The sequence below is a fragment of the Artemia franciscana genome, chromosome 3 (genome assembly GCF_032884065.1).
Source record: "Artemia franciscana chromosome 3, ASM3288406v1, whole genome shotgun sequence".
Classification (NCBI taxonomy): Eukaryota; Metazoa; Arthropoda; class Branchiopoda; order Anostraca; family Artemiidae; genus Artemia; species Artemia franciscana.
In genome coordinates this window covers 7,091,025-7,163,113 of record NC_088865.1, presented here as the reverse complement: position 1 = coordinate 7,163,113, position 72,089 = coordinate 7,091,025, and the positions used below count along the sequence as shown (strand labels likewise).

General features: G+C 34.4%; 2 protein-coding genes, 1 long non-coding RNA gene and 4 pseudogenes across 4 annotated transcripts in view; 5 read left to right on the top strand and 2 right to left on the bottom strand.

The window, feature by feature from the left end:
- Positions 1-22,407, top strand: part of LOC136024823 (cGMP-specific 3',5'-cyclic phosphodiesterase-like) — a gene marked incomplete at its 5' end in the record, with an annotated part of 114,109 nt that extends 91,702 nt beyond the window's left edge. The window contains 3 exons of the mRNA XM_065700303.1: positions 741-824; positions 4,946-5,090; positions 17,943-22,407. Of these exons, the coding sequence (XP_065556375.1) occupies positions 741-824; positions 4,946-5,090; positions 17,943-18,235 (522 nt within the window). The remainder of the gene's footprint in view (positions 1-740; positions 825-4,945; positions 5,091-17,942) is intronic.
- A 2,728-nt stretch (positions 22,408-25,135) lies between these two features.
- Positions 25,136-27,527, top strand: LOC136024611 (ATP synthase subunit a-like; annotated as a pseudogene).
- Positions 27,528-27,541: 14 nt separating this feature from the next.
- LOC136024668 (cytochrome c oxidase subunit 3-like) lies at positions 27,542-28,252 on the top strand (annotated as a pseudogene).
- A 920-nt stretch (positions 28,253-29,172) lies between these two features.
- On the bottom strand, positions 29,173-30,679 carry LOC136024667 (NADH-ubiquinone oxidoreductase chain 5-like; annotated as a pseudogene).
- Positions 30,680-30,937: 258 nt separating this feature from the next.
- LOC136025571 (NADH-ubiquinone oxidoreductase chain 4-like) lies at positions 30,938-34,920 on the bottom strand (annotated as a pseudogene).
- A 7,885-nt stretch (positions 34,921-42,805) lies between these two features.
- Positions 42,806-66,233, top strand: LOC136024610 (uncharacterized). Of its 2 annotated transcripts, none has more exons than XR_010616859.1 (4): positions 42,806-42,911; positions 45,125-45,294; positions 56,364-56,475; positions 66,130-66,233. It is a non-coding gene; the product is annotated as an uncharacterized LOC136024610 (long non-coding RNA). The 2 variants fall into 2 exon arrangements; XR_010616858.1 differs by lacking the exon at positions 66,130-66,233 and adding an exon at positions 61,358-61,728.
- A 2,965-nt stretch (positions 66,234-69,198) lies between these two features.
- LOC136024705 (uncharacterized) lies at positions 69,199-71,484 on the top strand. The gene has a single exon (XM_065700121.1). The coding sequence runs from the start codon at positions 69,199-69,201 to the stop codon at positions 71,116-71,118; it is 1,920 nt and encodes a 639-aa protein (XP_065556193.1). The 3' UTR covers positions 71,119-71,484.
- The last annotated feature ends 605 nt before the right edge of the window (positions 71,485-72,089 follow it).

Below are 72,089 nucleotides of genomic sequence, written 5' to 3'. Positions count from 1 at the left end.
ATTCCTCGGCACGCTTTCTTTTCTGACTTTCTCTATCAGCAGCAAGTTTTTTGGCATAGACTCTTTGAGCATCTTCATCGGCTTTTGCCATGGTAAGTTCATCAATCATTGTAAACTTAAACATTAATAGATTTCTACGTGAACATATGTCTTAAATACCTTGAATGACGTCACCGTCAAAGCAAAAATGACGACAACTAATTTCATGACGTCAGTCAACACAGAAACATGACGTCACCTGATCCACAGACAGACACACAGACAGATAACTTATTTTTATATATATATAGATATATATATATATATATATATATATATATATATATATATATATATATATATATATATATATATATATATATATATATATATATATATATATATATATTGATATTTGCACTATTTGTCGGTTTGTACTGCCACAGATAGATTTATGCATCCATATTCGAATGTTTAGATACCTTAAAGAAGTCTACTCGCTTATTTATTCTTAAAATGACCTTCAATTTTTTTTCCAAGCACTTGGAAAATAAGACGAAACAGTATAAAAAAATATAATTAAAAAATAGCCAAGTAAACGAGAGTGTTTTTTTTTTTTTTTTTTTTTCACTGACTAAAAATACCCTCAATTACTTGATTGTTTTTATTCATTTTTTTTTCTCTTTTTTTTTGTTAAACATCATGTATAGCCATTGTAATCTTAGATCGTATTTTTGTTTAAATATATTTTCTTTTTCTAGGATATGCTTAACAGAGACAAGAAAGATGATCTTCCAAAGATGCAAATTGGCTTCATCGACGCCATTTGCTTACCCCTATATAAGGTTATTACCCCTATATATACCCCTATATTACCCCTGTATAGTTACACAGAGACTTTACTTTTGAAGAATCTTTTGACTTAAAAACTGTTCTTCTTTGTTCTTAGGCTTAAAATTTCACAGAAAGTAACCAATCAGGTTTTGCGTTATTATTTGGGTTTTAAAGGCTCAAAATTTGACAATTCAAAAACAGGTCAATACAACATCGAATAAAATTTAATTTTCATTTCTAGTTTTAGACTTTTTCCTTGCCCATAGTTTAGTTTTAGACTTTCCCCTTGTTTCTGGGACAAATTCAGGGATAACGTAGTTTGTATTTAGAAACACGATTTTGAAACCTTTGGCCTTTTCTGTAAAGATTAAAATAGTTTTGATATAAATATAAATTTTACTGTGGAGTTTGAAGAAAATAACAAGCAACCTTTTCCTTAGATCTTATTAATTAAAAGAGATATCCATTTGCTTTTTTTTTCATATACAGAAAACCTACGTACGGCGATGGATATATGAATTTTCACTCGTGCCACCCTAATTCGGTGAAGAGAGGTGTTTTAATTTCATTAGTGGATAGGGCTTTTAGAATTTGTTCCTAGAAATTTCTGGATTCAGAATTATTGCATTTAATGAACTTTTTATTTTGCAATGATTTATCCAATTAAACTCACAAACGAAATAATATAAAACAGACATACTAAACCCAATATTAAAATAATTATAGTTTCACAGTCTTCGGAATTGAAATTGTCTAAAATTTATATCTCTTTACATTATTTATCGGGTCTAGGGGAAAAATTTAAACAAATTTTACAGAAATGTAACACTGATACATATTTTCAATCAATTTGACCATTGAGCAGTTTCCTAAATTCAGGGAAGCATTTGAATCAGGGCTTACAGTATTCCTTGTTCATGTGGAAAGTTTCACATTGGCTGTACTCACCAATAATTTAAGGAAAGATTTACTGAGCATCGCAACTCAATAGCAAAAGCTCTGCAATTGAGCAAGCCTCCTGAAACCTTCATTTAGGTTATGGCTGAACACATTTTCTACCATCCTGACCATTTTGTACAATTCGATGAAACAACGGCCACTTCTAATGATAAAGGTTTCATTTAGTGGGCGTGGAAGGCTATTGAAATAAAAAAAAGTATATACCAATATTTCAATATATAGAGATACAAAAAATTTGAACATTGACCCAATTTACAACATTCTTTTGAAAAGTGAAGTGGTAGTTCATGGGGTATTAGGATTTTACAAAATAAACAGGGGACGACATTAAATGCAAGACCTAGGAGAGTTACAGTGACAGTAATGGGTCAAAAGTTACTAGGTATGATTGCAAATGAATGTAATGAAGAATTAAGAGTTTTCAAAAGAGTTTACGAGTACTAGAACGTGTAAGATTCAGGTTGTGCACAACGCATTCATGAAAGAGGTCCAGTAACTACGAGAGGAGTCATCCAACTTTGTTTTTATCACGAGGAATTTTCCTTGACTGCGCTGCAAGATACAATGATTTTCAAGAATTCTGGAAAAAGAAAGATGTCCCATACAATAGTTTCATCCAGCACGTCTCAACAAGGTAGTTGACGTTGGATCCTACTGTCTGCTGAGTGATTGGCCAGTGTCCTTTAAGCATTTTTCGCATTACTTTCCATGGAAAAATACTTTTGAAGAATGTCACGTCGTTAGCAAATTCCTTTAAGAAGAAATATATGCTTGCAGAATTCGAATTCTTGTGTTCATCGTCTGAGCTTCTTACGAAATTGAAGCAGGATTTCAGAAAAACGAACCCTTGTGCATGCTTTTCATGTTGATATGAAAAACTTACTTCTCACTATTTTGGCGAGACTTTTGAAACCCGACATTCTCATTTCTGCTGATGAAACTTCTACCATTTGCTTGAGAACTTGGACAACTATTTGCAGGACACTATTGTGGGTGAGCAGATTGAGTTTGTGTTAGATTCTCAGAAAGTCACCTTTTCAGAAAGACAAGGGCTCCATCAAAGGGCGCAAAGGCATTTCAAGGTAGCTTCCAAACACTTGATCAAGCTTCTGAACGAAGTGTCCAAGACCAAGAGAAAGAAGCGGAGGTAAACCTAATTGACATCTCTTTAAAAACAAAGGAGCTAGATAGACTTGAGGAATCATTGCAAGAAAAAGGGCCTCTGAAAAACAAAAACTAACAATTGTTAATGCCCTTTTGAAAAAGGCCGCCAATTGCTTACGGGAGCTGTGGCTTTAAAGGATCCTGTGGACATTGCTTGGGCCAATTCCCTTCCAAGAGAGTGTCATGAAAACACCAGAAGATGAAAAAAAAAACAGAGAAAATATAGCGGACTAAAAAGGATATATACGTACAGAGCAACAATTTCCAACGACAGTTGAAAGTCTTCTTCATCCTTCGACTTAAAACTAATTGCTTTGTCATCTGGAAAATAATAGTGGCAATTTATCATTTGAAGACAAGCAACTTGAAAGGTAATTTATATAAATGAAAAGAAGTATCGGTCGAAGTAAGAATCCCCAATGAAACCCTAAATTTCCAAGCGGAAAAATGATGATGATAGGCATGGTCTTATCAAACTAAGAGCCTTTCCATGAATTTCATTCTTGTCCAGTTTATCAAAAAGAATTAGCGTCCCCGTTACGCGTTGCAATGATCTTAAAAGAAACGAAATTCAAAGGAAATCCAGCGAGGAAAATCCCGGAGAAAGATTTCCCCCGAGTTTTCCTTCCTCCCCTTTTCCCCAAAAAATTATTCTACGTACTAATAAAGACCGCACGTTTAAATTTAAAAGTATTTCAAATTTCCACCGGAGAATTTCTCCCTTGAGACCACAATCCTTCAGCAAAATTTCCACCTACAAGGGAAATTTTCCCCAGTAAGGTGAACATCGATTTTTTCAAACGTCAGGCTTTCCATAATTGAGATAATCATAGACGAATACAACTACATTTACCCTACATTTATATAAAATACCTAATTGATTTATTTTGATGACATATGCAAAGAGTCAGAAAATACATGCTAATCGAATTTGTTTTAATATAGAAAATCCTTTTGTGGACTTCTCCCCCAGAAAATTACTCCCCCTCCCCCACTGAAAATTTTTCTACACGTCAAATAGCAATAGTATCTTTAATTTTGAAAAATGTTACTGAATACGAAATTCTGAGGTTTCGCTATAAAGAGCTTCTATAATGTGGAAGTGTGTTACGTGGCAAAATTCATAGTTAACTAACCAAAGGGTGTGGACGGATTTTAGATCTAAGACCCTCACAAAAGTTTAATAATAAATCAATAAGACTTTTTAGTGGTCGGATGAACAGCTTAGTAACGTATGCAAAAAAAAAAAAAAAAAAAAAAAAAAACAGACAGCCATACATACATTAAATTCTTTTCGTATACATAGATTCACAGTCAAACTATATTAAAAACTTTTGTCTTTAAATAAATAGTTGCTAGCTATTGGTTATCATAAATAGTCTAAGATAAGTAATGTGTTAAAGCTGCTTTTTTGGGCAACATTGATATTGTTGCCATCCCTTTTACATTAGATGTATTTACCCCTTCTGGAATCGGAATGTGATAATTCCTTATTTTAACTATATATATATTTTTTTATTTATTATTTTCTGTCTTCTCTGTGGTAATTCATATTTATAAAATTAATTTTGATGGTAATTTGCTCTTGCTTTTTTGACAACAACCACTAACCTATTTTAATGAAGATTAAAATTGTATAGCTTAATTTGGATCCTGAAGAATTTTTCGGCAATGCTCAATGACATGATTGATTAAATTTTTGTCAAATTTGCATAAAGTAAAGTAGTTGGCTGAATCTGGTCTTCAGCACTTAGGACATCAAAATTTGAAATATTCATATCCTTTTTTCGTAAATTGAAAACAAATGCCAGAGAATGTTCATACTTCATAAAATGGAATGTGCACACTTTTTGGTCATATTTTATAAAATGGAATGGAGATACTGTTTATACATAATTTATAAAAACATACATTCTTTATGTACATATTTTATAAAATGGAATGTATATACTTTCCTTTCTACCTTCCTTGTCAACTGTATTCATAACCTTTTTCTGTTTTTTATTAGGCTTTATCCGAGTCTTTTCCTTGGGTCAAGCCCTTGTATCAGCATTGTGCAGAAAACAGAGAGAATTGGATGAAATTAGCAGAGCTGGTTGACATGGGTCTCACTTGGATTGATCATGATACCATCGATAAGCCAATTGAGTCCCGTAAGTTTGCTTTTGTTTCATTAACTATTTTTTTTTATTTCTCCGCAAAATAATGTTGCATCACATGTTATTTAAAAAAGAACAATAAGAGCATGTTTGGTAATTACAAAAATTTGGTAATAACCTACCAATTATAAAAGACGAAAACATTTTCAATACCATTTAAACAATATCAGATAGTAAAGATATCACAAAACTCAAACAAAATTGGTTACTTATTCTTTCAGCAATCGGTTACTTATGAGAAAAAAAAAATTGAGCTTCAAAAACTGAAAAAAAAGATCCAATCTTAAATCTGGGTCCCTTGTTTACCCAGAAATCATTTTTATTGTATTACGCTTTTAGATTCAGTTAACTTATTTTATTCATTCATATGATGAGGCAGAATATTCATTAGGACAGAATTATGACCAATAATAAATAGTAGCATAGGCCAGTATTGACAAACTATCATGAAAACCACAACAAGAAATGTGAAAAAAAAATATAAAAGGTCATAGTGCTAAGTAAATTTTACTCTCTTTAACATTGCCATCCTTAGCAAGAATTTTCTTGCTACTATTCTATAACGAACAGTCTTATTTGAGAGTTCGTTTGGTAAACACCTTATTTTGGATATAACCTATTAACACAGTAAGCTCAAGCTGTGTGATTTCCCTACAGGCATTTATTGAAACTTCATTCATAATCGGATTCTTTTCATTTGTTGGCTAATTGATAGTTTTGATATTTGAGTGCAAATTCTCTTGGGACTTAGTGATTTATTAAGTAATGAGATTTTTCATACAAGGACTAATGAACTTGAATATATTTCAATTTTATTAATAAGCGATCAGAAGGGGGGAGTTTTTTGTCGCAAGGGACTTTGTACCTGCCGGGAATGGTTTCTCCCTTAAACTGCGGGGATCAGGTAGCAAGAAACTACGCTTCCCTTGCTTATTATTGCTAAAATATAGTTAAATCGCTCTATGATTATGTCTTATGATAAGAACCTTGTGAAAACATCTAATTGACTGAGGTGAATTGCAATCAAGATTGGGCATGTGCCTTACTTAAACTGAAATTGAGTAATTCTTTCATTCCTTCAGTGTTGCCACTGCTTGACTCTCCCTGTCCAGTATTGCCAATGCTTGACTCGAGTCCCAAAGCAACTATTGTGATATGTCGAAACCAAAAAACTATTGTCCCGAGAGCCTACTGCTGGTAACCACAAATTCTGTCCAATGCGTGTCAGGATGCGGCCGCGGGTACCACGCAGGCGTTAATAAATGCACCCAAATCAGGCTAAAGGACCATTCCGGCTAATGGCTATGCATGGACTGTCTTGCGAAAAAAATTCCCGTGACTCCGAATTCGCAAGCATCTCAACCCCCACAAAAGCCTAGTGCGAAGAGACCTGTAAGAGGAAGTGGAATTGGCACCTCTGCACTAGAAATTACTACGGGACCTAAAACCAACTCTGGACTACCGAAAGGGACTAAGCCGTCTGCAATAAGTGTAGACATTCCCAACTGTGAACTCGAAACAATCCATCTAAGTGAGAAAATTAAGACCCTGGAAGCAAGTTTATCGGCAAGTCAAGCAGAAAATCTAGAAATCCGGACAAGGCACTCAACGTTTCTGTCAGAAATGGAGGAAAAGAACAATCAAATTACAGTGTTGACAGGTCATTTGGAGGTTAAAGACTTTCTTATAGCCCAGCTGAAACAAGAACTCTCGGTTGCTATCGAAACCCGCCCTTGTGACCCTTCGCAAACCTCCCGTGACCAAGTTACCCAGTCAACGCAAACGGACAGAGATATTACTACTACTACTACTACTAATAACTCACTGCAGCACCAAGCCGCCTGATGCCAACACAGCTACGCACGCTCCTCCTCCAGCCTAATCTATTTAAAGCCTCCCTCTTTACACCCTCCCAGGAAGTTCCCATTTCCTTTAAATCTTTATTTGTGACATCCTCCCAACCCAGACAAGGACGACCTGCTTTCCGTGTAGCCCCAGACGGTTGGCCAAAAAGGACAATCTTCGGTAATCTGTCATCCTTCATCCGTAGAACGTGGCCTAGCCATCTCAACCTTTCTTTCATTATAGCCCCAGAAAGCGGGATAGCTAGTGCAAATGCACCTCCTCCGGCGCTCGTAGAGAAAAGTGACGTAAGAACGTAAGACGGTAAAACAGACAGTACCACTCGTAAATACAACACGCTTTGCCGGTTCTTTGAATGATGGTTTTGCAGACTGAAGAAAAACTGTTGGTTTTTGCATATATGCTTAGATTTCAGATCAAAATGTTGCAACAAAAATGATTGCAGTTTTACCACGTAGATTTGTGTAGTGTTTTAACTTGTACCAACAGAGAATGTGTTTTCGCTCATGTCACTCCCGACTTTCGGAAAAAAAGTGGGCGCGCACCAACGAGCACGCCATTATCGCTCCCTGATGAACACGCTTACTGGTGTCAGCGACAACCTTGCGAATATCAGGCAAAAAATAGTTTCCAATCTCTGCCAAGCTTTCAATCACCATAATTCAATCCCCAAAGTCCCCTCCCTAAATACCCCTACTTTAGTGTCTCCTTTTGATTTCCCTCCCCCTTCCATACGTACTGTTCCCCACCTTTTCCCACCATGCCCTGGCATAAACTTTTTCGAAATTTTCAAATAGCAAGAAGAATGATCCACGCGTATTAGCTCCATGCAGAGTTTCCAAAACTTAAAATAGTGGGACGAACGCTAATATATTTTCTGCTCCTTTGTCACCGTTTCCGTCTCGTAACCGTTTTGCAGCCCTTCTTGGTGAATTAGATAGCCTAGTTATTGCATTAGATGAGCCTGAAGTTTTTCTCCCGCCTAAAAAGACCTTTTCAAAACTGACAAAAGTAAACAAACCTAAAGTTGTTGAAAAAGAAGTCCCTCAATCACATTTTCATTTTCCTTCTCTTTCAAATTTAAATGCGGAAAGTCTCGACGTTCATAAAATGGGTGAACTTGAGGGTTATATTCAAGCAACCAGAGCTGATATTATTACAGTTACAGAAGTACATAAACCCTGAACATCCTAAAATACAAGGTTACAAACAATTATTTAAACTAAGACATCAGACTCATCCGTTAGGTAAAAAAGGTGGCGGCGTAGCGTGTTTCGTACGTGAGCAGTTGGTGCCGCGGCTACTACAGATTCTCCATATTGATGATGATGATGAAATGATTTGGATTATGATTCGACCAAAAAATCTTCCGAAATCTGTAACTAGTATTGTTATTGGAGTGTTTTATTGCTCACCCAGTATGGCATCTTTCCCAAAAAAGGTCTTTGCTGAAAAGTTAGATTTGTGTGTTGATTTTATTACTTCTAAGTACCCGAATGTTGGAATTTGCGTTACTGGTGATAAGAACGATCTAAGAATTAAAAGCTTCCTCAGAGGTCAAGGACTCAAGCATATAGTAAAGTTCCCGACTGCTAAAGGTAATACTAAACTCGATGTAATTTGCACAAATTTTATCAGAATACTATAATGAACCTCAAGACCTACCTCCCCTTGGTGGTAGCTACCACTACATGATAAAGTGGGCTCCACTACCTTCGTATAAAGTAAAATATGTAGTTGATAAAGTTTCCTACCGACCTCTTTCGGACAGGGGTCTCTTGGAATTTGGAAATTGGATTACATCGGAGTCCTGGGATGAGGTAGCAGTTTTAGAGTCCTCCGATGAAAAAGCTAAATTTCTGCAAGATAAATTAAGAAACAAATATGAAGAATGCTTCCTGGGAAAACTTCCAAGCGGTGCAACACAGATTGTCCTTTCGTAACCCAAGAAACTAAAGATTTGATTCGGTATAAAATTCAACTAAGAAAAGAAGGGAAAATAGGAAATGCTAATATGCTCCGTAAAAAAATACGTAAAATGACAAGAAAAACTGTAGCTGAGTATTACCACAAAAAAAATTGATAACCTTTTTGAATCAAAGCCTAGCATGTGGTATAAGGAAATACAATGAATTTGTGGAAAATCCCCTAGTGGTGTTGATTTTTTTCAGATTCTAATGATGAACAAGTTGCTAACTAGTTAAATGGTAATTTGGCCAGAATAATCCAATCTTTGCCGCCTCTTGATGTAAATAAAACGACCCAAGAATATCAGAAAATACCACATGATGACATACCTTTACCTACTATTTCTGAGGATCAAGTTTTTAGTAAAATAAAGAAACTTAAACGACCTAGTATAACTCCCATTGATATTCCAATTGAACTTATAAAACCATTTCCTGAAAAATTGACTAAGCCACTAACGCAAATTTTTAATTGCATTTCAACTTCTTCATTTTACCCAGAGATATGGAAAACGGGGTATATTACTGCATTTCCTAAAAAAGATACTGAGATTAATTTCGACGGCGTGAGACCAATCACTTTGACCCCTTGTTCAGCAAAATGTACGAAAGATTTGTAGCAAATTGGCTAAAAGCCGAAGTTGAACCCCTCCTTGATCCTCATCAGTACGGAAACAGAAAGAATACATCAACATCCCATTATCTAGTAAGTCTTTTACATTTTATTTTTAAGCATGTTGATGAGCCTGGTAAATGGCTAAACTTAATAACAATTGATTTTAAAAGGGGTTTCGATCTGATTGATCATAACACTTTAATTTCTAAGCTTTTGATTTATTTTAGAGTGAACCCTGCTGGAGTGAAAATCATTCAGAGTTTTTTAATAAATAGGTCCCGAATTTTAAAATATAAGAAGTCTTTCTCTGAACCTGAGCCAGTTTTTTGTGGTGTACCTCAAGGTACCATCCTGGGTCCTATTCTTTTTCTAGTTATGATTAATAATACTCCTAATGATTGTGAAGTCCATTGGAAATATGCTGATGACCCTACCCTTGGAGAAATTTGTGAAGCAAATGAATGTAGCAAAGCTAAAATTTTAATTGATAATGTGAAGACTAAAGCTGCCGTTTCAAATATGACAGTAAATGACAGTAAATCTTCTATTTTAACTATTTCAGTTTTAAATTCTTCTGAACCTAATTTCCTACCAACTATCTCTGACTCCCTTAAATTCAGTAAGATTAAACTCTAGGGAGTTATTACCAGTGATTTAAAATGGGAAGCAAACACAACTAGTCTAGTAAAAAGGGGTAATGCTGGGCTGCAGATGCTCAAGCTTATGTCAAAACATAGCGCCCCTCCAGATCACCTCCTCTGAATATTTACATCTTTTATTCACCCAATTATGGAATATGCAGCTCCTGTATGGCATTTTGGACTGACGGCTGAGCAAAGCGCCAGGCTCGAAAGAGTTCAGAAAAGGACACTAATGATAGTTTCGAAGCAGGCAGAAATGTCGTATGAAGAGCTGCTGACAAAGTTTAAAATACAAACTCTGGAAAAAAGAAGAGAGAAACTCTGCATGGATTTTGGAAGAAAATCTTTGATCTACCCAATCCAAAACCCTTCCCCCCTCAATCCACAACAAAACGACTCCCGCGCAGGGTTGCAGTGCCTGTTGACAAACTTCAACCGGTACGCTATGCCCACCAGCGGTTAGCGAAGACTTTTATACATAGTTTTGTAAAAATGTATAACGAAAGTCAGGATGATTAATAAGTTGTTGTTTTCTTTTTTGTTTTTGTTTTTGCGTCACTTTTTAATGTGAATATACCAAAGACCCCGACCCTGTCATCCCACGAAGTTTTCTATATTCTCTATCATTGAAGAATTGAACCTCTCAAATCAAAAATGTGTCTAAACCGTAGGAAAAAGTGGCCCAGGCGATCTGTTCACATCTCAGGAAGGTGATCTTGGTCTTCAGACCCTCCCTCAATCTCTCAGAGCCTTTATTTTAGATTGACGAAAAATTTAGCAAAGAAAAAACGGGCTTGATTTCGACAAAGCAGTGAACAATATTCGGAGTATTTTAATTTTTTAGTTAAGGTCTAGTTTTTATATTTTGTCTTTCTTCACTGCTTTGTCTAAGTTAAAACAGTTTTTTCTTTGCACAATTTTTCGTAAATAGAAAAGCAGTGTGGTCTTAGAAATTATTCATCTTAGATGGACAAACCGTCTACTCAATACTGTATCTGTATCCAGATGGGGTCAACTGGCAACCCCAGCTGAATTTAAACTTCATCCAAAATTCTCTTTCACATACTTATGCAAAGCGGTGCTTAGAAATCTACGTAGAATTCCTTACCATAGTTGAGCCTCTTGGTCTTACAGTTTGGCATTGAGTTTCTTGGAGATTGTTTCGTGGTCTTGTAGTGGCCTTATAATTATTTCATGAAAAAAAAAAAAATCTGTTCTCATCCGTTTGATTCGTGCTGTCCTTGATCTCTTGTTACAATTGAGAGAAGATCTGCTGCTTGAGCAAGCCTAACCTGGGGATTTAATAAGAGATTAAATAAAAAAACAAGTTTTTTTCAACTGAAAGTAAGGAGCGACAGTAAAACTTAAAACGAACAGAAATTGCTCCGTATATGAAAGGGGCTGTTCCCTCCTCAACGCCTCGCTATTTACGCTAAAGCTTTTAATTGTTTTAAAAAGTAGAATTGTGGCAAAGAGTCAAACTTTAGCGTAAAAAGCGAGGGATTGCGGAGGGGACAATTCATTTCATATACGGAGTAATTTCTTTCCGTTTTAAGTTTTAATGTTACTCCTTACTTTCAGTTAAAAAAATTAGTTTTTTTTATTTAATTTTTTTTCTATTTAATTTCTGAACATTTTTGAATTAATGTATGTTTGATTTTGGCTCTCCGCACATAAATTATTAAAATGAAATTTATATATTAATTCTTTATTTTGGCTAAATGGCTTTCTCTTAGTTTTGATCAGACGATTTTGAGAAATAAGGGGTGGGGAAGGAGGCCTAGTTGCCCTCCAATTATTTGGCTACTTAAAAAGGCAACTAGAAATTTTAATTTTTAACGAACGTTTTTATTAGTAAAAAATATGCGTGACTTAAGAATTAACTTACGTAACAAACTTTTATATTCTTATATTTTTATTATGTATACGAGAGGGTTTGTACCCTCTTTAATACCTCGCTCTTTACACTAAATCGTAAGTTTTGTCCCAATGCTTTAAGAATGACCCCTGAATCAAAAAGGCCGTAGAATAAATAGTTGAAATTACTAAAAATACTTTAGCATAAAGAGCGAGGTATTTATCTCCTGCTAAATACCTCTCTCTTTTTGCTAAAGTATTTTTAGAACCCCTCATATGCGTAATAATATCTGTTCGTTTTAAGTTTCAATGCTACTCCTTACTTTCAATTGAAAAAACTTTTCATGTTTATTTTTTCACTTCTTTTATATTAATGCTAGAAAATCCTGCACCCTTTTCATTGAATTTTTCTTCCCCCATGACATATTCCTCCGGAAAGATCCTCCCACATATCCCACTCTCCCCTCAACCCCACCCCCAAACCAAAAATATCCCCCTGAAAACGTCTGTACACTTCCCAATAACCATTACTATATGTAAACACTGGTCAAAGTTTGTAACTTGCAGCCCCTCCCCCAGGGATTGTGGGGGAGTAAGTCATTCTCAAAGACATATTTATTATGGTTTTCGACTATGTGGAACAAAATGGCTATCTCAAAATTTTGATCCGTTGACTTTGGAAAAAAATGAGCGTGGGAGGGGGCCTAGGTGCCCTCCAATTTTTTTGGTCACTTAAAAAGGGCACTAGAACTTTTCATTTGCGTTAGAATGAGCCCTCTTGCGACACTCTAGGACCACTTGGTCGATACGATGACCCCTGGGAAAAAAACAAAAAAAAAAACAAATAAACACGCACCCGTGATTTGTCTTCTGGCAAAAAATACGAAATTCCACATTTTTGTAGATAGGAGCTTGAAATTTTCGCTGTAGGGTTCTCTGATACGCCGAATGCGACGGTGTGATTTTCGTTAAGATTCTATGACTTTTAGGGGATGTTTTCCCCTATTTTCCAAAATAAGGCAAATTTTCTCAGGCTCGTAACTTTTGATGACAAAGACTAAATTTAATGAAACTTATATATTAGAATCAGCATGAAAATTCGATTCTTTTGATGTATCTTTTAGCATCAAAATTCCGTATTTTAGAGTTTCGTTTACTATTGAGCCGGGTCGCTCCTTACCACAGTTCGTTACCACGAACTGTTTGATTGGGTCAAAATGAAAATAGCACCATTGGAGTCAAAAAATTAGAAAACCCTGTTCAAGAGCATTACTGTTCCCCATCTTGAGCAACGAGGAAAATCACTTTTTTTCACATGGACTGGTGTTCCTCCTTTTTTTAACGTAGGTGCTTCCAGTTACTCTAAATAGCGGCTTAGGTTAAAGTGATATACTTCGAGAAACATAGAAAATCATTTTTTCGTATGGGAATAAGTGATGTGTCTCTTATTTTTGTTCTCCTGCTTTGTTTTTTTTTTCTGTCACCACCAGTGGGGCATTTAAACGTCATAGGAGATGTTTAATGGTTTATTGGAAAAGAACAGGGCTATCTAGGGCTAATATTTGACAAAAACTACAAGATGACATAAAATAAGTATTTTTTGACAATCTATATATATATAAAAATAAGTTGTCTGTGTGTGTGTGTGTGTGTCGAGTGACGTCATGTTTGTGTGTCGACTGACGTCATGTTTGTTGATTGACGAAATTACACACCGGGACATCGGGACCCAAATGACGACCGGGACACCGAGACATAGGGAATATAAATGACGACCGGGACACTCAAAGAGAAAGCGACCGGGACACAAGGAATGTTCGATTAGCAATCACCATCAACAAAGCACCGGGACACAAATGACGACCGGGACACAGGGAATATCAATGACGACCAGGACACTCAAAGAGAAATTACAGACCGGGACACGGGAACACAAATGACGACCGGGACACCGCGACACAGGGAATATAAATGACGACCGCGACATTCAAAGAGAAATTACAGACTGGGACACCGGGACACAAATGACGACCGGGACATAGGGAAATAACAACAATGGGGACGCCGGGGGGCACAGGGGGATATATAAATGACGACAGGGACACAGGGAATGTTCGATTAGCAATCACCATCAACAAAGCTCAAGGGCAATCATTAGAATAATGAGGTATAGATCTGAATACAGATTGTTTTTCCCATGGACAATTATATGTTGCATGTTCAAGAGTCGGTAAACCTGACAATCTATTAATATGCACAGACAATGGGACAGCCAAGAATGTTGTACATTCGCAAGTTTTACGTAGTTAAAAATATATATATATATATATATATATATATATATATATATATATATATATATATATATATATATATATATATATATATATATATATATATATCTATATTCACAGGTGGGACACAGGGACACAACTACACTGGCGCTTAACTAATATGGCGCGAAAAGACTTGCGCGCGCGGGGGGGCTTGGGGGGGAAGCGCCCCCACCAACTAAGTGTTGGGGTGGCACGAAGCACCACCCCAACAGCTAGTAGATGATATAAAACACTTATCTTTTGAAAAGTTGCTTCTCTGTAGCATGATTTGGTATTTTAGTGACTCCACTGCCTGATTCCCTCTGGTTTATTGCTTACTAGATCCAGCTAAGGAAAAACCTATAGTCTTTTCCTGTGCGTGATATTTTATAAATATGTCGTAGCGCGAAAAAGGAGGGTGGCCCACAAATAGGGACAATGCATCAGGATTGAATTTCTTATTTTAGGAAGGGGGTGGGGGACCAATTAAATACTGAATTTTATTTAAATTATTATTTTTATTGAAATACCGTAAAATATAAAGTTAAGAACTATTTCACGTTTTCACATTTTAACCATATTAAACGGTCAGATGAAAAAATAAGCTATCAGTAGCATGAAAAGATACTCAACCACTTGACTCATCCTAATTTTGGATTGAGCTTGAGATAAACGAAAGAAGCGTGTGCGTAAAATATATATTAAGATTAAGAAATTAAACTTACAGATTTGCTTCAAATACAAGATACAAAGGCAAATTTTTAGTAAGAGACACTTGAGAAAATAACAGTGTTGATTTGTGATATTAAGCATTTCCTGCATTCTCTGGCAACTTACTTACAGTGACACCAGAACTCAAGCCCCTGCCCAACAACCAGAGCTGGAATCCAGCACTCCCACTACTCAAACACCTTAAAATAGTGCTGACAACCCATATGATCGTCCTATCTGAAAGTCTAGGACAACAAAAACCTAAATACCTGATTTAAATAGTTTTAATATCATATCAAACAGTTCGTGGTAACGAACTGTAGTAAGGAGCGACCCGGCTCAATAGTAAACGAAACTCTAAAAAACGGAATTTCGATACTAAAAGATATATCAAAAGAATCGGATTTTTATGCTGATTTTAAATATATAAATTTCATCAAATTTAGTCTTTGTCATGAAAAGTTACGAGCCTGAGAAAATTTGCCTTATTTTGGAAAATAGGGGGTAACACCCCCTAAAAGTCATAGGATCTTAACGAAAATTACACCATCGTATTCAGCGTATCAGAGAACCCTATAGAAAAAATTCCAAGGTCCAATCTACAAAAATGTGGAATTTCGTATTTTTTAGTGCCCTTTTTAAGTGACCAAAAAAATTGGAGGGCACCTAGGCCCCCTCCCACGCTCATTTTTTTCCCAAAATCAACAAATCAAAATTTTGAGATAGCCATTTTGTTCCGCATAGTCGAAAACCATAATAACTATGTCTTTGGGGATGACTTAACCCCCACAGTCCCTGGGGGAGGGGCTGCAAGTTACAAACTTTGACCAATATTTACATACAGTAATGGTTACTGGGAAGTGTACCGACGTTATCAGGGGGATTTTTTTGGTTTGGGTGTGGGGTTCAGGGGAGGGGGCTATATGGGAGGATCTTTCCTTGGAGGAGTATTTCATGGGGGAAGAGAAATTCAATGAAAAGGGCGCAGGACTTTCTAGCATTACTATAAAAAAAACAATGAAAATATAAACATGAAAAAGTTTTTTCAATTGAAAGTAAGGAGAAGCATTAAAACTTAAAACGAACAGAGATTATTAAGCATATGAAGGGTTCTAAAAATACTTTAGCATAACGAGCGAGGTATTTAGGAGGAGATAAATACTTCGCTCTTTATGCTAAAAAGTTTTTAAATAATTTCAACTATTTATTCTACGGCCTTTCTGATTCAGGGGTCATTCTTAAAGAATTGGGATGAAACGTAACGTAAGTTACGTAAGTTATGTACGTTTGTTACGTAAGTTAATTCTCAAGTTACGTTTTTATTACTAATAAAAACGTTCGTTAAAAATTAAAAGATCTAGTTGCCTTTTTGAGTAACCGAAAAATTGGAGGGCAACTAGACCTCCTTCCCCACCCCTTATTTCTCAAAATCGTCTGATCAAAACTAAGAGAAAGCCATTTAGCCAAAATTAATTATTGGCTAAAGAATTAATATGCAAATTTCATTTTAGTAATTTATGTACGGGGAGCCAAAATCAGACATGTATTAATTCAAAAACTTTCAGAAATTAAATTAAAAAAAATAAGTTTTTTTAAATGAAAGTAAGGAGCGACATTGAAACTTAAAACGAACAGAAATTACTCCGTATATGAAAGGGGCTTTTCCTCCTCGACACCCCGCTCCTTGCGCTAAAGTTTGATTCTTTCTCGCAGCTCTACTTTTCAAAACAATAAAAAACTTTAGCGTAAGGAGCGGGGTGTCGAGGAGGAAAAGCCCCTTTCATATACGGAGTAATTTCTGTTCGTTTTAAGTTTTAATGTCGCTCCTTACTTTCATTTAAAAAAACTTATTTTTTTTTATTTAATATATTGTAAGGACCGAATAAATTACAAACACCAGCTGCAAACAAAACTGAGAGACTTGAAACATAATTTAGCCATTGCTTTTTCATTGCATCTTTTGTGATTTGGGACGATTTTAACGTACCCTGGTTTTACCTTCTTTTTTTATTAGACGGTTCCTGCACTCAAAATGAAGTCAGTGATTTACAAGTCAGTTATGCTCGGAACCTATTCTAACAACAAGCTAAAAACACGGATTAGAACCTGATTTCATCGATTACGTTCAGCTTTTTGTTTGTCAGAACTGCCCACGCGAGCAATGGCGTAGTGAGCTAAGTTTCTGTGCCAGTAGGCACAGGCATCTGAATATAGTATTTTTATAGTACAAAGAGTTACATTTAATTGCCACAAGGTATTGAACGCATTTAATATGCATTTGGCGTTTAATATGCTATAAGAAGGGAGGTTAAAGGTGTAATTCTAATTGAATAAATAGAATTGAAAAAGTAAAATTATTTTTACAATAGATAAAATTGAGTCAAATTTGAATAGTTTAATGTGTCTTTCATTTCAATGCTGTAATAAATGGAAAGAGAATATTTGTAATATAATTCACTTTCAGTGACACCAATAACGCATTAAGCTTTAGATTTTGAAATATTGATCACAAGCCACCAAGTTTTATCAACACAACTCAGATAAAATTATTTGTAATTAAGAGGCGTCATACCTAACATGAGCTAGGTATGCTTTGATACAGGGTTTTCACGACGTCAAGAAAGATGTCCAAAAAGTTACAAACCACTTTCTGTATATAAGTTTTGTCTATTTTTTGTAGTTGGGCAGAAATTCAACATCATTAAGTTTTTCCGAGAAAGTCAGCCAAGTTGCTGTAAAGTCGAAAAGCTGAAATTCTCGCATGAGCCGGACAAACTTTATGATATGGGTTTTGCAGAAACCTTTTATGACATCGGGGGAGCACCGCAATTATACCAAACTGCTCATATATTAAAATCAATACATATCTGTTTCAGGTAGTTCGGAATTAACCCAGCTCCCACTAGTGGTAACAGAGCTGAAGCCACGCACAACAAGTGAGTCTTCCATTAATAAATCCCAGCTACAACTCCCAGAAAATGACAGATCAAGACGATCAAAACATGGCAGTAAGTCTTCGTCGGCGCCAAGTTCTCCTAATGATCTCAGTGAAAATGAAGAACCTGAAATAAGACCGAGTAGCCTCCGATCATTCAGTCTGAGCAACCAGCATCCAGCCCTTAAACCGCTTATTAAGAAAAGTAACTCAAAAATGTGCATAATAAGTTAACGCTTTTTTTTACGATGGATAAACTTACATCCAAGACGATTATATGTGGAAAGCTCATAAATTGAAATTGGACATCCGGTGTGCGTGACTGAAGCACGAATAAGGGGGGTCATTGGACCGGTGACGCTTCTCACTCCTCAGTTATTTGCTTTTTTCCAAACATAGTACCAGTATTGAAGGGCTTCTGAGGTCCAGGATCGGTCTAAATGAAGTCCGTTCTTCGATACTCGGGTCGGGTGCGCTTTGATCTAAAATCTGGGCAGTGCTTTGGAAATTTTAGCGCATAAGAAATTTAAAGGTATCTAGGGGATGTGGAAGGCTAATATTGGTGCTCCGAAAAATAAACGAAGTAGCTTAAATTGCATAATAGTTTCCCTATATACACATGAAAAAATGGGGATAACTGTTGCTTCTTTTACTTTTTTCAACCCTAACTCAAAGAACGAAAAACATAAGGTACGAAAATAACGAAAATGACGCTTCTCACTCCTCAGTTATTTGCTTTTTTCCAAACATAGTACCAGTATTGAAGGGCTTCTGAGGTCCAGGATCGGTCTAAATGAAGTCCGTTCTTCGATACTCGGGTCGGGTGCGCTTTGATCTAAAATCTGGGCAGTGCTTTGGAAATTTTAGCGCATAAGAAATTTAAAGGTATCTAGGGGATGTGGAAGGCTAATATTGGTGCTCCGAAAAATAAACGAAGTAGCATAAATTGCATAATAGTTTCCCTATATACACATGAAAAAATGGGGATAACTGTTGCTTCTTTTACTTTTTTCAACCCTAACTCAAAGAACGAAAAACATAAGGTACGAAAATAACGAAAATGGAGCTAGCGTGAGGGGGGGTCTATATCTATTCAATTCTTGGGCCCAAATTTTAAGTTTTCATGGAAGCACTTTAAATCGCCGTAAAACTGTTGTTAACCCTCTAACATTTCACAAATGATGGGAAAAATTATGCTTATTGAAATCAGAGTGAAGCATGGGTTTTAATTATGCATGATCGGAGAACCCTGAATTGATTTCATGGCTCCGTGCCTTTCCAAACTTCAGAACCAAAACCTTGTTTTTAGAGAACGGATTTTTAGTTATTAGCAGAAATATATCCATAAATAATTTTGGTAGCATCAAGAATATCTTTTTAATTTAGACCGTAATCCCTAGAAAGTTTAAATAAAGAATTGTCAACCAATTTTAATTTTATCTGTGTTTTATATATATATATATATTTAACTATTTATTTTAGCTTATATTTGTTGAATTCTATTTCATTGTATTATGCTTAATTTAAGTATTGGATATCTGATTTAATTTAAATATTAAAATATAGCTTAATAAATAAGTATTTAAAGTTTCGTTTTACTTAATAATTGTTGTGTTTTGGTTATTCTGTCTAGGATAACAAAAAGTTATGGGAAGTTTTGAAAAATAGCTTATTGTGTGTATCGTTAAGATAATTTCTGCAAAAATAATTTATTTTAGCGTTAATATAGATGAATGTATAATAAAGAGTTTAAACCAAATAGTTTACATAAAGCTTATAATTCGTTTTGTGACGCGGTCTCCAGTTAATCTTCCTTGTACGAATAATACAGTCATAGAGTACGAAGAACTACTACTACTACTACTACTACTACTACTACTAATAATAATAATAATAATAATAACTCACTGCAGCACGAAGCCGCCTGAGGCCAACACAACTACCCATGCTCCTCCTCCAGCCTAATCTATTCAAGGCCTCCCTCTTTACACCCTCCCAGGAAGTTTCCATTTCCTTTAAATCTAAATTTATGACATCCTCCCAACCCAGACAAGGACGACATGCTTTCCGTGTAGCCCCAGACAGTTGGCCAAAAAAGACAATCTTCGGCAATCTGTCATCCTTCATCCGCAGAACGTGGCCTAGCCATCTCAACCTTTCTTTCATTATAGCCCTAGAAAGCGGGATTGAACCACATTTTTCGTACAACCTACTGTTTGAAATACGGTCAGTCAGCCGTGTACCCAGAACAATCCGTAGGCAATTTGTCTGGAAAACATCTAGTAAATTTTCATCTGCTTTTCAGAGCACCCATGCTTCAGAGCCATATTTGACCAATCTCATCACTGTAGCTTCTAATCTTGGTTTGCAGGCTTATCTTTCTATTCTTCCAAACTTTTTTTAACTGTGAAAAAACACCCTGAGCCTTAGCTATTCTACTTTTAACATCTTCACTGCTCCCACCGTCTTTACCAATAATACTACCAAGGTAAGTGAAACTGCCAACCTGATTAATCTTTTCGTTACCCAACGTCACCTTTTCATCTTCACTTATTCCTAGCCTTAGTGACTTAATCTTCTCATTAATTTTCAAGCCTATTTTAGCAACCTGAACTTTCAAAACCTCTAAAAATTAATTCATTTTGCTCACACTTTCATCTAATATGCTTAAATCATCAGCATAATCTACGTCCAGGAGCGTTTTTCCTTCCCATTTGATTCCGTGGTCTCAAATTGCCTTTCCTGTGCTCTTTAAGACGAAATCCATCAAAATGATCCATATAAAAGGGGATAGAACACAACCATGCTTAACTCCTGATTTAATACAAAACCAGTTGCTAACCTCATTTCCTACCTTAATCGCAGCAGTATTATTCTCGTACATAGCACAAATCACTTTAATGTATTTTCTTATTATACCATATAAGGATACGACCTTTGCTAACGCTCTTCTATCAACAGAATCGAAATCTTGCTCATAATCGATGAAACTGAGGACCAAAGGTGTTTGACAACGAAGGGACTTCTCAATTATTAACCTAAGAGCGAAAACTTGGTCGACACATCCTCTACCTTTCCTAAAACCACACTGTTCTTCCCTTAAAACTTTGTCTACAGCATCTCCAAGTCTAAAAGTATCATATTGCTCAGTAATTTGCAACCTACAGAGACCAGAAGAATGCCTCGATGATTACGCCACTCACTCTTGTCACCTTTCTTGTACAGTGGCTTAATTATGGTTTTCCTAAAATCATTAGGTACATCCCCTTTTTCAAAAATCATGTTCATAATCTTCAGTAGCTTATTCCTAACCTCAGAGCCACCATATTTAAGAGACTCATTTATCACACTATCAGCACCTTGAGCCTTATTATTTTTTAATCCTTTTAGTACTGTCGCTAATTATTCCTCACTAAACAGATCTTCCTTCACATCCAAGGTATTACAAACTTTCTCATTTTCATCTATATCTTTTCCTGCAACTGTATCTCGGTTTAGCACATTTTCAAAATGTTCCACCCATCGTTCTTTAACTTTTTCCTTATTACTAATTGTGGCCCAATTTCTATCTTTAACTGGGACTAGTCCCGATTGACTACTCCCTTTCAATTCTCCCTTAAATTGAACATCAAAACTAGGACACTGTTTGCCACCTGGAGCCATATTAGGCCTGCTTCATACATGAAAATAGGAAATTTCTGTCATTCTTTTTCCTCTGTTTCGAAATTATGAAGTAATTGGGTTAGCACCACATTTTTGTCTGTATTTCCTCTTTGGTCTATGAAACGAAACAAGCAATACCCTTAAGCTGTGTGGTGCCATTTGTTTTTAGTTTATTTTCTAAGCTTTCTCAACCAGGATTTTTTTTTTTTTTTTTTTTTTGACATCTGCTGCTGCTAAAAACTATATAATTATACACGACGGTCATTTTTTGTAAAGAATTGAATTCCTGTATTCCTGTGTGTTTTTTTTTAAGATATATAAGGTTGTGTGAGTTATCGCACAACAAATTAAAATAATCAGATATCATTATTATCCCCCCCCTGGTACTATAAGATAGCAGAGTATACTATAGTATTTTCTCGATAGGTCTTTAAGACGGAAGTTTATGCTTATTCTTGTACTGAGGTGAATTATATATTATTTGCATACACTGGCTCCTTAATATCGTCCGGTTTTCAAATAAAAATAAAAGTAATAACTCATTGAAGTTAATAGTGCTATACAGCATTATGTGTAATTAATAGAAAAGAAACAGGGCCAGGTTGTGTTGGTAGACTAATAAGACTCGGTGTACCTTTATTCTAAAAATATCAAAAATTTGATTTTTCAAAGAAACTCAACCAAATGCTGTTTTTCTAAATCAGAAAGACTGACATATAATCGAAGGTTAAATGCTCAAAACAAACCTTCCTTCACATCCAAGGTATCTCAAACTCTTTCATTTTCCTCTATAGCTTTTCCTGCAACTGTATCTCGGTTTTGCACATTCTCATTTTTCACATAGAGCAGCGAAATTAGTGGTTAGGGTTGGTGTGAATTTGTCTAGGCCAGTAAAAAATACAAGACAGGAAAACAGCAGGGTTGTACCCTATTATCTAAGTTATTTAAGTATTTATATATAGAACCTAGAAACATTTATGGATAAGAAGGAAGCCCCAATGTTGACACTGGATGTGACACAGATGTCAATGTTGACACAGATTCATGTCACAAGTTACATAAACTATTGAACTGATTAGAGGATTTCTAATTAAATAGGAAACTTAGGTTGACTGTTGGGGAAAAAGTAGTTTTAGTGTTTGGAATGGTCGTTCATTAAGCGAGGAAGATAATTTTAAAAGTGTTACAATTTGTTAAAAATTTAGAACGATTTCTCAGGTTGGCAATTGAGGACAGAAGTAGATTTTTGTGATTTGTGTCTTTCTTTGTTGTATCTGTATATATAAAAATAAGTTGTTTCTTTGTGTGTCTGTCGACTGACGTCATGTTTGTGTGTCGACTGACGTCATTATAAGGATTGAGCTGTATGTCGTCATGAAGTTGTTTTTCGACTGACGTCATGTTTGTCAACTGATAAAATTACAGACCGGGACACCAGGACACAAATGACGACCGGGACATAGGGAATATAAATGAAGACCGGGACACTCAAAGAGAAATTACAGACTGGGACACCGGGACACAAATCACGACTGGAACACAGGGAATATAAATGACAACCGGGACACAACTACAACGGGGATGCCGGGGGCACAGGGGGGATTATTTTGTATTGCCAGTAGGGCTTTTAGCGCTTTACTTACTTATATGAATGACTTCATAGCAGTAGTTATAACACATTCTAATGCATAAATTAGGTATTTAAAGGGTATACCGGGAGCCCAGCCCAAGCACTTGGGACGCGAAAGGCTTCTATGTATGGATTCTTATTGTCGCTTATCTTCTAACCGCCGAAAATTTGAGACAATTTGCTGTATTTTCATATTGAACCGTTTTTAAAGATATTTGACTATTAAAGCAAGACTATTTCTAATAACGATATCTACTATGCTTGAAACTTTTCATTTTATTTTTTAGGATTTTAATAACTGAAAATTGCTTAAGATAGAATCATAGAATCATTCATGCAGAAGTATCGGATACCTGTCTGGGTCTGTCACTCGCGTAAGTCGTTACGCGCCATATTAATTACGCGCCATTGTTAGTTGTGTCACTGTGTCCCACCTGTGAATATAGATAGATATAGATATGTTTTTAACTACGTAAAACTTGCGAATATAGAACATTCTTTGCTGTCCCATTTTCTGTGCATATAAATAGATTGTCAGGTTTACCGACTCTTGAACATGCAACATATAGTCGTACATGGGAAAACAATCCGTATTCAAATCTATACCGCATTTTTCTGTTGATGGTGATTTGTTGATGAGCTTTGTTGATGGTGATTACTAATCGAATATTCCCTGTGTCCCCGTCGTCATTTATATATCCCCTCCTTTGCCCTTCCGACGTCCCTGTTGTAGTTGTGTCCCTATGTCCCGGTCGTCATTTGTGTCCCGGTGTCCCATCTGTAACGTCATACAGTCTTCAATGGCTCTGTTGGTGCGGACATTTTAGGAAGTTTAACTTTTCCTGAGGCGCAACACATTCCCATTGTTTCTCCATTAAATTTCAAGGCCTTGCAATAGCGACAAATTTTAGACATAGTCCCGATTTGGACACATCTACTCAAGCTATAATCACCGACTGGGCTGTACCTGAATGCTAGGCGATAATTTTGACGTTGCTCTTGTGATTCCTCTGCACGCTTTACTTTTGCGTTGCTCTCGTGGTTCCTCGACACGCCTTCGTTGACGTAAATTCATTCTGAAGCTCAGCAATTTCTAATAAACCTCAAACTTTGGGTTTCTGTTTTAAGGTTTTCAAATTACTTAAATCCATGATACTGATCTTATGAATACTCTGATTTTGACGATATTCAATTTGATTCATACATGATCCCTTCAAATGAACTTTCTACTGGTATATATCGTTTACTTGATGTGGACAATCCTATATCAGTGCCCTATAATCAAGCTATCCGTCTGATGATTACTTCAGAAGACGTTCTACATTCATGAGCCGTGCCATCTCTAGGTATTAAAATGGATGGAGTCCCAGGATGCAGTCCTAATGGATGCAGTAAAGTGGATGCAGTCCCTTAATCAGTCCGGACTTCTAGTGAATATGCCCGGAGTATTTTATTGACAATGTTCTGAAATTTGTGGATCTGGACATAGTTTTATACCTACTGTGATTGAAGCTGTTGGAGAGAGAGACTTTCTAAAGTCACTTGAGTTACAAATTTCATAGGGTGGCTGAAAGTAAAGCGGTAGCCTCTTAAGCTCTCTTATGGTAATTACCCCCTATGGCACAGAGACTTAGTTTATTAATAAATATAAGGTTGTCAACTTTATGAAGCCTGTGGCAATCTCTTATTCCTCAAATGATACCACTTCCTTGAATTATGATCTTCCTTATCTCTATAGCTCTACTATGGGCTATTATAACTATAGTATTTTTCCTTTATCAACCCCGTTCGGTTTCTTCTGCTAAGAGCTTCTCTGATCAAACTATTTATTTAAATTGAAAATGATAGCAAACCTTTTTTCAGTATTTGATCCGACTTCCTCTTTTTTATCTAACTGATTAAGAATACTAACTCCACTCTTATTTATAATAATATCTTTTTGATTAATCCCTTCACGACTTCAATTTTTAGCTAAGAGAGTTTTAACGGGATTGAATCGGGAGATATCTCTCCTTATAGGCCCGGCAAGATTTGGTGCCAATATCCTAGTTATTGCCCTTTTCTTATTTATTAAATAAAAAAAAACTAATTTTTTTAGCTGAAAGTAAGGAGCGACATTAAAACTTAAAACGAACAGAAATTACTCCGTATATGAAATGGGTTGTCCCCTCCGCAATCCCTCGCTCTTTACGCTAAAGCTTTTAATTGTTTTAAAAAGTAGAATTGTGGCAAAAAGTCAAACTTTAGCGTAAAGAGCGAGGGATTGTGGAGGGGACAACCCATTTCATATACGGAGTAATTTCTGTTCGTTTTAAGTTTTTATGTCGCTCCTTACTTTAAGCTAAAAAAATTAGTTTTTTTTATTTAATTTCTGAACGTTTTTGAATTAATGCATGTTTGGTTTTGGCTCTCCACACATAAATTATTAAAATGAAATTTGCATATTAATTCCTTTTTTGGCTAAATGGCTTTCTCTTAGTTTTGATCAGATGATTTTGAGAAATAAGGGGTGAGGAAGGAGGCCTAGTTGCCCTGTAATTTTTCGGTTACTTAAAAAAGCAACTAGAACTTTTAATTTTAACGAACGTTTTTATTAGTAAAAAATATGCGTAACTTAAGAATTAACTTACGTAACAAACTTTCATAACCTTATATTTTTATTATATATACGAGGGGGTTTGTACCCTCGTTAATACCTCGCTCTTTACACTAAATCGTAAGTTTTGTCCCAATTCTTTAAGAATGGCCCCTGAATCAGAAAGGCCGTAGAATAAATAGTTGAAATTACTAAAAATACTTTAGCATAAAGAGTAAGGTATTTATATCCTCCTAAATACCTCGCTCTTTATGCTAAAGTATTTTTAGAACCCCTCATATGCGTAATAATCTCTGTTAGTTTTAAGTTTCAATGCTACTTCTTCCTTTCATTTGAAAAAACGTTTTCATGTTTATTTTTCATTGTTTTCTTATAGTAATGCTAGAGAATCCTGCGCCCTTTTCATTGAATTTTTCTTCCCCCATGACAGATTCCTCCAAGGAAAGATCCTCCAACATAGCCCCCTCTCCTCAGCCCCACCCCCAAATAAAATAAAATCCCCCTGAAAACGTCTGTACACTTCCCAATAACCATTACTATATGTAAACACTGGTCAAAGTTTGTAACTTGCAGCCCCTCCCCCAGGGATTGTGGGGGAGTAAGTCATCCCCAAAGACATAGTTATTATGGTTTTCGACTATGCTGAACAAAATGGCTATCTCAAAAATTTTGATCCGTTGACTTTGGGAAAAAATGACCGTGGGAGGGGGTCTAGATGCCCTCCAAATTTTTTGGTCACTTAAAAAGGGCACTAGAACTTTTCATTTCCGTTAGAATGAGCCCTCTTGCGACATTCTAGGACCACTTGGTCGATACGATGACCCCTGGGAAAAAAAAAACAAATAAACACGCACCCGTGATTTGTCTTCTGGCAAAAAATACAAAATTCCACATTTTTGTAGATAGGAGCTTGAAACTTCTACAGTAGGGTTCTCTGATACGCTGAATCTGATGGTGTCATTTTCGTTAAGATCCTACGACCTTTAGGGGGTGTTTCCCCCTATTTTCATAAATAAGGCAAATTTTCTCAGGCTCGTAACTTTTGATGGGTAGGAGTAAACTTGATGAAACTTATATATTTAAAATCAGCATTAAAATGCGATTCTTTTGATGTAGCTATTGATATCAAAATTCAATTCTTTAGAGTTTTGGTTACTATTGAGCCGGGTCGCTCCTTATTACAGTTCGTTACCACGAACTGTTTGATTTTATTTAAAAATTTTATTGGTTTATTTCCCTATATTTTTACTGCTACTAGACATTTAACGGTCACTTTAAGACTCGCAGTTCCTCTCTGAATCTCTTTTATCATGTATACTTGGATTAAGGAAACCACAAATGCTTTAGCCCATCTTGTACCTTTAGGAACACCGGCACCTTTAATGCCTTTCATGGTAGTAATTGAAATCATTAGAAATATAATTCGGCCTATTACACTCTCTGTCCGACTTGCGGCCAATATAATTGCCGGCCATCTCCTATTGACTCTTTTAGGAGCTCAAGGTAACCTAGAAAATATCTATATTACTGCAATTGTAGTCTTTTCACAGACTATCTTATTGATATTGGAATTCTCTGTGGCTATTATTCAATCTTATGTTTTTATGACTCTAATGACTCTCTACGCAAGAGAATAATGAATCAATTAAATCACCCATATCATTTGGTTAACGTTAGACCTTGGCCCTTAGCTATTGGAATAAGAGCTTTTGCAATGACTTCAGGACTTGTCAAGTGGTTTCATTCTTTTGATAGAATGCTGTTTTTTACAGGATTAGTCACAATCATATTTGTTTCGTATCAATGATGACGGGACGTATCACGAGAAGCTACTTTTCAAGGAATACATTCAACGAAGGTTGGATTTGGGTTACGATGAGGAATAATCTTATTTATTATTTCTGAAGTTTTCTTTTTTGTCTCTTTCTTTTGAGCATTTTTTCACAGAAGTTTGTCGCCAAATATTGAAGTTGGGGCCTTATGACCCCCAATTGGAGTAGAGAGTTTTAATCCATTTCAAGTACCCCTGCTTAATACGAGTATCCTCCTGGCTTCAAGGGTTACAGTAACTTGAGCCCACCATGCCTTAATAGAAAATAATTTTGATTAATGCCTCCGGGGACTTCTAATTACTGTGTTGCTGGGATTATATTTTTCATTTCTTCAAGGGTTGGAATATATAGAAGCCTCATTTACTATTGCAGATAGAATCTATGGGTCTACATTCTTTTTACCAACAGGTTTTCATGGTTTGCATGTACTTATTGGTACTATTTTTCTCATAATTTGTATTTTACGTCATGCTAAGTGCTACTTTTCCCCCCAACATCATTTCGGGTTTGAGGCTGCAGCTTGGTATTGACACTTTGTTGACGTTGTGTGATTATTTCTCTACCTTTCTATCTACTGATGAGGGGAATAGAATCTTTCTAGTATAAATATTATACTTGACCTCCAATCAAGGGATCCTATTAGGGAAAGATAATTATTTTAATTTGATTAAGAATTTTTTATGCTTGTTTTTATCATGTTAACCCTCGGAGTGTTTGTGAATAAAAAAGTCTCTCTGGATCGCGAAAAGAGTTCCCCATTTGAATGCGGATTCGATCCTTTGAATTCCTCTCGTACCCCCTTTTCTATTCGGTTCTTTGTTATTACTCTAATTTTTCTTATTTTTGATGTAGAGATTACTCTACTCCTACCTATAGTATATTTGAACATGTACCCGACAACCTACCTAATTATCTTCTTTTCTTTCATCCTTGTTGTGGGGGGTATTTTATGAGCGAAAGGAAGGTGCCCTCAGATGAATTAAATAATTGTTAACTTTATTAAAGATTACTCTATTCAGGAGAATAGTTTAAATAGAACACTGGGTTTGCATCCTAAAAGAGGAATATTCCTTCTCTCAGAGTGAGAATTGATGTTATCAAATCCAGTTTCACCCGAATTTAGGCCCTTCGGCCCCCACTCTTTAGCAGAAGCTAATTAATAGCGCTTCATTGTTAATGAAGTGAAAGGGATGACCCCTGTTAAGAGGCAGGAAGAAGGATGGGAGCTGCTAACTCTTCAACCGCGTAGTTAAATTCTACTCACTGTCTATTTATGTAGTATATTTAATACGATGCATTTTCAATGCATAGATGGACAAATGTCCTTTAAATATTTCCAGGAATCATCCACCCCAACATCTTCAGTGTTGTGCTCTTGTTAAGCTATAGAAATATATGAATAATGTGAATAATAAAGAAGCCAAGATAAGTACCTTATATGGGGAGGAGGTTAAAAACGAAAATAGAGATGAGCCCTATGATAGATTAGTGACGGCCCCACTTCTTCTACCCAACCACAATCACCCTCATGATAAAGGAGTTCACCCATAACTAGGGGTATGAAGCTTATTCGCCCCGTAATTAATGGTAAAAATAATATTCTACTTACATAATGTCTTAGGCTTAAACTAAGTGATTTGACAAAGTAAGGTAAGATCACCCCTGCTATGATAAGAGAGAGAAGGAGAATCTTTTCAAATGCGCCTAAGACGATTCTTACGTCCCCCAGAAAACATCAATAAAAGATGTATCCTCCTATAACAGCCCCTAAATAAAGAACAAAAAGAGGAGTTAGATAATCCCCTTCTTCGTCCCTGTACTGGCAGCTTAAATTATAATTATAGGATCATAAACATATTATTGCAATTCGGGAAGAAAAAGTTCTTGTTAAAAGACATGAAACTAATATGAGTACACTAGGAATTAATATACATAGGCAATCTGAAGATTCAATAATTAAGTCTTTTGAAAAGAAGCCCGATAAAAATGGAAATCCCATTAATCTAAGAGAGCACACTAAGATAATATAACTAGTGTAAGGGAGTATCTTGGATACTCCCCCTATTCGACGTATGTCTTGTACCCCTAGTGAATGAATTACGACCCCCGAGCATTTAAAAAGAAGGGCCTTAAAAAGTGCATGGGCAAAAAGATGAAAGTAACAAAATAGCGTAAGCCCTAAACCTAGAGAAAATATTATTACTCCTAGCTGGCTTAGTGTAGATAATGCAATTACTCGTTTTAAATCGTTTTCTCCGAACGCAGCCAGACCTGAAAAAAGGAAGTTAAAGCCCCTATGATAAGAAGTAAGAAACACCCTCTCTCTTCAAACGAAGGAGACAAACGAATCATCAGATAAATTCCGGCTGTTACTAGTGTGGACGAATGAACTAAAGATGAGACGGGGGTAGGAGCTGCTATGGCTGCTGGTAGCCATGCAGAAAAAGGTAGTTGAGCTCTTTTGGTAAAAGAAGATGAAATAAAGAGGAGCATGATTGATAGGGAGAAATATCTTAAGAATATGTAGTCTCAACTCCTAGAGTAAAATATCAGCCCTAGTGACCATAAAATTAATACATCCCCTACTCGATTTCTTAAAATAGTAATTATTCCTCTAGAAGAAGAAGTATAATTTTTGTAAAATATGATTAATAAATATGAAGTAATGCCTAACCCGTCTCAACCTAATATTAGTCTTAATCCGTCCGAAGATATGATTAACAGAACCATAGATGAGATGAATCCTAATATTATGTATTTGAAACGATTAACAAAAATTTGGTCTCTTATATAATAAGAAGAATAAATTATCACTTGAGAAGAGATTAAGAGAACTAAGAAAATAAATGATAGTCCTAACCAATCAAGGCACACTTGATAATCCAAATGCAAGAAGGATATTTTTAATAAGTAAATTTATCTGATAAAAACAATAGGAATGAGCAACAGATACTCATTACTCTGGTAATTAGTAAAATGTAACCTGATACGAAATATAACAATACTGTCAGAAATGATTCTCCTTTAGTTCCACGATCTAATATTCTCTTTAAACTATAACAGTAGACGAGAATTAAAGTCAGTAGGGGGATCAGATGAGCTCTTCCGATTAGATATTCCTTTAAGTTATATTCTAATCAACTAAAAATATATAATCTTTCCCCATGACTAGTGCTAGAGTATAAATAAATGCAATAACAAGATGAAAAAAAAACATAAGGTTCCAGATAAAGATACTACTATCCAGTCTAAACTGAATGCGCCGATAAAAAAAATATATTTCGGAAAAGAAGTTAAGCGGTGGGGGCAGTCCTATATTGAAGAAACTAAGACCAAGTCATCAAAAACATAGATATGGAAAAAGAGAGATTGTTCTGCGAGTAAGAAATAATCTATGACTTCAAATACGCATATAAAATAGATAACTTAAATAAAATAATCCAGAAGAACAAATCCCGTGAGATACCATTATTAAAATTGATCTTATGTTGGTGTAAGTACAAGATATAAGTATACCTAGAATAACAAATGGTAGTTGGGCTACGAAAGAGTAAGCAATTAAGGATTTGACATCGGATTGACGTAAGCAAATCAAGCAGCTGAAGATCCTACCTACTAAGCAAACCCCTATTAATGTTGTTTCTCTGTAAATGTTTAGTCCTTGTACCAAGTAGAGGCCGTAACCCCCTAGCTTTTAGAGAATGGCAGCTAACACTATAGAACCAGTAACTGGAGCTTCTACGTGAGCCCTAGGTAATCAAATGTGTGCAAAATAGACTGGAAGTTTCACTAGGAACGAAAGTATAGCTAACAAAAAGATTGTCTTGTCTATGAAATTTCCCCAAAATTGCAAGAAGGATGACGAATAAACGCTCGTGTGAGCAATAATGATGAAGAGTAAAGGTAAAGAAGATAATAGCGCATAAAATAAGAAATAATAGGAAGCAGGTAGCCGCTCTGGCTGATAACCTCACCCGAGAATTAAAATAATTGCGGGAATTAAAGAGCACTTAAAGAAAACGTAAAATAAAATGAATGACTGCGTAGTAAAAGTAAGTCATAAAAGGACAAACAAGCTTACGAGAATAATTCTATAACTTAATGGCCAACTTGGCTTTACTCTAATAACTATTAAAAAGAAAATTCCTGAAGTTAATGTTAATAAAGTAATCCCTCAATCTAAATGAAATTCTGATATTAACTTATATATTAATATCAAATATGCTAAACTTGAGGTAAAGAACCATTTATTCATTTAAAACTGCACTTGATCTGATCCTGACGAACGTACTAAAGATACCAGTACTGATAATCCTAAAGCTCCCTCACAAACTGTAATTCTAAGAAAGATGAATGCGTTAACTATTCTCATATAATTTGAATATATTAATAATCCAAACAATACAAGAACGAGAAATTCTAATCTCAATAGATTTACTAAAAGATGCTTATTTCTTGAAGAAAAGATTAATAATCCTAAAAAAAGTGATAAGTAGATTATTATGATTGACTGAGTAGTTAAAAAATAATGTCGGTCTTGTAAACCGAATTTAGAGGAATCTCTCGGTCTTCAAAAGAGTTATTAACATCTTTAACTTCCAAAGTTAATATTTTTATTAAACTACCTTTTGACATGCTAAGATCTATTGTTGTTATTTCTATATTTATACTTCTAATAGATCATCCTCTTGCTTTTACACTCTCGTTATTCGTCCAGACTTTGTTGATTTGTATTATACTTAAAAATGTTTCCCTATGAATTTCATTAATTCTTTTTTTGATATTTTTATGAGGGATTCTAGTAATATTTAGTTATGTATCTTCACTGAGAGCTAATGAGAAATTTGCTGTTGATTTAATCCCATTCATATGAGTGCTCCCTATAGTTATCTTCTCTTTCTTAGTTTTGAATAAGAATTTCATGTTTATCGGCTCTTCTTCGGAATACCTCTATCCTGCGGATTTCATGGTCATCAATTTTAATGTTAATAGACTTACTGTATTAGCCTACTCATTTATAGTAGTGTATTTATTTTTAGCGCTCCCGCTGGTTATTGATTTTTTGAACAGCAATAAAAAACCATTACGGTCAATGATCTAGTGGTTCCGTGATCTTAGAAAATAAAATGTTATCTCTACGTAAGACGCAACCTACCCTTAAAATTATTAATTCTGCCTTGGTGGATCTACCTGTGCCGGCCAACATTTCTATTTGATGAAACTTCGGCTCTCTCCTGGGTCTATGCCTTGTTATCAAAATTGTTGCTGGGCTTTTTTTAGCGATACATTACATAGCGAGAGTGGACTTAGCTTTCTCTAGAGTAGCCCATATTTGCCGAGATGTCAACTACGGTTGACTACTCCAGACTATTCACGCCAATGGTGCCTCTTTTTCTTTATTTGCATTTATTTTCACATTGGTCGAGGAATATATTATGGTTCTTTTCATTATTTTGAGACATGAATGACCGGAATTGCTCTTTTATTTCTTGTAATAGCCGCTGCATTTTTAGGGTATGTTCTCCCGTGAGGTCAAATGTCCTTTTGGGGGGCTACTGTAATTATAAACTTAGCATCTACCGTACCTTATATTGGTAATGACGTGGTGCAATGATTATGAGGGGGATTTGCTGTTGATAATCCCACTCTGACGCGATTTTTCACTTTTCATTTTTTAATCCCCTTTCTGGTGGCCGGTCTAACAATGATTCACCTTTAACTCCTTCATCAAAGAGGTTCTAATAATCCTCTTGGAATTAACGCCAACTTAGACAAATTACCATTCCACCCTTATTTTATTATTAAGGATACTGTGGGATTTATAGTCCTTATCTTTTTTCTTGTAACCCTCTCCTTAACTAGACCTTATCTTCTGGGAGACCCGGACAATTTCATTCCTGCTAATCCATTAGTTACCCCAGCCCATATCCAACCGGAATGATATTTTCTATTTGCGTATGCTATTTTACGATCTATTCCTAATAAACTAGGAGGGGTAATCGCCCTTGTTTCTTCTATCCTTATTCTTGTGTCCCTTCCCTTTACATTTAAGCCTAAGTTTCGAGGTCTTGAATTCTGTTCTGTTGCCCAACCTTTGTTTTGATCCTGGGTATCAGTGTTCTTACTTCTTACATGGACTGGAGCACGACCTGTAGAAGACCCCTATATTTTTCTAGGACAGATTCTTACATGTGCTTACTTCTCATATTTTGTATTTACTCCAATTATTATTAATTCAAATGACAAAATTGTCTAGTTAGACCCCTTGACCGATTAAAGCATCTGTTTTGAAAGCAGAATAAGGTTGATTATACAACCAGGGGTCTTTATTTTTAACCCCCTTGAGAAAAGCTTCAATAAAAACAGAGGAATATTAAAGACACTGGTAGAAGACTTTTCCAGCATAAATATATTAGGTTATCATAACGATAACGAGAGTAAGAACCGCGTCTCCAAAGATAAAAGTACACCACTAGACAGAATATAAAAAAGCTTATACCCCCAAATACTACACTAAATAATAAAGATATAAAAAGAAGGCTAGCATATTCTGATAATATGATTAGAGTGAAGCCGACTCCTATATATTCTGTATTGAAACCCGACACTAACTCATATTCCCCCTCAGCTAAATCGAGTGGGGTACGGTTAGTCTCTGCCAGAATTGTAATAAATCGGCACAGTCCTAAAGGAAAACATAAGTATAGAGGTCAACCTAAGTAAGAGGATTTAACTAGATACCCTTCTAGGCAAAGCTTTTTAAGTAACATTAAAGGGGAAAGAATAATAATAATCAGAGATACTACATAAGAGATGGTCTGTGCCCCTGCACGAATTCTTCCTAACAAAGAATACTTGGAGTTAGAGGACCAGCCTGCCACCATAATTCTGTACACTCTCACTCTCATTGCGCAAATGACTAAAAGGAATGATAGGTTAAATTTTGCACCATGAGAAATAAATGGGACTAGAGTTCATAAAAAAAGGAAAGAAATAAGCTGAACACAGGAGCAACAAGATACGGTATGAAATTAGAAATAAAAGGAAGTGAGACTTCCTTACAAAATAGTTTGATCTCGTCAGAAAAAGGCTATAGGATCCCCAGAAAGCCGACTTTATTTGGACCCTTACGTAATTGAATGTAGCCCAAAATCTTTCGTTCTAATAGTGTTAAAAAAGCAACTGAACCTAAAACCATAACTACTTGTAAAAATATAAAATAGATCTATCATGAGTGGGTTTACCTTGGGGGTAGAAACTAACCTGGCTTACGCCGGTCTGAACTCAGATCACGTAGAGGTTTAATAGTCGAACAGACTACCTTGCTAGGCTGCTGCACCGAGTAGGGTCCCTGAAACAACATCGAGGTCGCAAACTCTTTTGTCGATTTGAACTCTCAAAAAGAATTACACTGTTATCCCTAAGGTAACTTGGTCTTTATTCATCTAAGGATCAATGGTCATTTATTGATGTATTTATGTTTTGAGTGTTTGTTCTGTTCTCACCGTCGCCCCAACCAAACATTCTTTTACTATGTCTAATTACCTGCCGTAAGACTACAGGCGGAGATGAGTTTTGCTGAATTCCTTTGGGATTTTATAAGGAAAATTATGTTGGATATGTTCATAGTTCTACCAATTCTATCATTATGATTGCTAAATCTATGTAATTAACATCGGCTAGTCTGAATTAATTATTTTGAAATTATCATTTTAGTGACAATGGTTATTAAACCGAGGCAACTTTTAAGCCTAGTCATGTCCTTCTTGATATTATAATATAATTTTTTCTAGAGCTCGTCCCCTAGAAAATCTTTCTTGTGGAGTACCCTAAAGGAGTATTCTGCCAACCAGATATAAAGGTACAAAATATTTTTCACAACGATATCAGTCTTAAAGAGATTTATGAAACAGCCATCTTTAAATAATATAGATCACCTTATTTCGGGATTCAACAATAGAAATAGAAATTTAATAAACCCTGATACAAAAGGTACAGACAATAACTTTTTTATAATTAGTAAATTTTCCTTTTCAGTACTTAGACCTTGAAAAAGTTCAATTCTTTTATTTATATAATATTGTTTTAAATAAATTTGTGAATAAAGATTTAGAGAGCACTCTGAAGAGTATCTTTTTAGTGTAAGCAAAATGTTTGTTCAAACTCCCTCCCTCTTTCAAGACACACCTTCCGGTATACCTACTTTGTTACGACTTATCCCTTCGGACAACAGAGTGACGGGCGATGTGTACATTTCTCAGAGCCTCCTTCAGGTTGGAAAGCCTTACTTCTAAATCCACCTTCTTCTCCATGATAAAATGAAAATTCCGTTTAAGTTCTTATTGTAACCCACCCTCTCTCGGACATAAGCTACACCTTGATCTGATTTATTGGCCTAAGGAATTAAGAGGAGTTATTAGTTTAATCCCCTAAACGACGGTATATAAGCTGTTTAACAAGAACGGGTTGATTGTTTCGTGGATTGTCATTTACGGGGCAGGCTCCTCTAGTAAGTTTAGAAACCGCCAAATTCTTTAGGTTTAAATAATACTACCCAGGTTAGTTAAGAATGCACTAAGAGGGTATTTAATCCTAGTTGTTTGGCCATCTAAAGAGTGCTTTATTCAAAGAGATAGGAAATGAATACAGATTTCACCCTTATTGATCTAAAACATATTTGCGCCAAAGCTCCTCTGTTCACCTAAAATATTTGCTCTAGGGCCTTGTATGACCGCGGATGCTGGCAAAAAGTGGTCCCCCTATCTTTTCATTCGCTATACCTAAGAAATAGGCAATAATATCGGTCACTGCACCTTTAATCTATAATGATATCTTGCATATGACTCGTGGAAAGAGTAAATAAACTAGCTAGAATCAAACTTTTACTACTAGATATTCGAATGAAAAAGAATAAATAAAGGCTGAAAGTAATATTATAAGGAAGAAAAATAGTGATAGGCAGAACAGTAAAGTGAGAATTATTTACTAATTCAAATGTATGTAAGAATCAAGTTTGTAAGTACAAATGACGAGAAACCATGTGTACAAGGTAAATGGAAGCAGTCAGCCCGGCAAGCGACCGAAACCCATTCTCCAGCCGCCGTAAAGAGTGAAATATCTCCTCGATAACTTTATTTGAACGTAGAAAATACTGTAGACATAGCTATAGATATATGAAATGAGACATCGGCTAAGTAAAACGGTAATAATTTAAGAATATTACATGATTAATTCTGACTACTTATTTGGTGAATAAATCTTATGTAAATGGATAATCACTCCCTTGCGATACATTAGATGAAAAGGAATATAGATGATGAAGTTGATAGAATTAGATTTTTGTTAAGTAAATGTAGGTACGGATAAGAAGTGAAATTTGTTTAAATACTTAAAATTGCGCATTTACGATTATAAGAATGATAAACAAAAATAAAAAGGTTAAATAGGGAATTAACCCACCCCTAAAGACCTAAAATTATCATATAAATGATATTTAATTATCGGACCTCACATAACAAACAGCTATAGTTAACGACCAATTAAGACAGAAGTGGATAGTGAAATATAGTATAATGATAACGTATTTTATAAAATGTGGATGAACGAAGTGATATGATTAGATACGTAGGCTGCCTCTAAGACAAGGCCCCCTCTTTTTTAGTTTTTTATTTTTTGTTTTTTCTTTTTTTAGATTTTTGATGTTTTTCAGAAACATATATATATATATATATATATATATATATATATATATATATATATATATATATATATATATATATATATATATATATATTAGCTAGCTGTTGGGGTGGCACTTCGCGCCACCCCAACACCCAGTTGGTGAGGGTGCTTCGCCCCCCCCAAGCCCCTCCGCGCGCGTAAGTCGTTACGCGCCATATTAGTTACGCGCCATTGCAGTTGTGTCCCTGTGTCCCACCTGTGAGTATAGATAAAAGAGAAAAGATTTCTCTTTTCGTTATAGATATATATATATATATATATATATATATATATATGTATATATATATATATATATATATATATATATATATATATATATATATATATATATATATATATATATATATATATATATATATATATATATATATGTTTTTAACTACGTAAAACTTGCGAATATACAACATTCTTCGATGTCCCATTGTCTGTACATATAAATAGATTGTCAGGTTTACCAACTCTGGAACATGCAACATAAAATTATCCATGGGAAAAACAATCTGTATTCAGATCTATACCTCATTATTCTAATGATTTCTCTTGAGCTTTGTTGATGGTGATTGCTAATCGAACATTCCCTGTGCCCCGGTCGTCATTTATATTCCCTGTGTCCCGGCTTTTAGTTTTCTTTTTCTCCTTTATTTTCAGTTATTTTCCTTTTTTTAGTTTTTTTTTCTCTTTCAATTTTTAGTTTTTTTTAGTTTTTTTATTAGTTTTTATTGTTTTTTCTTTTTAGTTTTTTTTGTAGTTTTTATCTTTTTTTTAGTTTTTTTAGTTTTTTTTCTTTTTTAGTTTTTAGTTTTTCACCTTTTTTTGTTTTTTTTTAGTTTTTTAGCTTTTTTAGTTTTTTTAGTATTTGTTTTTAGTTTTTTTGTAGTTTTTACCTTTTTAGTTTTTTTCTTCTTTTGTATTAATGCTAAAGCCAAGGTTCAAAACTGGAGCCTCTCGGACCTAGAACCTGATACATAACGCTTTACCAACTCAGCTACTTCGGCTTGAATACATTCATTTTGAGCATCTTCCTCGGGTGTTGCCATTGTAGGTTCTTCGGTCATTTTACAATTAGAAATTTATCTTTCAACGATCTTCTTACAATTAAAAATTCGTCTTTGAACGATATTCTTAAATACCTGTGTCCTGGTCGTCATTTATATTCCCTGTGTCCCGGCCGTCATTTGTGTCCCGGTATCCCAGTCTGTAATTTCTCTTTGAGTGTCCCGGTCGTCATTTATATTCCATCTGCCCCGGTCGTCATGTGTGTCCCGGTCTGTAATTTCTCTTTGAGTGTTTTTTCTTTTTAGTTTTTTTTTTTAGTTTTTTACCTTTTTTCTTTTTTCAGTTTTCTTTTTCTTCTTTATTTTTCAGCGTCACTATGAAATACATATCGCCGAACCTTTGTTTTTTTAACTAAAATCTGGTAGGCATTGATGACCTTATCCAAGTCAAAACCCCAAACCCAATCATCATTGCTATCATTTTCTGTTTTGATATGTTTTGACTCTCGCTGTCCAGGTGGATCCTCATCTAACTGCGTGGTTTTGCGTTCTTTAGCCGCAAGCCTGTTTTCTTTCTGTTCTTGTGATTCCTAGGCACGCTTTCTTTTCTTACTTTCTTTATCAGCCGCAAGTTTTTTGGCATAGACTCTTCGAGCAGCTTCCTTGGCTGTAGCCATTGTAGGTTCTTCAGTCATTTTACAATTAAACATTTTTCCGTCCACGATCTTCTTACAATTAAAAATTTAACTTTGAACGATTTTCTTAAATACTTTTAATGACGTCATCGTCACTTAAATGGCTTCGGATCCGGAAAGTTTTATCAAGAAATAAAAACATGGAAATATACAAAGAATATACCAAGATATACAGGAAAATCAGAAAAAAAAGACGAAAAAACTAAGAAAGGAACATCTGAAACACTTTTATAGATATTTGTCAACAGTTCTGTAGAATTCATTATTACAATGTAATTCAGTTGTCCTCTGTCAAAACCTCTTATCTGCATAAAATAATGAGTTCACCTTTGATATAGTGTGTTAAGTGTAATGGATCCCTCAACGAGTTAACTTCAGGGGATCTTGTTTTTACGTGGTGTATTATATGGTGTATAGTGTATTTAGTATTTAATAAATGAATGAATGAATTCTCTTAAAACACTTTCTACAGCATCTCTAAGTCTAAAAAGTATAACCACACTAAGCATTTTTATTTTATTTTTTTTAAAGAATGTAAAACTTACAAGAACGAATTCAGCCCATTGTAACCGACAGTCTAAAATTGCGTTTAAAAATTAAACTGTCAAGTGAGGAAGAATTAGCATTTGAAGCTGATTCAGAAAAATTTGGGTGTTATTTTGGCTAATCATAATAGTAAAAGTTTATGTAAAAGCAAATTTATGAGATTGTGGAAAAATAGCCTGAAACCCCTTGAAAGTAGTGTCGGGTCGAAATGAAAACGGCACCAATAGAATCACGATAGACAAAAACTGTAAGTAAAACAATTGCAATTCTCGTACTGACAAGGAAGCTGTGATGTGTCCCTTTTATATATTTTTCACAGAGGTGATTGCACCAGATTTTAAAAATTATCACACAAAAAGATCAATAAACTAAATTTTAGAATTTTTGTGTCAGAATAAGACAGAACAGCAAACATACGACAATCCATGAGGTGTAGACTTGTATTAATTATTATTATTATTTAATTCTTCAAAATATTATAATCAGTATAGTTTGTTTATTCTGTCATTTCTCATAGGACGTAGTGGAGGTCATTTTCCCCGTAGTAGCATGATATTGTTAGGTTCGAACACATAATGAGTCGGTGGTAATAGGCTTGAGATAATCTGTGCAGGATTTCGTCTCTTGTTGATAGAAGAGCATCGCCAAGCTCTGAAAACAATGTTGTGACCAAGGCACATCATCATCAGCATTTTGACTGACGAATTTCGACGATTCAAACTGGACTTACTAGGAGTATCACAAATTCATATCTCAGGGTAAGAAACATTAAATTAAGTGGTATAGACTTTATTTACTCAGGAAGGAACCATGGGTACGTTTATAGGGAGTAGGGCTCATGACTGCTAAGTGTTTTTTAGGTGGGAAAGGTATTAATAATTGAATGCTAGTCGCTCATTTTACGATTAAAAAGTGGAGGGTATCAGTCATAGTAATGTATTGACTATTGCAAATGTAAAGATTGTTGCTAAGGCCAGACAAGCTAGGTATTTGGTATTGAGTGTTTTAGTGCTTGAAAGTTGAGTTTTGAGTTTTTCTGCCTTCATTTCTCTTCCAGGTAGAAGGTGACCGTGACCTCGACCTACCAGTTAATGAGGCGCTACTTTTGTGGTCGCGGAATCGGTATAATGCCTATACCTAAGACTTGGAAGAGAAGAGGAGGCAAAAGATATCTCTTGGAAAGTTCATCTTTAGAACCAACTCTGACAAAGAGTGGTTAAAGGATCGCCGTTGGAGAGTTTGAGTAATCTCCTGTATCCAATCATAGAGAGTGAACTGGGAGAGTTTTGCAACAACCTTAAGATCAGATGCCAGATAACTCTAGTAATATCCTCTAGCCAACCATAAACGGCGATTACAGCAGCAGCACCATCTCCTGATCAATTGAGGAATACACTGTGTATTTTCTGAGGAATACACAGTACTAAAAGAACTAGAAATAACAAGGCCCCAGGTGCTGATAATGAGGTATATGAGTATCTTAAATATGGTAGCTATGAGGTTAAAAATAAGTTTTGAAGATTATGAATATAATTTTTGAGAAATGAGAATTACCTAGCGAATTTTTGAAAACCATAATGAAACTCCAGCATGTGAAATTTGTTAAAAGTGAGTAATCATAGAGCCATTAGCTTGGCTGGAATTGTAGGTTGTAAATTACTTAGTATGATGATGAAAATATGCAAAAGGAATGAATTGTCAGAAGTATTGCGAGTTCAGGGTGCTAGAAGAGGTTAGAAAATTAATTTTAAGATGACTAAGTTGCTAAGGCTAGGAACAAGTGAAGATAAAAAGGTGACACTGAGTAGCAAAAAAATTAATCAACTGGAGATCTTCACTTACTTATGTGGTATTATTAGTAAAGATGGTGAATTTGTTTTTGAAGTTGGACAAGTGTGGAAGAATATAAAGTTAATTCTGCAAACCAAGATTAGAATACAGGAACATCAGTGATGACAGTTGTCAATTATGGCTCTAAAGCATGCACGCTCCGAACTTCTTGGGCGGCTTCAAAGAGAGAGGCTTTGGATAAATTGGGATGGAGGAGAAGCCTGTAGGGCTCTGTTGGCCTCTGGCAGCTTGGTTCTGCGATGAATTGTAAGTGGTAATAAGTTGAGATAATTTTGTATTGAAATTCTCATTATTGAATTGTAGTTCAGAGAGGAAGCGGGAAACTAGAATAGATCCTTTCGTATTTAGCGCATATTATGATTATAGGCCTAATGGGCGCAAACGCACGTCCACGGGGAATGACGTTTTGAACCGATGTTTACATCGTTTTGTTTTTTTACATTAATGTATCGTATAATCAGTCCCTTTTTTTAATTCTTCAAAAATAAATAAGCTTAGATCTATGAATAAAAAGGAAATAAGTTTCTTATTTTTTCTCGCACTACTCGTAGTGCTCATTTACCGAAAAAGAATCGTAGGGCTCATGTACGTTTCGTAGTATCGTAATCGTAGTGCTCTGTTTCGGTACAAAATGTACCGTAACAGAATCGTAGTGCTCATGTACCGAAACAGACTTGCAGTGCTCATGTAGCGAAACAGACTCGTAGTGCTAATGTACCGAAACAGACTCGTAGTGGTCATGTACTGGAAACAGAAAGCAAATTTTATACACATATTTAGATTTTCTGTGATTTTATAAATGATTAATATTGAGACAGATAATGTGATTGATTATTTTATGAGTGATGAGCTGTTGATGTATATTATTATTCTGTGATTTTCAGCGATTGGATTTTCTGTGGTTTAAAATTATGACTATTAATTAGATTTCTCACTAAATTTTGAAAACCTGGCTCTGAAAATATTCTGTTTTGTGCTCAATCGAAAAAAGCTATACGGTTGGAACTATGCTGGATAATAGATAGAAATAATTTTTGGCCCTGATAAAATAAGAGGAAGTAAGCAATCCTATTAGTCTGATTTATATTTGCATTAGTTTTCTTTGAATTATTTTATTTCGATTGTTTATTCAAATTTTTCTTAAATTCAGAGATGTTAGAAACTATATCAGGTATAAATAATTTTTTAACGAAAAATTTTGAGGAAAATCTAGATAAGAAGGGCTTATATAACTATTGACGAAAATTTTGATTCCAGAGCTTGTTTGATATCTTTAGCCGAAGATAGAACTTCAGAAAAGTTTTCTAGCACAATTAAACTTGTTGCAACTAGTCTCATGACCGGAGGAAAACTATGGGAAGGTAAATATTATATATTTTAGTTTTTATATATAGTATATCACGGGCTCCAAGAGAGGGGACGGGACAGGTTGTATTTTCCGAATTTCTGTGAATTAGCTTTCCTAGTGTCTGTACATATATAGAGACTTATTTATTATTACATTTTCTTTTTTCTTTCCTTCTCTTTTCCCTTCTTTTGCTATTAATGATTTTTTTTCAAATTTTGACAATCAGTTTCTAGCTGATCATTGTCTCAGAATCAATGTGTCATCGTGCGACATCACTGTCTCAGAATTTTCCCTCGATAGCCTTTTGATTTTTGTTTGGGTACTATTCACGCCACAAAGTCTCTAAAACACTCTATTACAAAGACGTGATATTTTTGAATTTTACAGAGGGTAATAGAATTTCCACTTTTCACATGGAATGAGTCTCCTTCAAACACTTTAGGTCCATTGGTTTAAATACTATCACTCCTGGGCAAAATAACAGCAAAAAATTAACATTTCTCCAAGACTATGTTTCTTGAAAAAAAAGCAAAATCTGTGTTCTATAAATGAGGTTTGGAATATCTTTAATAGGGCACTCTGATGTGGTGAATTTTGATGTTTAAGTTTTTGTCAAGATCACTTTCTTTGGGGGTATTTTTCCATAGTATCTAAAATTAGGTGAACTTTTTTACAGGCTCACAACGTCTTATAAGTAAATTTGAGCTTAATAAATTTCACGTGTTTAAAACCATCATATAAATTTAATTCATTTATCCATGTATTTTATTCAAACCTTTCTATTTCTTTTTTTTGTCATTGTCCCCAGGGGTCTTTCTTTACTTACAGTTTGGATAATCTTTAGCGGTGATATATATATATATATATATATATATATATATATATATATATATATATATATATATATATATATATATATATATATATATATATTTGAATATTTGTATATGTATTAGTGCCCGACCGATATGGATTTTCGAGGTGCGGTACCGATATATCGGTTGTGTACCGATGCGATATCGATATAATTTGCCGATAAAGTCCCCACCGACAAAAAAAATCTTACCTAAAGTTTAACCCCTTCATTCTCTACCCACATTCATACTCACATGTCTCTTCGTGTTCTGTTACACACCAAAGTATAGCCTCAATAATCCACTGCGGACTTCAAAATTTATGCCCTTAACAAGAATTATTTGATGTTCTTTATTTTTTCTGATCAGCAGCTTCTGAGCCCACAAGCGAAATGGCGTATATTTGGGGAATGAAAAATAAGAAAAAAAAATCAATCAAAGAAGCTGGTTGAGTTGCATAAACACAAATACGGGAAAGTCTGATTGAAAGACGAATAAGATGTTTATTGAATTTGATTATTCTAAACCAAAATTTCAATAGCAGGATTTTGAATTTGAATTGTTCACTTATTAATGTGAAAACTTTACTTTACGTTCGTATGATATAGTCTCTTACTAACGAATCCATGCTAGGCACACTAGATGAAGGGGTGTAACTAGAGTTTTAAGTTTTGAGGAGGGATTTAAAGTATGTGTCGACAAAATCGTCTAGTATGTTGACAAATCTGGACACATAAGCTAAATTTACAAGATAAATTTTCCAAGATGTTGATACGCGGTGGCTAGACCTTGGATCCCCACTCTTCCTTGCCTGAAAACACACCCTCTTCTCCTTAGCTTTACTTCTGACTTTATATTATGGTTCTAACTGATTGAATCTTGAATCTTTCACCCACGCATGTGAACATTTATTAAACAAAAACGTATGGTTTATTGTATTCTTTTTAGTTGTTTTGGTAGAGGATGTACATTCTTGAACTCACCTTATATTTAGAACATTGCTGCACCGGATGTGCATTGACAAGTATTGAAAATAAGTGTACTTTGACTCATCTCTGCTCCTTTCTCCACCATGGTCAAACTTGACTGGTAGCTCCGCCCCCAAGGACCAGACAAGCAAAAATTAAGCTAAGGAAATCTGGTTTCATCTTCAATCATCGAAAGTAACGTGCAATTTTCAAAATCTAGCGTTGGTGGGCAATTTTGTTATCTTTTCTATTGTTTTGGACGAAAATAACAGAAAATCCACTTTATAAGAAAAATACAAGACAGGTGTTTTCAAAATCCAGAAGGAGGGAGGGTATCGCGAGGGAAAGAAATATACCACTGATTGAAGCTTCTCTTTTATGACCACTATCTATTTCCTTTCTAGGAATTGAGCTGCTTGTCCTGGCCGGTAGAACCAGTGATGCTTGCAATAACCTACAGTCGTCAGGGAAATGGCCAGAATCCGCTCGTATTGCCCGTGCATCTTTAGACAAAGAGAGAACAACTGAACTGATGAGATAATGGGCTGAATACTTATTTCAAAACAAAAATAAGGTATATTCAATACCTTGTTGCTGCCATTTTGATAAAAAGGAATTGAAAAAATTTAGTGAGACTAAACTTCATAACTTGTGTTCCTTGAAAACAAAATATCAGTTTCAGTGAGGAAAAACTTCATAACTTGTATTCCTTGAAAAATTAATTTCTTTAATATCTTTAGAACTTTTATTTCAAAAAAAAATAAGGTATATTCAATACCTTGTTGCTGCCATTTTGAGAAAAAGGAATTGAAAAAATATTAATTTCAGTGAGACTAAACTTCATTACTTGTATTCCTTGAAAACAAAATATCAGTTTCAGTGAGGATAAACTTCATAACTTGTATTGCTTGAAAACTTAATTTCTTTAATATCTTTAGAACTTTCATTTCAAAACAAAAATAAGGTATATTCAATACCTTGTTGCTGCCATTTTGATAAAAAGGAATTGAAAAAATTCAGTGAGACTAAACTTCATAACTTGTATTCCTTGAAAACAAAATATCAGTTTCAGTGAGGAAAAACTTCATAACTTGTATTCCCTGAAAAATTAATTTCTTTAATATCTTTAGAACTTTTATTTCAAAACAAAAATAAGGTATATTCAATACCTTGTTGCTGCCATTTTGAGAAAAAGGAATTGAAAAAATATTAATTTCAGTGAGACTAAACTTCATAACTTGTATTCCTTGAAAACAAAATATCAGTTTCAGTGAGGAAAAACTTCATAACTTGTATTGCTTGAAAACTTAGTTTCTTTAATATCTTTAGAACTTTCATTTCAAAACAAAAATAAGGTATATTCAATACCTTGTTGCTGCCATTTTGATAAAAAGGAATTGAAAAAAATTCAGTAGGACTAAACTTCATAACTTGTATTCCTTGAAAACAAAATATCAGTTTCAGTGAGGAAAAACTTCATAACTTGTATTCCTTGAAAAATTAATTTCTTTAATATCTTTAGAACTTTTATTTCAAAACAAAAATAAGGTATATTCAATACCTTGTTGCTGCCATTTTGAGAAAAAGGAATTGAAAAAATATTAATTTCAGTGAGACTAAACTTCATTACTTGTATTCCTTGAAAACAAAATATCAGTTTCAGTGAGGAAAAACTTCATAACTTGTATTGCTTGAAAACTTAATTTCTTTAATTTCTTTAGAACTTTTATTTCAAAACAAAAATAAGGTATATTCAATACGTTGTTGCTACCATTTTAAGAAAAGGCAATTGAAAAAATATCAATTTCAGTGAAAAAAACTTCATAGCTTGTATTCCTTGAAAATTTAAGTTCTTTAATACCTTAGAACTTTTCCTGAGGTCCCTTTTGATGAATCTGATATAAGAAGGATTTTCCAACATTCAGATACTCTCAGGAATTTCTGCCTGATTAACGTGGCAATCGTCACCATTCCCTTAATGATTTGCAAGTAATCATTAGCTAAAATATGGCCTAGTACCAGAAGATTCGGTCACTTATCTCCAATGTTGAGTATCCAAACCCTAAAGGATGCGGGTAATTCCAGTCATGATGCAATATAACATATCTCTTGAGCCCAGGCCCCGAAGATGGTATACCTTGGTATACCACTAGTTAAATTTTTGCCTTTTGTCCCTGGAATTTTGTCTGTTTAAGCTCCTTTTAAAGGAAACGGGCTCTTAGGGATAATCTCCCGTTGAAAAATCTTCAAATACTTAGTATGGATACCCTATTCATGTGACAAATTAGGGTATTAAATGAGATGCATTGGTACACATACTTGGTACGAGGGGCAGAAGTAGATGCACTCATAGAAACAGCCATTTGTGCCACATCAAATTGCTGCCGTAGAGGCTGTAATCATGCCCGATCGCTGCTAAAACTTGTTCTTGAGGCCCTATTCTGGTTCCTCTAGAGGAGTTCTAGGGCCCTTACAAAAAGTGGGCATCCATATTCATAAACCTCAGGCAACTTTTGGTTTAAACTTACATTCATTATTCAGTTGCTTGTGTAAATCTTATTCCTTAGGGCCTGGGTACCTCAAATCTCGAGGAGATTGCATATTAGCCAAGATAGTAAATTAGGATGTCAAAAAGATAGAGAAGGCGTGGGTTTATTGGCCATGGAACTGGTAAATATAGGCTTGAAAACTAAGAAATGGAAGTTACGTGTCATTTATCGGAAAATTGTCAGCGCAAGTCTTTCCTGGAGGAAATAAATCGCTATAACAACATTCAGATTACTACTAAATTTATTTTTAAAATAAATTAATTTAATTAAAATAAAATGCTCAGATTACTGAGCATATAGTAATAAAATACAGAGTTTAAGAGTTTCGCCCGGCTAAACGAAGGTCTTGTTTTCTTCGTCTGATTTTTATAGTAATTGCTGAATACATACTTTAACTGCCTTTTTGAATTTAAATTAAACTTTTCTATGTACTCAATTTGGGCGCCCTCTTTTCATGGTAAACTGCTCTACAGATAGAAATAGCTCGTCAGAGGGAGACTAGTGCATGCACTTGTATATAACAGCCATCGACGCCACATCTGGTCTCTTATTTGGAGGCTATAATGGTACCCAATCGATGCTAAATCATATTTTTAATCCTTGAAGTGGTACTAGAAGTATTCTAGGAGGCTTTAATAAAATTGGTCATTCAATCTATGAGTCCTATGGTTTAAAATATCAACTTTTAATCAGTTACCCGCAAGAATCGCATTCAATAGGGCCTAGGTATATTAAATTTCGAGTAGATTACGGAACTATCAAATATATACAACCGAATGTGGAAGGAGATATATCAAATTTCGAGTAGATTATGGAACTATCAAATATATGCAACTGAGATGTGGGAATATTTGAGAAGACTTGATGGAACTGGTAAATATAAGCTTGGTAATCGAGAAATCGTTTTACAGAAAATTTTCAGTGAATTTCTTTCTTGGAAGTGGTAAATTGACGTAGCAAGATTCAGATAGTGTGGATGCCCTAACGTTTTGGAAAACTGCGGTAATAGTTGAGAGAGAGAGTAGTGCATGTACTTTTAGAATACTACCATTCTGTTTAATTGTACCATTTTTGTACCGTTTGTTGTACCGTTCATGTACCATTCTGCGTCACATTAAATCTCCTGCTTAGAGGCTGTAATGTCCTGCTATGGGGCTGTAATGTCCTGCTATGGGGCTGCAATGTCCTGCTTAGGGGCTCTAATGTCCTGCTTAGGGGCTATAATGGTGTCTTATTAGGGCTAAAGCTGATACTTGTGTGCCTTTACATTTAAGTTCTTTGTTTCTGGCGTCTTGAAGTTGAGAATTGCCAAAGTTGTTTGTTTCAGTTAGAGAAACGTATTTATGATTCCCACGTTTTATGAAAAAAAGTTTGTTTGACAAGGTTTGTTCGATATTCCGCCAGATGTTTTCGAATGATGGATAAGAGGTATTCAGAACAGATTTAAGAACAAGTATAATGTATATAAAAATAAGTACAAAATAAGCATGGATGTAAAAACAAGTTGGAGCTTCATCGAAAGAACCTGGGACTGATATTTTGAATGAACTATAGCAGAGGAGGGTTCGTAGCTGTGAGGGCACCAGTGCTTCTGAATTGTAACGAATTACTAGTAGTAATATTAATAAAGATTCTTGAAAGAACTTTAAATAGTGCCAATAAAACATTTATTGGCTTTAGATACTTCACGATCCTAGGCTAATTGTATTGCCATAATCATACAGCTTGGCTGTGGTAATTAAGAAGGCATCGTGTGAAACTTTTTGTCAAGTGTAAATTTACTACCCAACCTATTCTATTAAGCGAATTACACCCAATTGATTGGTCTGATCCGCGGTCAAGTGGCTTACAAAGGTTATAAGTTAATAACAGGTTTCTATTTTTTTTTACTGTTTTCTAAAATCAAACTGGGTTTGTTTTATCTTGAAGGCAGGATAAGAATATTCCTTATGCAAACCAAGATTTTTCAATAACAAATTTGTTTTTGTTAAAGAAACGTATTTAGGCTTATTAGGTTTTAGCTAATAAAATATTTGATTTTCAGATCCAGATTTGTTTTCTTCAAATATTGACTATGAGTAATTAAACAAATAGTAACAACTAGAAGCTAGACGGAAATAGATACTAGATGATGAGAAATTGGAGGTCGAATGATCTTTTAGGCATAACATAAAAAGTCAAGTTCAATGAAATTACTAACAAATAAAGATATGAATATCGCATATTTAAAATACTCAGTCAGTTCCTGGACGTTCAAAACCATAATGTTTACATTTTAAACATAATACGAAGCGTAGAACCAACCAAATACTCTACTGCTCCTAACCCCAAGGGAAACCATTCTAATTACTTTGGCTAAGTTGGAAAAAGATCTATTGTCAATATTTTTTCAATAATAATTGTAATAAGATTTATTGTCAACATTTTCTAATCCAAGAAATGTATAAAAGATAATTAAAAAATTCAAAGTTCTTCTGATAAAAGTAAAAAAGAGCCAAGTTACAACTAAAAAAGAACAAAAATCACTGATTCCTGGTTTATGCAGCACATTTTTGAAAAACATTTTCAAACGAACTGGCTCATGCTATTTCCTTATATCTTTAGAATTCTGAAAATCTAGCACTTTACAGAAAAATAAGATTTGTTGATTTTATTTTCGGCCGGTCCTTTAAGGGTTTTTCCGCTCCTATTTCTGTTTTGTAGCGTCGGTTTTGTGTTTTCAGCAAAGTGGTAGTTTTTCAGAATTCTACAAACATAGGAAAACATCATGAGCAGTTTGTTTGAAACAGTCTTTCAAAAATATGTTGCGTAAGCCATGAATCAGTGATTTTTCTTCGTTTTAAGTTTTAACTCCGCCCTTTTCCTTCATCAGAAACACATTGATTATTAAAATGTTAAAGGCTTGAAAATAGTGCTAATAAAAAATTTGAGATATGATTATAAAATGACTATTTTATTGTAAATAGAATCACCTCTTCTTATTCAAAAAAAAAAAAAAATGCAGCTCAAGATATATACGAAAAAACTAGATCCGGTCTACCATCTATAGAGGAGTCTCTAGGGTTTAAGAGCAATTTAAATATCAATAATTAAAGCATTTCTTATTTTTGGGCAAATATTTGGCACCAAATATCTTGTCTAATTGTATGTGTTATAACTATATGACTTACTTTGACTTAACTCTCCTGCCGGGCACTGCTCGGCGTAGAAAGTGACGTCTGCCTCCTCCATCCACTTCGGTCCATTGCGAGTATTTGCTCTTCGCCCTGTCTGATGTTTGCAATCGTCAAGAACTCGGACAGGCTGTCGGACCAACGTTTCTTCGGTCGGCCGCGAGGTCGCTTCCAACCAACTTTGGTAGGGTCGAAGTCATTGATCATCTTTGCGGGTAGATGTGGGTGGCATTCGAAGCAGATGCCCGAACCATCTTATGGTTCGCTCGGCTGCTTGAGTCGAAAACCAAGACTTCTTTGTGAGCTGCAGAAGCTTCTCATTGCTGACGAAGTCGGACCATCGTAGGCCTTCAATCCTCCTCAGGCTCTTCGCATGAAACACGTCTATTTTCTTGAGGGTTGTAGCTGATGCTAAATATAGTTAGTGTTATAGTTAGATGCTAACTATATAGTGTACTTATTTATTTTCAGCATTAATTTTTTAGTTTTATAGGGTAATCAACTTCAACTTCTTCAACTTTTTCTTTATTCAACTCAAAAAATACACAAACAATATTATGCCCCAACAGAGAGCAGAGCTCGTAAGGCTGGGACAGTGCAAAAACATAAGCAAAAACATCAACATCTCATCGTAATAATGGTTTCAAAATATAATACGGTAGAAGACACACAAAATAGAAAAAAAAACTCATAAAAGATAAGTAAATATATAAATATCGGGCAGGAGGGGCGTGGGAGGCCGTCCCAGACACAGGGACACAAAAACAAACACACGGATAAGAAGATCAAATAATTTGAATTTAAATAATTTAAATTTAAATTAAATTTAAATTTCCATCATCAATGGTGAATAATCAAAATTTTAGCAAACAGTCTTTAATATTTGCTTTTTTAAATTTAGCTGAGATTTTTGCTGAGATTTTTGAGATGGATCAAACAGAATTTTATCATGCAGCTTATGATTGTTAGCAATGAAGGGTATTTGGTATCTAATCGAAAACCTTGACCTTTCAGAGCTTACAAAAGGAATTCGATACATGCTAGACCTCCGACAATCCGAACGAGAAAGTAAGATTAACAGAGATTTGTCATAGAAATAATTTTTAGAATTTTGGATTTGAAAATGCCATATGGAAGTATTTAATATTCGTATATCATTTAAATCTAACAAATTTAAGAAGAGGAATAATGTTTTAGTTTCCGAAACATTTTCAAGTTTTGAAGGTCGATGTAAGAAATTTCCAAGTATTCTTATTGCCCTATTTTGTAGTACCTGTAAGGGTTTTATATGCTTCCAAAATGTATTAAGATATACAACTGAGCAATAATTCAAATAAGAAGTAATTAGAGAGTGGTAAATTATTTTTAAAATGGTAAAAGGAAAAATATTCTTCACACGGTACATCGACCCAATATTTTGAGCAAGTTTTAATCTTAAATACTCAATATGATTATGAAATGACAAAAGGGGATCAAGAAAAACTCCTAAATAACGATATGATTGGACCCTACAAATTTTTTGATCACCAGCCTGTAGCTCCTCACAAGGAATCTCTCGAGTGTAACGTTTTGAACGACCAAAAACCATAAAATTAGTTTTCTTAAAATTCGGTATTAGTTTATTAGAAACAAACCATCGATTAACTGAGGTAACACTTATAGTCAGATTTTCGATCAATGTCAATGAATCCCTAGCTTTAACTGTTATAGCTGTATTATCTGCAAATAGAACTGCATGGCTAATATTCTCATGCAAACCTCGGGGAAGATCATTAATATAGATCAAAAATAAAAGTGGACCTAATACTGAGCCTTGGGGGACACCAATATCAATAAGACTTTTTAAATCAGTCATTTTTCCACCGACATTTACTGTGATTTTGCGTCCGCATAGGTATGATTTAATAATTTGCAATCCTTTCCCTCTCATGCCGAAATTTATCATTTTGTCAAGAAGAATTTCATGATTTAAAGTGTCAAATGCTTTTTTTAAATCATAGAAAACAGTAGCCACATGGAAATCATCATCTAAACAATCATTTATTTCTAATAAAAGAGCTGCAACTGCTTGTTATGTCGAACGGTTTGCCCTAAATCCAAATTGATATTTGGTAAAGAAATTTATTTTATCTAAATAGCTAGAAATCCTGTCTTTTAAAATTTTTTCAAATACTTTAGATAATGGCGATAAGATTGCAATTGGTCGATAATTACTTACATCAGATTTATCGCCTTGTTTATACAACGGAATTACTCGGGCAATTTTCCATCTACTAGGAAATATACCTGAATTGATACTCAAATTGAAAATGTGGATAAGTGGTTCAAAAATAACTCCGTCAATACTCTTTAACAAATTTGTTGATAATTCATCATGTCCCACTGAATTACCATTTTTTATATTTTTGATAATCTTATGAAATTCAGCAAAACTAACAGGGACCAGAAATATGCTCGTACATTCATTGGGGGGTAAATATTCTTTATGCGACCTGTAAGGGGACAAATCTATTCCTGCTGAAACAATCGCTTGACCAACACCAGCAAAATAATCACTAAACATATTAGCAACATCTTTCGGTTCTCTAACTTCTACACCATTTGTATTAATTAATACCTCAGGATGTGATAGCTTTTTATTTTTTCCAATTTTCTCCTTAATTAAATTCCAAGTTTTTCGAGGAGAATCAGAATTTTTAAATGAATTTTCATAATACACTCTTTCATTTTCTCTAAGAATCCTTACTAACAGATTCTTATAGTTTTTAAAACGTATTATATTTATTTCAGTGGGATACTTTATTTTAATTTTATGTAAGCGATTTTTTTTTCATTAATAGACCTCAAAAGCGATGCATTTACCCATGGTTTTCTTGGTGTATGCCTCTTTCCTTTTCAGTCAATATATTATAAAAGTTATCTAAGGATTGATCCGGATCCATTTCATCAATTACTGAACTCACCCTACATCACCGAGTGCTTCTTTCAATTTTAACAAATTTCTTTCCCCAAAGTCTCTTCGCTTTGTTGACTTCTTTTCATTATGCGGGAAATATCGCAAAAAATCAGCCATAAGTATGCAGTGATCAGATGAATCATCAGGAATGACATATGTACTAACAGCACTTTCAGGTGAAAAAATATTATCAATAAGTGAATATGACGTGTCAGTTATTCTGGATGGTACAAGACATACAGGACATAATCCATCAGATAGCGGACATTCTAAAAACTTCAAAGTGTTACTATCCAGTCTATTCTGATTAGAAGAAACAAGGTTCCTTAAGTCAATATTAAAGTCTCCCATAATTAGATAAGAAGTATTAAGACTAGCTAATTTATCCATGAATTTTTCAAAACAAGTCCTAAACTCCATCTGACTAGCTGACAGACTATGGTAAATAACTGCGATTAGAATCTTCTCATTATTTGGAAAAAAACATTTGACAACACAAGATTCAAATAACATTTCAATATTCATCGGCAAAAATTCTAGTCTTGCACGGGCTGGTAAGCAACTTTTAATTAAGACACCAAGACCACCTTTCTTTTGCATACTCCTTCCAACATGAAACAATTGATAACCATCAACATGAATACTTTCAATTGAAAACTCATCTAAAAAAGTTTCGCATAAACCGAATATGTCCGTATCTGATGTCGATAGAAAAGTGTCAATTGTATCCCTTGCAGTCCTCCAGCCCCGGCAATTCCAAAACGATATCTTCCTTGTTCTAGAATTTTTCTTTGCCAATCCATTCAAAAATAAATATTGATTTTTTGGTATATCTAATATGCTGCTATTATCCTCATTATCACTAGCTACAATATTTTGGAAAACAGAATGAAACAAAAGAAAATCTCGCTCAAATTCTTTTAACCTTGATGATGGAATTCCATCACTATCTCTATCCATTATCAAATATTACCACCATGTCAAGAATAACCACACCACGACCCATGCGCCCAACAAACAAAAATAAAAGGTTTCTCACACAGAAACAACTAAGAAAAGAAAAGAGAAATGTCTTCATTCTAAGACAAATTCTTTCAATATTCTACCGCTATTCATAAAGACCCCTGTGTGCTTCAGAAAAAGCATTAAAAAAACATAAAAAAAAATAGATGACTAAAGAGAAAGAATCGTAATAAATATATAGAGCAACAAAAATTAGTGAGAAGATAACTAATAAACAAATAAATACGAGACAAAACATGATTAAACGCTTCCTACTTGTATATTTTAAAACATACTAACAGGGCGCTTTACTATTAGACGATATGATTTTATTTCACTGAAACATCACTTGGAAAACTATGATGTAGGCCTACATGTCCTTGGACGTTTGGAAAGTCGTCAACCTCTGGTATGCTATCACTAAATGAATATTTTGTAATTGAGCCGTCAGGTCTTTTCACAAACAAGTTTGTCTGAATCCCCTTTGATATCCATGCCTCATATCTAGGAATCTTCCGCAATTTATCCCGTTTAGCTAAAATCAGCTTACGTATTTTACGAATTTCGGCTGGCACATCATCACTAATAAACAAGTTGCTATTACTTCCATGAAATGTCTTGTCCTTCAGCTTGCTGGTATTTTTTATAATAGAAAACTTGTCGTCTTTTTTATTTAGTGCCACCTTTAAGAATTTACGATTTCTGTCATATTGCGAGATTGTAAAATTTACTTAAGGCAATTCTAATCCATGGCGAACAACTTCTGTAAATAAAGCTTTAGCGTTATCAATATCCTCAAAAACTGCATTTCATATGTTGATATTATTTTCTAACTTGACGGCTTCCAATTTCACAATCCGAGACATTGAATCTTCATTTTTTCTTTTTAATTAATTCATCGGTACAAATTTTTAATTGCAAATTGAGGCAGGACGTATCATTTTCAATTTTTCCAATTTTCGATTCACTATTAACCATCTTATTTTTAAGACCCGAATGTTCTTTATCCAGATTATCGACCCTTGTAGTAAGAGTACCTAATTGATTGCATAAGCTGTCTAATTTATTGCCATTTTCTTTTACGATTTCAAGAATTTGCTTAAAATCTGCAGCTAGTATTGATATTTCCGGTTTCGAGCTAGAGCTATCATCTGAGGTGTCTAATGAAATATTCGTACCTTCTCGTTTCGGATTTTTCCTTTTACGTTCCATTGTAAATTAAAAATGTACTAATATCCAAATATTAATACGTATTCACTAAATATCCAACATTTCTTGAAATAATGTTTTCAGCATTGAATGATTATCCAAAAGATCATGAAATGATATTTTTCACATAAATCCACACTGAGGTTTTAATGTGTTTTTGTTCTACTACTTTCAGTCATTAATATTGTTTTTCATTTTTTTTTTATGATTAACATATTTTTTTTCCGGTTTATCCTCTATAGAGGAGTGTTTAGGGATAAAGAGTAATTTAATATCGATAATTAAAGCCTTTCTTAATTTTGGGCAGATAATGGGCACTAACTATCTTGTTTAATTGCGTGTGTTATGACTAAATAGTGTAGTTATTAATTTTCAGCATCAATTTTTGAGTTTTGCAGAGTAATGTGTTTTTGTTCCACTACTTTCAGTTATTAGTATTGTTTTTCATTTTTTTTTTTTTAATAATTCGAATATATTTTTTTTACCGGTCTATCCTCTATAGAGGAGTGTTTGGGGGGTTTAAGAGTAATTTAAGATCAATAATTAAAGCTTTTATTATTTTTGGGTAAATAATGGGCACTATCTTGTCTAATTTTATGTGTTATGACTGTATAGTGTAATTACTAATTTTCAGAGTTTTGCAGATTAATATGTTTTTGCTCTACTGCTTTCAGTTATTGATATTGTTTTTCAGTTTTTTTGTTTTTTTTTGTTTTTTTTTTTTACTGATTCACAATATTTTTGTTCTTTTCAGATCGCTTCTATTCAAGTTCTGGTGTCAGTCTGTGACATGGTTAGTGCTGTTGAATATGCAATGATGTCTCAAGACCCTGTACTATCTGGATGCATAGCCTCGCTTGTCACTGGTAAATTTTCCCCCTGCCTCTTCCTCAATTATTCTGTTTCTCCTCTCTCTCTCTCTCTCTGCATCTCGAAGAGAAGAAACCAAAGTAATTATTCCAAGAAAACCGAACTTCTTCAAAAATAGAAATATAAAAAAATAGAAAAATAGAAAAAATAATAATAGAAATAATAAAAATAGAGTTTAACAAAAGCAGATTTATAAGAAATGAAAAAAAAAGATCATTGAAAGGCACCGTACCTAAGCACACGTGAGGAAAGTTTTTAAGTTTTCTCGCGATCCAGGTTTTAAGAAAGTAAAAAATGACTGAGAAAACAAAGATATTCTGAGTGTTATCCTAATTTTGAGGACTACCGAAAAAAATCGTCGCTAACATAATAATGAGTAAATACTAGAGAGATAAAGGCTACCAAGAAAAGGTAAAGAGACCTACGAGGCATGAAATTAAAACTTTAAAGCGTGGCTTGAGTCACAGCGATGATAATTTAGTTTCTTCTTTATTATTTCAAGCTAAAAAAAGCAGAAGGCTTTTTCCTTGCCAAAAAAAGCAAGGCTTTTTCCTGCTTTCCTGCTAAAAAAAACAAAACAGAAGGTTTTTTTCTTGCTAAGAAAAAGCAAGGCTTTTTCCTGCTTTTTTTTGCAAAAAAAAAACAGAAGGCTTTTTCCTTGCTAATAAAAAAGCAAGGCTTTTCCTGCTTTCCTGCTAAAAAAAGCAGAAGGCTTTTTCCTTGCGAAAATAAAGCAAGGCTTTTTCCTGGTTTCCTGCTAAAAAAAAGCAAGGCTTTTTCCTGCTTTCCTGCTAAAAAAAGCAGAAGCTTTTTCCTTGCTAAAAAAGCAAGGCCTTTTCCTGCTTTCCTGCTAAAAAAAAGCAGAAGGCTTTTTCTTTGCTAATATAAAGAAAGGCTTTTCCTGCTTTCCTGCTAAAAAAGCAGAAGGCTTTTTCCTTGCTAAAAAAAGCAAGGCTTTTTCCTGCTTTCCTGCTAAAAGAAGCAGAAGGCTTTTTCCTTACTATTTTCCTTGCTAAAAAAAAGCAGAAGGCTTATATTTTCCATAGGGAGACATCAAAATAGTCTTCTCCTCTGGGGTGATCTTACCGACTCAGAAGCAGTAGATTTTTGAAACAAGGTTGTTGGTATATACTACCTGGAGACCAAGCTTTGATCGGTCCCTGTACATAGGTTTAATCGTGTTGAATTAAACTATCATTGTAAAAGCTCGCATGGGGGAGGAAATTTTAGGCTATCTTCCACTAAATAATAATAAAAAAGACAAACTAAACAGCTTAAGATTAAAAAAGTATATATACTGGCTTTTGAAAACATTGCTCTACACCGAACTAGGCTAGTCAGTTTCTGAACATATTTGCATGCGTCCACAAAATAGATTATCATAGATACTCAAATGTTGTAGATTCTCTGTAAATGCTCATTGCATAGTAACTGGTCAACCTATTTAGCTCCATTATTACTTCTTGGATGTTGTGCTCCAAATCCTTCCAAAAATACTCGACTTAGTTGAGAAAAACAGGTAAATAAATATTTACCAACCTATCTCTTAAATAAGAGTCTCCCTCACTCTGCTCACCAACTAAAGTTGGAAATATCCTGGTCTACAAATTTGGTCAAAATTTAGTAAAGAACAAACCGAATGAAATGTCAATCATAGTCAATCAAATATGACATTATACCCAATGTGACATCATTTTTTATGCAAAGATGCAGTTTCTGTTAAAAATTAGATTCTGTTTTTAATATTATGTTTATTAATTGGACATCATAGAGAGCTGTTTAAATGCTCATTTCCAAGGAAATTGCTATATCTAGTGCTTTTTGTAACTATCACTTACATGAAGTAGGTAGATATTGCAATTTTCTTTCAAATGATACCTTAAACAACTGCCTATGATGTTGCAGTTCCAGGTAAGCGGTAATATACAAAAATCATAAAAGAGTATACAATAGTGCCACTCATGGAAAACAAGTGATTTTCGTTGTTGTTCAAGCTGGGGGGGGGGGTTGTAACCTATTGGTATGAAGTTTTTGAAAATGGTAATTCCAATAGTACAATATTTTTTTTTGATCCGACACTGTTTTTGGACTGTCTTTTGGTATTCCCATAAATTTGTTTTCGCAATAATCTTTTTGTATTATATATAACCGATATAATAGTTACCCATCCTGAATCACCTATAAATTGATATATTTATCAATTGATAATTTTTTTTTTCACGAAGTGTTTTCATGTTTTCGGTTATTATGAGACGAAATTCGTCTTTACTAGGTTGGAGCAATAGTTGTAATTCTGATAGTAGAGTATCCAGACTTTGCTTGTTTTTTAGTTTGTTTGATCATATTGAAAACTTCAAACATAAATAGGAACTACCTTAAAAATCTTTGTAGATTTTATAGAAAGAGGAACAAAAAAAGAAGAGGATCTTAAAGAAAACGGGGAAAGAGAATAGAAAGTTGAAACAATATTGCGAAAGAAGGAAGTAATTGGTAATGTAACACTAAAACTGACTGAAAATCATGGTTCTTAGAGTATGGTTATTATTTTGGTATGAAGGTAGTGGCCTGGCCAGCAATTGCACTGCCATGTGTGGCAACCGGGATGGCCACCTTTTTTTCAACTTGGACGTAACTTTCACTGTTACCAACACATTTGCTTTGTATATTTGCGTCTGTGAAGTCGAAAAATAAATTGAAATATCCATGCATAATTGGGATCTTGTCTTCGATGATCCCCTCTCCTCTGTTTTCCTCATATTCCTGCAACCTAAAGGTTTTCTTCCAAATAGGGAAATGATCTAGATATCGTGAGAGTAATTTGCCTCCGTTTGCTAGTCGCGCTATATTAGTGATATATATTAGTGATATATATCTTCTATATATATAAAAATAAGTTGTCTGTCTGTGGATGTGTGGATGGATGTGTGGATGGATGTGTCAGGTGACGTCACCTGAAAAAACTGGATTAGGTGACGTCAAAACTGAAAAAACTAAAAAAAGGCAAAAACTACAAAAAAAACTAAAAACTAATAAAAAAAATAAAAAAGCTAAAAAACTAAAAAAACTATAAAGGTAAAAACCAATAAAAAACTAAAAAAAAAACTGAAAAAACTAAAAAAAGGCAAAAACTACAAAAAAAAACTAAAAACTAATAAAAAAAGTAAAAAAGCTAAAAAACTAAAAAAACTAAAAAAACTAAAAAAAGGTAAAAAACTAAAAAAAATAAAAAATAAAAAAAAACTAAAAAAAAGGAAAAAACTGAAAAATAAGCTAAAATAAAGGTAAAAACCAATAAAAAACTAAAAAAAAAAAGGAAAAAACTAATAAATGACGACACTCAAAGAGAAAGCGACCAGGACAAAAAACTAAAAAAAAAGGCAAAAACTACAAAAAAACTAAAAACTAATAAAAAAAATAAAAAAGCTAAAAAACTAAAAAAACTAAAAAAAGGTAAAAAACTAAAAAAACTAAAAACTAAAAAAAAACTAAAAAAGGTAAAAACTAAAAGAACTAAAAAAGAAAAAAATAAATGACGACACTCAAAGAGAAAGCGACCAGGACAAAAGGAATGTTCGATTAGCAATCAACAAAGCACCGGGACACAGGGAGTATAAATGACGACCAGGACACAAGTAAAAAAAAAAAATTAACAAAACTAAAAAGAAGGTAAAAACTACAAAAAAACTAAAAAGAAAAAAAAACTAAAAACTAATAAAAAAACTAAAAAATCTAAAAATCTAAATAAACTAAAAAAGAAAAAAAAAGGAAAAAAATAAAGGAGAAAAACAAAACTAAAAAACGAATGTATATACAGACCGGTACACCGGGATACAAATGACGACCGGGACACAGGGAATATAAATAACGACCGGGACACAGGGACACAACTACAACGGGGACACCGGGGGAAACAGGGGGATATAAATGACGACCGGGACAAAAAAACTAAAAAGAAATAAAAACTAAAAACTAATAAAAAAAACTAAAAAATCTAAAAATCTAAATAAGCTAAAAAAGAAAAAAAAAGGAAAAAAATAAAGGAGAAAAACAAAACTAAAAAACGAATGTATATACAGACCGGGACACCGGGATACAAATGATGACCGGGACCCGGGACACAGGGAATATAAATGACGACCGGGACACAGGGACACAACTACAACGGGGACACCGGGGGAAACAGGGGGATAACCTGACAATCTATTTATATGCAAAGACAATGGGACAGCAAAGAATGTTGTATATTCGCAAGTTTTACGTAGTTAAAACCATATATATATATATATATCTATATTCACAGGTGGGACATAGGGACACAACTACAATGGCGCGTAACTATTATGGCGCGTAACGACTTACGCGCGCGGGGGGGCTTGGGGGGGGCGCGAAGCGCCCCCACCAACTAGGTGTTGGGGTGGCGCGAAGCGCCACCCCAACAGCTAGTATATATATATATATATATATTAGTGATATCCTATGACTTTTAGAGGGTGTTTCCTCCTGTTTTCTGAAATGGGGCAAATTTTCTCTGGCTCGTAACTTTTGATGGGTATAACTAATCTTGATGAAATTTATATATTTAAAATCAGCATTAAAATGCAATTCTTTTGATGTAACTATTGTTATAAAAATTCCGGTTTTTAGAGATTTGCTTACTATTGAGCCAGGTCACTCCTTAGTACAGTTTGGTTACTACTAGTTTTGGTTACTATTCAGCCGGGTCGCTCCTTACTACAGTTCGTTACCACGAACTGTTTGACAAATCTGTGTGACCCGAGCAACCTTTGGTGTGCAAATGGTATGGAAGTGGTGCAAATGGTATGCAGCCTAGATACATAGATGTATTTGTTTCACTAACTCGGGTTATTTTTTTTTAAGAAGTTCCTGAAAATCTACAAAATTCCTTGATGCAATCTTTGAAGAATGACTTATCCAAAAGTGGCTTAAAGGTGCCAATGGACTTCTTTATTTTCTAAATACATTCCAATCTAGTTAGTCAACTTGTTCAAAAAATGGACCAATTTAAGAGGAAATTGTTGCTGTTGTTCTGTTTCTTCTATTTTTTATCTGTGTTGTTTCTATTTTGCATGTTTTGTGACGTTTTTATTTTGGATTCTTTGATATACAGTTTGGCTTTTCTTGCAAAATCTTTTTTTTTATGATTAAATGCAGATGTGCAAATATCATGCAGTTGGTAGAACTTTTAAAAACACGGTTTCTAAACTAACACTGAGAGATAATTTCCACAATTTGTGTATGAGATGATTTTTGCATGTTAAAAAAACTGGTCAGCTTTTTAGATTTCACTCTTGTGCTTGGTTCTTAGAAAAGATTTGGCTCATGTATGGCTACATTGCCCAGTCGAGCCAGTAATGATTTCTTTCCTTCCACTGGTACATAAATGAACCAAACTGATTTTTCTTATAAATAAATATTTAAATTTATTGACTTTATCCAGAATAAAGTAATTCCCCCCTACAAAGAGTCGAGCTCACGATTGTCGGAGGTAACAAACATAAGAATTTAACTCATCAACATGACAAATAAGTAAACGAACAAGTAACATACAAAACTTGAAAACAGAAGTCTCAAAAAAATTAATGCTAGACAAGCTTTGCATGGGAGGCACCCTGACATAAGCAAAAAGAATCATATAGTTCCATAAGACGGATCAATGCTATGACTTATACTTTTCTATCCCTCCCTTAAACTACGATCTACACGGGCTGCTTGAATTCAAGGATGCTGGTAAATTTTGGGAAAACTTTTAAACAAATCAAAGATTTTAGAAGAAGAATTTTGAAGCCCTTTTCTAAATGTCTAAAACGAATGTTCAAGCCTATTCCGTTCCTTCCTTGACATTGCTTCCAATACTTGTTCCACTGGTGCTAAAAATGCCCTTAAATCTAAGTAAGACTCCCGATCTTTTGCATGACATGACTAGCTTCTGGAAACTGAGACTTAAGTTAAGAGAAAGAGTTAAACTCTTTAGTAAACGAAACTCTAAAAATCGGAATATTGATGCTAAGAGATACATCAAAAGAATCGGATTTTCATGCTGATTTTAAATATATAGATTTAATCAAATTTAGTCTTTGTGATCAAAAGTTACGAGCCTGAGAAAATTTACCTCATTTCGGAAAATAGGGGGAAATACCCCCTAAAAGTCATAGAATCTTAACGAAAATCACACCATCGCATTCAGCGTATCAGAGAACCATATAGCAAAAACTTCAAGCTCCTATCTACAAAAATGTGGAATTTCATATTTTTTGCCAGAAGACAGATCACGGGTGCGTGTTTATTTGTTTGTTTGTTTTTTTCTTTTTCCCAGGGGTCATCGTATCGACCAAGTGGTCCTAGAATGTAATAAGAAGGCTCATTCTAATGGAAATGAAAAGTTCAAGTGCCCTTTTTGAGTGACCATAAAAATTGGAGGGCACCTTGACCCCCTCCAACGCTCATTTTTTTCCCAAATTAAACGGTCAAAATTTTGAAATAGCCATTCTGTTCCGCATAGTCAAAAACCATTATGTCTTTAGGGATGACTTACTCCCCCACAGTCCCTGAGGGAGGGGCTGCAAGTTACAAACTTTGACCAGTGTTTACATACAGTAATGGTTTATTGGGAAGTGTACAGACGTTTTCAGGGGGATTTTTTTGGTTTGGGGGTTGGGTTGAGGAAAGGGGGCTATGTGGGAGGATCTTTCCTTGGAGGAATATGTCATGGGGGAAGAAAAACTCAATGAAAAGGGCGCAGGATTTTCTAGCATTACTATAAAAAAAAAACACTGAAAAAATAAACATGAAAAAGCTTTTTCAATTGAAAGTAAGGAGTAGCATTGAAACTTAAAACGAACAGAGATAATTAAGCATATAAGGGGTTCTAAAAATACTTTAGCATAAAGAGCAATGTATTTAGGAGGAAATAAATACATTTCTCTTTATGCTAAAGTATTTTTAGTAATTTCAACTACTTATTCTACGGCCTTTCTGATTCAGGGGCCATTCTTAAAGAATTGGGACAAAACTTAAGATTTAGTATAAAGAGCGAGGTATTAACGAGGGGACACACCCCCTCATATACATAATAAAAAATATAAGAATCAGGCAAATACGCCTCCTTCCCCACCCCTTATTTCTCAAAATCGTTTGATCAAAATTAAGAGAAAGCCATTTAGCCCAAAAAATATTTGTATGCAAATTTCATTTTAATAATTAATGTGCGGAGAGCCAAAATCAAACATGTGTTAATTCAAAAATGTTCAGAAATTAAATTGAAAAAAACTAGTTTTTTTTAACTGAAAGTAAGGAGCAACATTAAAACTTGAAACGAACAGAAATTACTCCGTATATGAAATGGGTTTTCTCCTCAGCAATCCCTCGCTCTTTACGCTAAAGTTTGACTCTTTGCCACAATTCTAATTTTTAAAACAATTATAAACTTTAGCGTAAAGAGCAAGGGATTGCGGAGGGGAAAACCCATTTCATATACGGAGTAATTTCTGTTCGTTTTAAGTTTTAATGTCGATCCTTACTTTCAGTTAAAAAAAAACTAGTTTTTTTTTTAATTTAATTTTCTCAAGAAGCGAATGTATAGTTTATGAAAAACCGACTCCTAAATCAAACAATATAGTTTTTTGTTTTCATGGGCTATCAAACAATTTCTTGACAGCAAATGATTTATATCCACTCGTCAATTATCCAACGAGAATTACAAGTCAATCTGCAAAGACTGTTGACAATGTATTTTTTCGTTCAACTGTTTTGAGTCGGAGTTTTTCCGATTTGATCTCGTTTCCTGGGTCTGATCATCTTCCGCTCTCAGCATACAATTTGTTGTAGTGTTAAACGAGTCCAGAAAGAAAAAACAAATAAAATTTCGACTGACGAAAACAGAAAACCTCTTAAAGTTTTCAGAGGAAGTGAGTGTAATCAACTGGAGTAATTTATTTCAAGAGAAGTAATGCCCTACTAAAGCCCTGGACCGTCTAATGAAAGTCACTAACCCTGTTTTCTGAAAGGACATATCCAGTAAAAGTTTTTAAATCAAAGAAGATTGTTCCACGTAAAACATGGATAACAGAGGAGATAATTAACCAAATAGAATTAAGAAATCATCTTTATGAAACATATTTGGATTCCAAAAGTTATGAGTCTTTTATTTTGTTTACAAAGCAGATATCTGGTGAATGAACTGAGGAGAAAAGCAATGTCTGATGATTCTGGAAATAAGTTGGAGGAAAGTAAAGGTAATATGAAAAAAAACGTGGAATATGTTAAATGAGATCATGGGTGGTAAGAGATAAGAGACTGCGGCAGACCTTAATTTGGAATGTTATAACCGCGGTGATTCAACGGAAATTGTTTATAAGTTTGCTAATTTTTTCTCAAATATTGGCTCCGAGGTGCAATCTAGCGTTAGCAATAAATATATTGAAATTAACTGCAATGCTATTTATGATGTATGTATTAAAACATTAAATATGCCATTTCAGCCGTGCACGAGCGAAGAAGGGCGTAAAGTTGTGCGGTCACTTAAGCCTAATTATGCCAGTGTTGATGATTTGTGCCTTCCATCTCTTAAAGTGAAATGAGGAAATATTATTTCCCCTCTACGTAGATAACTTCAAAGACAACACTGCCTTTCCATGACGAAAGTAAAACAGTTCAAAATAGGGATGATACCTTTTTATTGACAGTGAAATATAAAATTATTTAACTGGATATTTCGAACACATATACAGTGTTCATCATCAGCAGTAAAACTAAAAGACATGGATAAAAATAAACAAAATTTATACCTAATAAACTAAATACATATAGTTTATTGCTGTTATTTTTTTCAATGCAACAGCCGAGGCAAATCTCTTTGACCTTTTCGGTTCCGGTTCATTAGAATTAACTGACATATTACGTGGACAGAGGTCGTAGCTCTTAGGTGAGGTGATATTTACTTTATTTGACCTCAGTAAATTATCATAAATTGAGTTCAATTCAAATTCACCTGTATCTCTGTTTATGGAATTATTCTTGAATAGAATTTTTTTAATTTGTTTCCCTGAAAGTTTGCTTTAAACCTTGGTCCCTAGAAATCAAAGAAACATTTTCAAACAAAATAAAATGATTTGGAAAATTAAAGATATGCTCCGAGAGGGCCGACGTGAAATCTTCAAGTTTGGTATTTTGCTTTAAAGACGATGAAATGGAATTATGATGTTGTAGCAATCTCGTTTTTAAATTCTGGTTAGTTCCGTAGAGCAACAAAGTGGGGTTTGTAAAATTACATGTACTTGTGGAAGCTCTTATGTGGGACGTACTTTTGGTTTTCTTTTTTAAGGTGATTGAAGTGTTGTAATCCCTTTTTAAAATATATACAAAAATACTTCCACACTTGCCAGTTTTTTTGTTCTTTACACAATTTAATGTATTTCATACTCCTGTTCAAAGATATTTGATTATTGAGGCTAGTCCGATTTCAAGCAACGATATCTACTAAGATTCAAACTTTTGGTTAGTCCGATTTCTACCAATGATATGCAATAAGCTTCAAACTGTTGGTTTCCTTTTTTAAGGTTTTTCAATTGTTGGAATCCCTAGTCAAGATTGAGGATCATTATTTTTAATAATTGCAAATATTTGTTTTTTAGGCCTTCCTACTGACATTATACTACTGGCTGTATTCAAAAAGGTTTTCTTTTTTAAGGTTTTTGCATTGTTGTAATCCCTTGTTCAAATATATGCAAATATTTTTACAATTACCAGTTTTTTGCTTTTTGCGCTGTTTAATGTCTTTTCATACTGTTTGTTCAAAAATATTTGATTATTGAAGCTAGTCCGATTTCTAACACCGATATGTAAGATTCTAAATTTTGGTTAGTCCGATTTCTTACAACGATATTTAATAACCTTCAAACTTATGGTTTTCGTTTTTAGGGTTTTCGAATTGTTGAAATCCCTTGTTAATAATATACAAACATTTTTGCAATTCCCAGTTTTTTACTCTTTACACAATTTACTGTCTTTTCATACTCATGTCTATTCAAAGACAGTTGTTCATTACCGCAAGACTGATCTCTAACAACGATTTCTACTAAGCTTCAAACTTTTTGTTTTCTTTTTTATAGTTTTTGAATTTTTGTAATTCCTTTTCAAGATATACGCAAATATTTTTGCAGTTACCAGCTTTTTGCTCTTTAAGCCATTTAATATAAACTTCTAAATACATGAAAATCTTCCATTTTTCCACATAAGTGCGGCGTGTAAGTTACAATACTGAAATACGTAAAAATGACGGTACTCACAAATTTCTTTTTCTAAAATTAAGGCTCTTAATGAATGTTCAAAGACTTCTGACCTATCTAGATGGTTTTGTTAGGAAAGAATATCTCAGGATGCTAATTTTACTGAAAAATATGGATCCTTTTTTGGAAAAAAATTAATAAATAAATACATAAATTTTTTTTGCTCACTCATAAAGAGAGTATAGATAGATAGATAGATAGATAGGTGTATTTCAAAAACCCGTGGGCCATATACACACAAAAATATAAATAAATAACAAACAAGCAAGGAAATTAACAACAGTACGAACACGAACAAAAAAAAACAGAATTCAACGCAAAAAGTACCTAATCTAACTACAAAAGAAGTTAATCATATAAAACTTTTTCTTCTTATTAAAGATTTATCTATATATACTCCCACTCGAAATATTGTGGTTGGGTTACTATTCTGTAGAATACCCGGAAGCATCAAATTAATCCCATGCAAATAAATTTCCCGTAAATCCAAGAGCACCGGGCATTTCCGGAGAAAATGATCCAAGTCTTCATGATCATCTTTACAAAGGGGACAAACATACCGCCTATCAGGACCAACTATCATGTTATTTTTGTCGAACGTTTTTGCCTGTTCTGGATTGGAAGACAATTTGCCCTAAGCTGAATCCAACGACGTAGAATCATAGCCGGTAAATTAAATTTAAATTAAACTCCCCAAAACTAGGTTTTGCCTGATTATAATGTTGTAGGGTTGTAGAATCAAAAACCAGCCCTTGCCAATGCTGAATTTCTTGACTCTCTAATATAAATCGTACCTGACTTTCTAAATTTGTTGTTACATCACGAGAGCATTCCTACTTTTTCTAGTAATGATTTAATTTGGGATGGCCACGAGGTTTTTAAACCATATTTCGACATCTCTTCATATGCCGCTCTTACTAGTCTATCTTCATTACTCTTAGTTAACTTCAACCATAATCTAAGCATTAAAATATACCTACGTAGCTTTAAAGAAAACAGGCCCATATCATCTTTCAGAATCTGTGAATGAGTTGTCTGATGTAGACCAAACACTCTTTTATAATACTGGAGCTGAAGGGACTACAGTTGCTGCACCTTTTATCCACCCCATATCTCTGCTCCATATTCTATCACGGGTAAAATTTTTGTGTTAAATATTCGTTTATGCATTTTTAGGTTTTTAATCCCCATTATCGTCGGGTTTCTAAATATAGCTGACATGGCCACCCTACCTCTCTTAATTATTTCATCAGCATGACTCCTGAGGCTTCCATTTTCCGATAAGATAAAGCCTAAATATTTTATTCTTTTACTTATAAATAATTCCTTATTATTAAATTTAAATGTATATTTTTCATCGTCCCCAACCTTCCTTTTTTTAAAAATAACAACTTCGCTCTTTTCAGTATTCAGCCTTAACTTTCTTATATGCAAATATTCTTCTATGAGATTCAAAAGAGTCTGTAGATCTTGCGGTTTATTGGCCACCAAAGCAATACCATCTGCAAATAATAAGAAAGATAGTTTTTGAGTCCCTAGGCTAACTTTCGGAGCCCATCTATTCTCTAGAAAATTAACAACATCATTAATAAAAATATTAAACAACTTAGATGTAAAGGAATATACCTTTATGTTACTGTGTTAAATAAATAACGAAATAACGTTATTTATTTTTTCTTATAATTTTTGTAAGAAAAAATAGATAATTTATTTTTGAAGAAAAAAAAATTAAGAAAAATTTAGAATTTTTCTTAAAAAATTCCCTATTATTCTTCTTGTTTTCGGTGTTTGTGTGTTAAATAGCTACGTAGTTGAAGCAAAAGTAATTTATGAAGGATAACTGGAAAGGAATTTTTTGCCATATAGTCTTAAAAAATTGTACTGGATCATGAATGAGTCCAAACAGCTGATAAAGAAAAAATAATGCGAAAAATTGTGTAAGGTAATGATGAGTGAAAATGAAGTGAAATGATATATTCAGTTGGAAGAGATGTGACAACGATTATTGCAAAAAAAAATCACAAATGAAAATGGGTTGATAAAGAAGTATAATCGCTTTCTTGCAAGGGTTCATTACTGTAAGATACTTTGGTCTAATTTGTAGTGTATTTGCAGTGGTAGTAACTTAGTAAGAGATGAAAAACGTGTCATTGTAGCAAAACAATAGCCCATGACTCTAATAGAATAAATTTTATAATGCGATAGAAAAATCAAAATTATAAGGTCATTCAATTTTCAATTAAGAATCTCTAAAGTTATTATGTAAATTGCAAAAATATTTATGGTGTATAAGTAGCAATTTAATGTTTTGAATTGAAAGTAGAAAAAGTGCCAACAATTTTAAACAAGTTTAAATATATTTGTGTTTTAAGCGACTTGCTCCTTTGTGACTTAAATTAGAAACATTCTTCAGGAATGAAATATAAGGTAAATATTATTCAAGGAAAACTTGCGATTAGAAAGCAGCCAACATTTGTTAAAGTAAAATTTGAAAACAAGAAATATACAACTAAATCAGGCACCGATCCTGAAAACCCGAAATACGACGAAGAACTGACAATTGAACCAACATATGAAGACAGCAAAATTGAGTTCCACTTAAGAGAACCGAGTATTTTTACTCGCTGGGGATGGGGAAAACTTGGGAATAGCAAAAAATTTATCTTAAAAGAACTATGTTTGTCCTATGAAAAGGAAATTAAGATCTATAATAAGAACCAGGACATTATAGGTAGTATCTTTGTGACGATTGAAGGTTCTGATGGTAATGAAGTCACCAAACCAGACGAAGATACGATGAGCATGTGCAGTGTTGAGAGTGAAGGTTTTAATGACTATGAAAATAATGTGTTGAACAAAGTCAAGTCACTAGAAGTATCACCGACTAAAACAAGTAATGCGGAAGGAGCTGATCAACCTTCTGGAGATACAACAAATGAAAACGAGGCTGGAGAAGTGTCGGTGCAAAATAACTCTGAAGAAGCACCGCTAATACCGGAATGCACCGATGCTGGGCCTTTATTCAAAGTGGCTGAAACCAAAATAACCCCAGATGAAGAAGCTGATACTAATTCACAATCATCTGAGAAATTTGAGGCTAAAGAACCATCTTTACAAAAAAGATCTGAAGAAACATTACCAATACAGGAAAGCACTGATATTGAGGCTGAATCAGCTGTAATCAAAATATGTCCGGCTGAAACAACTGCAGCTGAGGAAACAACAAAGGAACACGAAACTGGACAAGAACTACCTTTATCAGAACTACCTGTGCCAGAACCACCTTTATCAGGACTACCTGAACCAGAACCAATTGTACTAGAACCATCAGTGCCAGAACAGCTTGCACCAGAACTACCTCCGTCAGAACCGCCTATGCAAGAATCACCTAAACCAGAACCACCTGCACCAGAACCACCTCTACCAGAACCACCTGTACAAGAACCACCTGTACCAGAGCCACCCGTATCAGAACCGCCTTTACCAGAACTATCTTTACCTGAACCATCTGTTCTAGAACCATCTTTACCTGAACAACCTGTACCAGAACCACTTGCATCAGAAACAAATGTACTAGAATCACCTGTGCCAGAGTCACCTGTACCAGAACCACATATACAGAAACCACCTGTGCCAGAACCAATTGTACTAGAATCGTCAGTACCAGAGCAGACTGTACCAGAACTACCTCCGTCAGAACCACCTATGCATGTACCATCTGAGCCAGAACTACCTGTACCAGAACCACCTTTACCAGAACCACCTGTACGAGGACCCTCTGTATCAGAACCACCTCTACCAGAACCATCTATTCCAAAACCATCTGTACCTGAACCACCTGTACCTGAACCACCTGTACCAGAACTACATGTACCAGAACCACATGCACCAGAACCACATGTACCAGAACCACATGTACCAGAACCACGTGCACCAGAACCATCAGTACCAGAACCACCTGTACCAAAACCATCAGTGCCAGAACCACCTGTACCAGAAACACCTGTTCCAGAACCATCAGTACCAGAACCTGTGCCAAAACCATCAGTGCCAGAGCCACCTGTACCAGAAACACCTGTTCCAGAACCACCTGTGCCAGAACCACCTGTACCAGAACCACCTGTGTCAGAACCATCTGTACCAAAACCACATACACAGCAACCACCTGTACCAGAACCACCTATGCCAGAACCACCTGTACCAAAACCACATATACAGCAACCACCTGTACCAGAACCATCAGTACCAGAACCACCTGTCCTAGAACTATCTGCACCAGAACTTCCTCTGTCAGACCTACCTGTGCTAGATCCATATGTGCCAGAAGAAAACTGAATAAATGATTTGTTTTAGTTTGATAATAGAACTTGCGTGATCCTTTCAAAATATTAGAGGCGTATATTGTGAGCTTCTATTTAATGCTAAGAAAATGTCCCAATAAGATACTTATTAGATAGCTACGAGCCTCATCACAATTTCTGTTTCAGTTCCGTTTCAGCTTTATTAGAGTTTCATTTCAGCAAGTAGACTAATAAGAGACTCAAGACACCAAGTGAATTAATGCTTCTAACAGCATTTTCTTTTAACATTCAAATCGGTTTATGGTTGACTGTAAACTTTTTCTTATGGAGGCTCACCTTATTATGCTATTCATTTTGTTTACTGTATAGGTAAGTTTGAATATAAGCTGTATAGACTTGTCATTTATTAATTTAAATTTCTTTTTCACAACATAAGTTTTCGATGAAAAGTTGAGAGCTACATTAAGCCAAAATGAGCAGAAAAAAGTCAAATACTATATCAAACATAAAACTACCGACAAAAAACCTTCAATAAATAAATAATCCCTGAAATTAACAGAAGGATGGGTTGCAGTGGCAGCTATCAACCTCGATCAAGTCCCATAAAAAAAATAGCCCATTACTCTTAGAATAGAGTCGGATCGAAACATAAAGTAAACTATTAGAATTGCCTTGTCCGAAACTCTTACAGAAAACTAACAACCCCTTGGCTTGAATAAAAGAGAAAATCACTTTTCTTTAAAAATGAGAAAAGTAACTGCAAGTACAATATTCTACATTGACGGCATTTTTTTTTTCAATTTTCTTCCGCAGCTATCGAGGCACTGGGACCAGAGAGCTGTTTAATAATTAATTTGAAGATTGTCACATCTAGTGTCCAAAAACAACTAGTGTAATAAAAAATATATATTCAACATTAAATATTTTTATGAAAAAGTGGCATTTTTCATGTGTAAAACCTGATGAGTGACGTCATAATCGTAGGTTGTAACCATATATGACGTA

Coding starts and splice junctions, on each gene's coding strand:
- LOC136024705 (XM_065700121.1), top strand. CDS start 69,199: ATGAAATATAAGGTAAATATTATTCAAGGAAAACTTGCGATTAGAAAG.